Source organism: Setaria italica, chromosome III, assembly GCF_000263155.2.
Source record: "Setaria italica strain Yugu1 chromosome III, Setaria_italica_v2.0, whole genome shotgun sequence".
Lineage (NCBI taxonomy): Eukaryota > Viridiplantae > Streptophyta > Magnoliopsida > Poales > Poaceae > Setaria > Setaria italica.
The window spans coordinates 1,749,169-1,815,818 of record NC_028452.1 but is presented as its reverse complement, the minus strand read 5'-3'; the positions used below and the strand labels follow the sequence as shown (position 1 = coordinate 1,815,818).

The following is a 66,650-nucleotide window of genomic DNA, read 5'->3' as shown; positions in this document are numbered from 1 at the left end:
TAGTCGAACAGCGTTATTAATACAACCAACTTGAAGTTGACCTGAAAATTCATAAGAAATTACGTTGCTCGTCCAAGCAACGCAGAAGATGAGAATTCTCAATTGCACGAAAGCTCTCAAAGTCAGTTCGTGCTTTTCAAAACAATCCTACGTTCCTTTCCGATTGTTCAATTTCACAACAATGCCGACAGTTCCTTTTCAATTCTCTTATGTTTAGATTAGAAAATGGGATTAGCTTTTTATGATCCTTTAAAAGGGAAATATGTGCCTTCCGAAAAGTGAAAAAATCGACCTGTACATCAAATTGATTCAGATTTTACAGCAATGCTGACAGCACAGATGCTATTGCTGTCAACTAGAGTTTCAGAAATGGGCACCAAAAAATGATTTCCTGAAATTTAAGTCCTGTTTTGCCCCCACAAGGAAAATGACTTCCCGAATAATTTGCATGCACTCAGAATTTTTTTGAACTGACATTTTCTGTAATTTTCCTGAATACGTTAGGAGTCTCCTGTCTAATTAAGAACCCTCCCTCCTTTGTGCAGATCATGAAATTGCTTAAACTTGTGTCTTGTTGAACAGTTTGTCATGTCTTAGATAGAATTTGGTCGGCGGCGTGCACCGCGAGCATCCCATCAGCCCATCCCTGAGGGCCTTGCGCTGCACCGCGCGGCTGGTAGCGTCCACGAACAGGTCCGGCTCCTTAGCCGCCAGACGGGCGCTGGCGCGCTTGGGTGGGTCGGCCAGCAGAGTGCGTCCACGGCTGGCGGGGGAGGTGGAGTAGCGCTGGGCGGGGATGGCGGAGGGGGAGGGAGGTAGAATGCGGGCGAGCTTGGCGGCGGCGGAGGGGGCAAGGCGGGCGGCGGTACAGCAGGGCGCCAGGTGAGGAGCAGGGGGAAGGAGCGCAGGATTGGGCGGGTGGTGGCGGCGGCGGCGGGTGCTGTTGGCGTGGAGTGGATAACGATGGGGAACGGAGGCAGGTGGGGTAAGGGGTAGCTGTTGACGTATCCGTAGTAGTAGGTGTCATACTCGGGGAAACGGCCCAGCCCACCAAAAGGAGCTGGCAGGCCACCTCCACCCACCGGCCCAGGAGGAGGCGGAGCCAACCCACCCGGCGCCGGAGCAGGGCCACCATGCGGCCCAGGTCCCCCATGCGGCCCAGGTCCCGGAGGCCGAGGGAAGAAGGGGCGCAGCTGCCCCTGGGCGTTGAGCTGCTCGTCCCGCCGCCAGACCCGCAGCACCTCGATCCGGATAGTGGTGCCGAGGCCGCCGGGATTGGCAACCCAGAGGTCGTCGGGGAGGTGCTGCACCTGGAGACGCTCGACGACGACGCGCATGGAGGACTAGTCGCCGTTGAGACACTCCTGGTCGATCTCCACCACCGAAGCACTTTCTTCATATTTATGCAGCTATGTGTCATGAGTTTGAGCGTTTAATTTGTTATCATGTAATCTAAATCTTGTAAGATAGTGTACTTCTCTCCTTCTTATATGATATGGCATTGATATGGCAGTGCTCCTGCCATTTTACGTTTCAAAAAAATATATTTATGCAGCTTATTTGAAAAACGCTTCTCCTTGTTCCAAAAGGCGCGTCGTCGGTAAACGACCACCGCGCCCAGGCCCGATCTCACTACACGCCATCACGTAACTTTGTGAAAACCCTATTTGCATTAGTAGGATGCCCCTTTTTCGTGCAGTAAAATACAAAGCAACGAAGCACCGCGTGCCCAGCTTGATGCGCCTCCACAAACAGCTCCAGGTGATCTGCTCTGCCTATGCGTCAAACACTTCACTGCACACCAAAGGGAACCTGAATCCCCAGATGGATTCTTAGATATGTGCCGAAGCTCTATTCTTCATCTTCCTTCTTTCTCCACAAGAATGGTGGGGGCTCAAGGAGATCCATTGTTTGTGTTGCTATTATCTACGAAGTAAAAAGGATTTCTGAAATTTTGCTTGAACACACTGTCCTACCTGACCGACCCAGCCTGCCCCCGGCTTGTCGTACTTCAACGCAAGCCGAAATGCTGGTGCATCGCGTCCAGGCTGGTGCCCGTTGAACTGGGGATATATGAATACGGCCCAATTATTGATTCCGAACCTTTCAACCCCATCAGAGCGCTCCACAAGATCAAGTGATGAGCCATCAGGCTACATGCAACACAGGAGGACAGCCGCAGCTGGTGGCCAAGGCGCCGGCACTTGGAACCGAGCGAGATGCCTCCTCGTCACCTCAGGCTCTCCCCACCATGGCGTCATGGTTGTGCCCCTGATCTTGTGCCTAAGGTTAACATGAGCAGCAAATATATTCAAAATCGTTCGATATCCAGCAACAATGACCGATCATAATGCATATAAGCACACAGTTGAATTCAAGCAGGAGTCTAAATGGAACAGTAATAAGCTGAAAACAACATTTCTACCATATGAAGAAAGGTTGCTAACAGATTAATTTCTACAACCTTTTCATCAATTTTCCATTGATCGATCAGATCTTTCTAAAACTAAGTGCGAGCTATATTTACAGCATTTGTGGCATTCATTCATGCATTTCTAGCATCATCGGCAAGATTTAAAACTACATGAATAATGATGTGAAACCAGTGTGATAAACTGCATGCACATGCAAAGTATTCGTGGAAGTTATTAAACTCACTCGTACCTTGCGCGCTTCCTCGAGGCCGGTTCGTGCTCTAGCGCAGCAAGAACGTCGCCGTCATCATTATCCTCCCCGCCGTTGTGGAGAGCACCGGACACCGCCGTGACGATGCCATTGAAGTCGCTGCCCAGCATATCACCGAAGAAGTCGTCGACGCAGATGTGTTCCAACACCCGGTCACCGTCGGCGCAGAACACCTCCTCGACGTCGCCGTCCTCCATCAGGTACCGCTCCAGCTCGGCCACGACCGCCGACATTGCCTCCTCTCCCACCAGGGGGCCGTCATCCGTCACGACGGAGTCCGGCGACCCCTCCGGGCTCCCATCGCCGCCGTCGCCGCCGTCGCCGCCGGACAGGGACAGCCCCGCGAGCCACCCACCGCCAGTGCCCGTGCCACCGCCGCCGCCGCTGACGCGCTTGGCATCTGCGTTGGCAACAAAGGCGGAGTAAGCGTCGCAGAACTCATCGGCGGCAAGGTCGCCGAAGTCGAAAAAATCGAGGTCTCGGACGTCGAAGTCGTCGATGTTGAAGTTGAGGTCGAGGGAGTCGGTCGTCACGGCGGCGGCGACGTCGCCCGAGGCCGTGGCTGCCATCGCGGGCGCGCGAGGAAGTTGCTGCCTCTCCTGTCGTCGAGAACGCGGCGCGTGGACGTGTCGCGTTCCTTGGAGCTCCGGCACCGCTGGGGTTGTGGTGTGGACTGGTTGTGGAAGCGGAGGGCGTTTTTATAGTGGCCGCGGGGAGGATCGGAGGCGGAGGAGGTCGGTTCGGCTGGGCGCGGTTCCTTATCCCGCACGGTTTTTGAATTCGTGGTGGGGAAGGAAGAAAGAAGTTTCCGTTCGCGTTCAGATCGGAAGGATTCGATTCAAAGGCGGTGTCAGGAACCTCTATGGATATAGACTGGGCCGGCTAATGGTTGGACAAATAAGTGGGCTGCAACACTGGACTTGTCCAGGCCCATGAAGGAAGCCACTGGAGAAACAACACAATACAAATACAGAGACAAGCGGAAGGGACAGGGTGTCGATTGACCAGACGGCGAACGACGGCGAGCTGCGGCTAGATTTCTATTCCCTTCCCCTTCTTCCTCCTCCCATGTATCTAGAACCTTCCAGAACATTCTAGAACTTGTTTTGCCCTCTGTGTATCTGTTGGATTGGATCAAGCAACTAGGGGCGTGACATTTGGTATTCAGAGCTGTTTCGATCCGCGAATCACCACCACCACCGTGTGAACATGACGACGGAGGAGATGATGGAGGAGGAGATGTTCGCTGTGATTCTGGCGAAGCTAGAGGAGATCGAGGCCCGGTGGTTTGGCTCTGCGGGAGAGGGCTGAGCCATCGATGTCTTTAGTCCCTCCATCGATCCAAATTTCCATCGCCAACACTAATGATCAAGAGCAAGGGGACAGCGTCTCCACGAGATCCAACAAGCCAGCGACAGCATCCTGCTCAGCTTCCCCGACCTCCTCTTCACCACGGGATGCATCTGTTGCCATTCCCATCGCGACCACGGGGCTTCAACTGGTGGCACCCACCAGGTGTTCGACGGCGGGTCACAACCAAACCGCTCTCGTTCCGGTGCATAGTTTCGTGCTATGGCTCACGTGTGTGTGAGCTGCTGTGGCTGCAGATTCTTCTAACTGAAGAATGATTGTTTGAGAATGGACCCCGATGCTATACTGTGACAACAAAGCAGCTATTGACATAGCTAATAATTCAGTTCATCGTGATAGAACCAAGCATGTTGAGATCGATCGTCACTTTATTAAGAAGAAGTTAGATAGAGGAATTATCTGCCTACCTTATGTAAAATCAGCTAGTCGGGTGGTTGATATTTTGACTAAAGGGTTGCTTGAAAAGACTTTCTCTTCATTTAGTAGCAAGATGGGTCTATACGTTGTCTTTGCCTCATCTTGAGAGGAAATGTTGGTGTATGTTGTAAATATAGTTAGAGTTAGGGATAAAAAATGTAAAGATGGGAAATAAATAAGATGGAGTACCTGAGAAGTATCGAGATGATCGATTTTTCCCCATTACCCGTTCTTCGTGGCTACTGTTCCTCCCTACTTTCAATTCCATCCACCACGAATCCATCCATTAAACATCAATAGTGGCTCGTGGGATTTTGAATTTTGGGCGTGCGAGGCCCATCGTGATGTCATGGGTTTCCCCATTTTCCCCCACATGGCGTGACGTGTGAGGCTGTGTTTAATTAATAAAGTGGGCCGCGTAGCTTTAGGGGGGAGCGGGTCTCCAATTTCGAATCGTGCCGCGGAAAAGTTATCTAGGTAGGCTTCTGCTGTTGTTGTTGGGTGTGTTTTCCCTTTCTTTGTTGTGGTGGGCCTTGTGCAGAAGGGATGGAGGAAGAAGGTTCGGCCTGCCGAGGCAAATATGGGCCTAAACAGAATCTTGCCGTTCCCTCTTAGTGGTCTGGCCCAAACTAATGCAGCCCACTCTGACTTGCCGACCTCGTCCGAGAGTCTGTCCCCTTCTTCCCGCGAAAAAGGGGAAAGGAGGAAGGGAGGCAAAGTTCGAAGGGCAAGCATGAATGCATGATCATCATCGACTCCCTCCTCGTCTCTCGTGCGTGGACAAAGCACTCAATCCATCATCGGATACCCCGACCAAACACGAGCTTTGGGCCGTTCCAGAATCCCAACCAACCTCCCAGTACCTCTCGGCTCAGCTCATCATCATCGCTCGCAGTCACACAACAACACACACACGCGCGGGCGGCAGAGTCATATTCTTGGGCGCCTCCGTCTGTCTCAGCACCAGCACAGCACGGGCGCGCGGGGGGCAGCGGGATCGTCCGTGTGGGCGCGTCGCGTCGCGAGCTGTTGTGCTCTGCTCACACCACCCACACGGCCACACGGAAGAGAGGTGGCATCGCAACTGCCGGCCGGCCGGCTCGCATCACCAGCGGGTCCTGCAGCCCGTGGTATGCCAGCCAAGCCAAGCCCCTCGATCCACCTGCTCCAGCCTCGCGAGCGCGACGGGGAAAAGTCACCGGACGGACCACGACTCCAACCGCGTGACTCCCAGCTCTCCGGGCGGCAATAGCTTAGCTAGTAGTAGTCGGCTGCCTCGCTCATCTGTTGCCATTTGAATATTTTCTCCGATGACGAACTAGAAAAGCTTTGCCCATTTCAAAAATATACGATATTTTTGTGCACAAAAAAATGTAAACCGATGGTAAACACAAACCTAGCTAGCTAGCTGCTGCTGCGAGACCATCGAGAACGAACAAAAACCTTTACTGCTTTACCTCTGATGGCAAACACAAACGTAGCCTAACAAGTAATAAGAGTATAAGACCATTGAGAACAAGGTCCTGCTCCTGCTCTAGCCAACTCGCTGCTGTGAGACCGCGACATCCCTGAAAAGACCAGGCAATATGCCGTGCTCACCCAAATGGCAGCATGACTGATGTGGAGCTCAAGGGTACCAGCTACCGATGAACCTGCGGAATAAGATCCTGGAGCGCTCTGTTGCTGTACGGCAACAGTGCTCCGAAACGCACCGCAATTAATAAACCCCGAACCTTCATGCACTGGCTGCACCAGCTAATTAATAGCCTCTCTTTTCAAGACCTGAAAACGAAGCATGGAAGAAACCTGGTGGAATCGGCTAGGAACGGGCGGGTTCCGTTGCGATGACGGAAACCCCGTAGCGTCAAGCTGTTTCGGGGAAGAAAGCAGAGGCCGGCCTAGCTGCCGACCGGATGATACCATACCAACATCGATCGTGTCCATCTCATAACTTGATACTCCATAGCCATGGCTGCGCCAGCATCTCTACTCTCTAGTTAACTCCCAGTTGCACGCGGGGCCCTGTCACGTCGACAGCAACACGAACTTAATGAGAGAAAAGAAAAGAAAAGGAGTCGTCATCTCGATCTAATATAATCTTTTTTTCACTGGTAAAGAAAGAAACGAGTATATTAGAAATTTCCGGGAGGCTCCTTCACACGCAGTATTTCAACTGGGACTAATAAGTCACGCGATTTTTCGCGTGCGCGGTGTGTGGGATTCTAACACACGACCTCAAGCCTCGCGCGTAGTTTTCTTATCATCTCACCTACAGAGCACATCTGACTGAGTAGGGGATGCAATCCTTTTGTAGTAACGCATGGGGGACCCTACCGGGACTAAAGGGGCTTTAGTCCGGATTTATAACACCAATCGGAACTAAAGGTGTCTCCACGGACTACGAAATTTAGATCCGGAACTAAAAACTTCTTTAGTCCCGGGTCTAAAAACAACCGAGATTTTTATCGAGACCACCAGTGTTTCCTAGCACTGATATCCAATAATGAAAGCTTAATGCAGAGTTTTCTTCACGAGCAGTAGTGATTATTTTTTACTGCGGGCGGATCCAGTAATTAATAATTAACTAATTACCATGGATGTGCAAAGCAAGAGTGAAAGCGTACGGCGGTGTCAACATCAGTGATCAAGTAGTCGCTGCACGCTGCGACGTCAGATCCTTTTTGTGTGTGTATCCGGGACACACGTATGAAAGCGCGCTTGTTGTTAGCTTTGTTTCACAGCAAACAAAACAACACGGATCCGTAGACAATTAGGATCGAATTCTCCTCCTATTTTCGTAGTAGCGCGCAGGTCAATAGACCTAGTTGACGCGTACGTCAAATTGGGGGATTTTTTTTGTACCGTGCCATGGAGTCGATCCACGCACTTTGATACTCGGATTCATGGACTAGTAGCTAACATAAGTTACAACAACCAATCGCCTACAGCTTTTATGGTTGTTGAAGCAATGCTTTCAAGGTCCTAACCTCTCCTTGAAACCATGGTGCCTAAACTTGGATTGGGGAGCTTTGATTGCATCCAATCGCCTACATGCTGGAATTTGGTAGAGCAAAAACTTATCTATTTGAGTTACAGGAATGGCTAGAGGGGAGTCACAGAATGACAGAATAGTGAGCGCTGTCAGGTCAGGGCCGACTAGTTGACACCCAAACAAGTTGACTCCTAAACTAAAAGCAGTTCCTGTTCAAGGGTTCAGCTGGCTTGTGGATACGTACATGATTGTATTGTTCAACTGCACGCATTCATGCACACACACCTCAACTTTTCAACAACATGAAAGGTCCAGGAAGGACAGCTCTGCGCACACAAATGGAGATGATAGAGACGAGGATGAGCAAAACAAAGATGTATACGGGATGACAAGCACGACCTTAAAAGTTAATCGCCTTTGGAAAACCAGGTGTATAAGCATGCGTTCCATCGCCCAACTTTCCAATTTGAGAGGTCCTTGTCACTTCGTTGATGACTTTATCGGTACTCGGTTTCTATACTACCGATGATATTTTTTTTATGTCAAATTGATGCCTATGTCAAACCAACAGACATTGACAACATCACAACAAGGATTGTGCTGTTCTTTTCTTTAATTTTTACCAAAGAAGAAACTAAACTTCTTGGTCAACAAATTAAATACCTTCTTTTGCTCGTAGGCGTTGCTCTTGATTAATTTTGCCTTTTGAACAATCATGCAAAGATTTTATCTTGAATTGTACCGTGCACAAATTGTTCATTGCTGGTTGTTGGACTAGGAGCTACCAAATTGCGCTTGACACTCGCTGCCGCCGCCGATCGCCTGTCCACAGCTCAGAACAAATGTAAATGCATTTGTTATAAAACAGAAACTGGACTCTGTTTATAGTTTTATCTAGCGGCACAAACGTGCCAAATCATTAATTAAGTAATTAAAAAGCTCACTCCAAAATTGAAGTACCACATTAATACCGTGAAGAAACAAGAAATGCACCAAATCAACTGAAGAAGAAAGAACACTAGAAATACAAACTAATCTAACAATCATACTCAGAAAATGTACGTCTAGGATTGATTTTCAATTGCATGCATCGACGTGAGCTTTGTTACTCCATGAAGCAAACTGGATTTGCTGCCCACAAGCTAAGGTTTCAAATATAAAAGGACATGTTATAAAAAATATATAGAATTTTGAAATCGGAAATAAAGATGTTTGGAACGGCATAATGTTACCATCCTACACTAGGATGCATGAATTCCACGTGGTATTCATATAAACACTTCGGTTTTCTAAAAAAATAAAGAAAAACTCTTAACAGTCCTAGTAGTGCCATAACTTTGTAGTATATGCTATTCCTTGACAGTTTAATCAGTTGCATGGATAGGAATTGGAAATCTCGCCTGAATATCTAACATGGACCACAATCATTAAAAATATGTGTACTATATCATAGCCTGAGCATAAGCATTAATTTTGGCATAAACCCAACATCAACCGTTGGATCGTTGATCAGACGGCTGCACTGGATGCATCAGCAGAGGTGGCCGCATCCAAGATCCAACGGCTCGATACCACCGGGGCGTCTATATAAACCTCCTCCCCATCCCAGCTTCCTCTCCACTGGTAACCTCCACCTCCTTCCTCGCGTCTCTCTCGGCAGGCGAGCCTCCGCGAACACACCCACTCTTTGGCGACGCGATGAAGCACCCCGCGAAGCTCCCGTCCCGTGGCGCAGCGTCGTCTTCGGCCGCGACGTCCGCGCACAGGCTCTCCCACTCCATCGCCAAGGCGCCGCCGCGGAAGATCAGGATCATCCACGTCCTGGCGCCGGAGATCATCAAGACGGAGGCCCGGCACTTCCGCGAGCTCGTCCAGCGGCTCACCGGGAAGCCCTCCCCGAACGGCTCCGGCTCGGCGGCGTCCACCGAGGACGCGTCGTCGTCCCCGCCGCAACAGGACTCGTGCGACTCGGCGCGCGACGTCGAGGGCCCCGGCGCCGGCGCCGCGGCGGCGATCCAGTTGAAGGTGAAGGAGGAGGCCGAGACGTCGTCGGGTGACGAAGGAGGAGGGTTCCTGCGCGCGCTCGAGTTGGACGGCTGCAACGACATGTTCTTCCAGGGGCTGGAGGATTTCCTCTTCAGCTCCTGCGACATGGAGGGTTTCAATTTCTGATCAGGTGCATGCGCTGGGGGAGCTGGGCATTTTTGTCTTCCAAACCTCTTGATCCGTCACTCTGTTCCTGCATTACAGAACAATCTGTAGTTGTGAGATGAAGATCTCGAGTTTGCTCAGTTTGCAAAGATAAATCATCATCAGACATGCATTTCCTCGTTCGTTTGTTTCTCTCTGTTCCAAGCTGTTCTTTTTTTTATCGTATCATGAGTAGAATGGAATGCTAATTTCTTCCAATTTATTTAGCCGCATTTGATTCCAACATTGTTCCACTACTTCTTGGGAGATGTAGAGGAGGAGGGGTGGTGATTGGAGACGCTGGCTCTGATCTGATTCTGAGGCACTTTTGCAGTGTCAGTCTGTCAGTAGTCAGGTGTCTGACACAGGACTAAACTTGCCCCGCACGTTCACAGGGAAAAACCAAAATGCCCACACTTCAACATTGTTTCGAATTGATCTTTTGCCATTGATCAAACACGATGAGTTTTCCTTTGATTCCTTTACACAAGATGGCCACTGTTTGAGGCGTTATTCAGCCTTTGATATTTCAACAGAGTGGTTGCTGCTGCCGACTGCCGTCCCCACTGTTGCGGCAGAGCTGCCCTGCTGATGAGAGCACATCAGCCTTTATATCAAAACACCATAATTGGACACGGAGCAAACTGGCTTTTGCTGTGCACACTATCAGTAATATCCAGCTCGTAGCTTGGAATCCTTCAGTAGATATATAACACGACAGTTTGTGAAATCTAGTGAGGAAACATCCTGTAAACTGAAATGCAACATCTTCATGAACTATTGATGGCCATTTAGAGTTGATTGCACTTAGAATAGCTGAAAGGAACGTGAGTAAGAATATTCAAGTGTTTGTCAACGTGCACTAGAGCCTGTATGTGCAAGACTCAGAAAATGAACAAAACCGAAGAAGAAAAACCATAAACAAAAGCTATGCGTGGAGTTCAGTTGGTGCTGTGGCATTAGCTTTCATATTCTGATATCACTGCATCTGCTGTGCCATCAATTGGATTTGGTTGTGGCCCCTCCAATCTGGTTAAGACATCAGGTGCTCCAGCAGCATCTCTGATAATCTGAAAAAGTTGACAGCACAACCATGAGAAGTTCTATTTTTCTTTCTCCATACTTCAGAAATACTCAAGGTAAACAGCATGACAATTAAATTATTCATTTGTGTATTCACGTAGCATGGGCAAACAAACAATTCAAATCAAAGACTCCAGGGCATAATTCGTGCCCAGCAATCTGTTGGATAATGATGGTGATGGGGACAGAAAAGGATTAGAGAAGATAGTGGACAGTTAAGCTAAAAGGCAGATGATTACAAGCATCTTATTCTGTGGCTGAAAAAAAAACCCTGAAAGGTGTGTGTGTAAGTGTGTTCAAGCCATTTCTCCTCTGTTAGCTGTTGTGGATAGCATTCTCCTAAAGGCATTTTGTATACATAGGTAAGAGAATTAAGGGCCTGTATTTCAACTGTGCACAACGAATGATCCTCTTTGGCATTCTGTCTTGAATGTAGTTAACTGAAGTTCGATCAGAGAAGAACCAGCAGTTCAATAAGTGCACGATAGACTATACGTTGTCTCTATTTCATTTAAAAAGGTACATTAACCAACACTGTCTTGAATGTGATTATGCATAACAGTAGATATCAGTACATATGACTTTGCTATCACTGCAACCATTAAAGAAACGTACCAGTATTTCTTCATCCAGGTAAGAGATCATGAATAAGCGTTGGAATGTTCCACCTGTAATTGAAAAAGGGCACGTAATGTAACTATATAATTCAGGGAATGCACATGCTATGATGGCATGTAAACTAAATATGCTGACCCACTATGCAATTTCCAATCTGACATGGATAAGCCAATCAAAGTGTGAATGAAATGACTGTTAGGTGCCAGCTAAATATTGCAACAAACTAGAAGGGAGCAGCAGTGTCACAAACAGGATTCCAAGATATGGCTAGCAAACAGCCAGTTTCACAGAAAGCCAATCAAACCAGACAGGTCTGATTTTATGTAACGACTTCAATTCAGCAGGCTCACCTAAATCACTCTTTGAAATTCAACATATACACCAATAAGTTTGTAAGAGCAGTTAGTTTATATTCCATGCTTCAACATTTCAAAGGAAAGAAAATCCAATTTTCTGAAAATTCATAAAAGTTTTCCTCCTATGACCTTAGAACCAACTGGCTCTGCCTCCAATTCTGGGGCTGGTCCCAGTTTCCTAAACCCTGACCATAAGCCGTGGGAGCATTCATCAACTGTCACTGTTTAAAGTAGAGAAAGTTTTTCCAACTCGAGTAAAAAGGAATAGTAAAACATATTCCTCAGCAATTTAACATTTTAGGAAAGAAATTGGCAAAATTTCCTTGACAATAAGAATGCCCGTAACAGAATTGGCAGTTGCTTTATTGAGCAGGCAGTAGGTCCTCAGAAACTGTAAGCATGTAATGTATATAATTCCAACAATGATAGTATTCTAAACCAGCATATTGATACAAGAGTGATCATACAATAAAGCCATGTGTACTTACTAAGCGGCAATTTAAGCCCCTCTGCAACAGCATCTCTTATAGGGCTAGGAAGTTGTTGTAGAGCTCCTGCAGTTTGCCCAAGCAAGCCCTTTAATTGTTCAGGCAATGTTTCTTCACTAATTTTGGGAATCTCTATAAGGCCCTCGACGGATTCTTCTTTCATTCTGATGGGACCCTCGACGGACAATTGAGTAGTCAGTAGGAATTTGCTTTGTATCTGGAAACAGGGGAGAAAAAACATTGCCAAAATGTGAGAATGTGGGTGCAACGACAAAGCGATCCCCAATCATATAGAAATATTAGCTCACAGATAATGCAGATACTAACAGCCTGGTAATAAATGACTTCAGTACAATTATGGAGTATTCTCATATTATGGAAGATTTTCCACGCAATCTATTACTAACAGATTTAGACACAGAATGGCATATTGAAAAAAGATCAACCCTGCACCTTGTAAGAGCAAATGACTAGCCAGGCACATAAATGGCATAGGACGAAGAATAATCTTATGAAAATGAAAATAAGGATCCCATAAATTGTGCAATAGTAGGCACCCTCCTACATCTTCCACCATTACCGTATTTAAGAACTTGAGGTTAGATGAGAGCTTGGAGTATCCATCCTTGATCAACACATCAAGTCCCGTAAAGTGTGCAACAGTTGTAGGTGATCTCCTGACAAAATCGAAAGCACTTCCTATGAGAAAAAAAAGGAGAATCTAGGCTTAAACTAAATATCAAGTCAAATGAAGTTATGACTTGCACCAAGCAAGCAGCGAAAGGGACATACTCAAACAAAAGCCGGGCCGCAAATGCTCCAGGACTGCTATCACCAAACCACTCAAAGTTCCATCGACCTTCCAAGAAGGGCGATCTGCAAAGTGAACAGAAGTTATGAAATCAAGGGCAATGTACTAAGCTTACAGAGTAAACTTTTTCAGTCAGAAATGAAGCAAGTCCATCTCGTCTTAGTGCTTATATTCATTTAGTGCTGTTGTGAAAAACATTTCAGATAAGCTGCAGGCATAATACATCTCCTTAGCTGTAACTTACGTTGTGGGGCGCAGTGTGGGGTTCAGCCGTTCAAGTCCAACGATTCGCTCATTGACATCGATTCTCTGCATCTCCGTGGTCTTACCACTAACCAAGGCCTCGAATCCACCAGCATCTTTAAACTGAAATTGATAGTTTCCAAATACCCTAGTGACTCAACTGACATTTCATAGATGAACACACAAATATGGGAAGCTATCCATTTTCTAATTGTCGAGTGTGTGCAAATTTTTGTACTGAAACTTAAATGAAAATTGCAGGTTTGGAAAGCGACACTGGCGCCTCAAATTTGGCCGGGCAGTGGAACACGATTACAAGGATACGTAAGCGTAACTACTGACCAATCATTTCCATAAGAAGAGGGGCAGGAGGCTCCCGCAGGCAACATCATGGGAAGGTCATGAAGTACTAGGCGATAGACTGAACAGAGGGAGGGGGAGGGAGGGCGGGAGAGCTCACGGCTAGGAGGAGGGACTCCTTGGCGGAGAGGCGCTCCATCTCGCGGGCATAGCTGGCGGCGGGGCCTCCCTGGAAGGTCTGCGCCATGGCCCTGCAGCGCCCCGAGGAGTAGCGGGGGCGGCGGGGCGAGAGGCGCACCCGGCCATCGCGGCAGCCGCGGAAGGAGGGGAGGAGAGCGGGAGAGGCCGGGGCCAGCGCCACGGCGGCCGCCATGCTCGACGAGCTGCCTATAGATTTCTCTCTCGTGCTACAGTCTACCGCCGCGGTGGTGGACTGGACTGGTGCTGAGTTGCTGCAGCAAGGCGACGTGGAAAAATCGTGAGAAAATCGCCGAGAAGGGGAACAAATTCGCCCGATATTTTTATTTCGGGCTCCATTTACTTATTGACCCCTCAAATCCTTTGGCAATTTACGCAAACAGTGTTGGGACAGCCACATCGGATACCACTCAATCACGAACGAACTGACAGAGAGCGCGCATGTGCATTAGTTTGAGCAGCTGCTGACTAACCAACAAGATGTACATGATGGCAGATTAACGATTTCTTCTCAAACATATCTCAAAAAGGCTGAAATCTAGCGCTGAATAAATCCATTCAAATCGCAATACAACAGTCTAAATGCCTATAACGCGGTAAAGAGAATAGTCACAGTAGCAAAATGGACAGACGATACGGGTCGCCCGCCCAAGATGCATGTACATCTCAATGCCTAGCTCTCAAGCGGCACCTCTCCGCTGCTCGTTCTCACCATGGGCGAAGTGGCACCGATCGCCGAATGTGCAGGTACCCTTCACGAAGTTCTCGCATAGCTTCGTCTTGTAGTTGCTCCTGCCCCCCGGGGCACCCCCTCGGCCTCCTGCTGGCGCAGGTGGGGCTTTGGGGGGCATGCTGGCGCTGATGGAGGCAATGAGGTCGCTCACCATGTTGCTGGCTTGCTTGATCTGGTCGAAATTGCCCTCCAGCTCGATATTCTTCAGGTTTGGATCTGACTCATGGTCGCGGATTGAGAGCTTGACACCGGCAACTCGGCATATCTGCTTTGTGTTGACCCCACCCTTACCAATTATGCCGCCAGCAAGGGAGGCATCAACACTGATCTTGGCAGTAGCCGAGGCGCCAAAGTTCCCTGCTGGAGGGCCCATGGCAACTGGTGGAGGCGGTTCAGGTCGGCCTCCATACCGACCACCCATCGGAGGGCCTTCATGCGACATGTAGGCTGGCCTACCAAGTTCTCTCTCGCCATGGGCAAAATGGCACTTCTCACCGAATTTGCAACCCTCCACGGTGTTGTACTTGGTGCACATGCGTGTCTTGCCCGTTGAAGCTGGATGAGAGTTAGCAACAGCAGCATGATCCACAGAAGCTCTTGCTGGTGCAGATACAGCAGGGCTGCCTAGGTTGAGCATTTTTGCAACTGCCGGGTATCCACCAGGGACAAAGTGGAGAAAATGACATCCTTCACCAAAAGGGCACCCAATGGTACTGCAACATTCAAAACAAAACAGATTATCTACAAAGCTGCACTTAACATTTTAAGCATGGAGGAACTTGACTGAGAATTATAACCAAATTATTCAATGACATACCTAACACCTAAACCATATATACAGGAACGTTCAAGAACCAACAAAGATCCACAAGAGAAAAAAATCATGCTCATATAACAAGTAAATTGCTAAATTGAAATTTACCACCAGATCCAAAATTAAAATGTTATATCATTCATCCGAGGTCTAGAGGAAAAAATTCACCATGAAGTAAGAGTGGTTTGTAACGCTTTACGAGTATCGTATTCATCTAAACTAACCACAGAAGACAGCAAGTAGTTCAATGCAAAAGACTAGCTCATGTGTCACAATTTACAATATTTTATACCTTCTGCATCAAAATAAAACTTACACAGAATTTGATTTGTAACTGTAACAAAAGGTGAAAAATATAAGTTACCATTCTGATGTTATTTCAAGTAGGTTAAGATTATAACCTGAAAAACTTGGTGCAAGGCTTCGATTTGCTTGATTGACCAGTTTGAAATGACTCCGTTTCTGTTGCATAAAATTAATTACATTTTCTCATGTGTTAGAATTTGCATTACTGATCTTCTAATCAAGTAAACATATGTAGAATTTGTCTAGTGGATAAAGTTTTGTAACATAATGATGATATTCCATGGTATTTATCCACTTATCCTGCAGAAAATAATAGTTACACTGAATATGATTCGAACACAGCGGATTAGAAATAGGCTTCCCAAATTCTATACTGGTAGATACCATATGTCTGCACTTTTCTTCTTGTTGGTTGAATTGGTGATCTGTCACAAAATCACATTGCTGTTTGATCCATATTCAAGAGTCAAAAGGTGCCACGATTTCCAAATATGCTTCGCACTGATTTTCCTTTCTAACATGCAATTCTTCTTTTGGGGAAAAAACCATTTAAATCACCCTCCTATTATCATCTAGATCAACCTTTCATCATTACAAATTTACAATAAACAAGTTGTTCCAACTTTTGACTTTCAGCTTTCATGATATATCTACTGTACTATTCTACTATTGGGATAACATGCTCATTGTCAGACCCATAATCCTTACTAGATCTGTACCTACAAGCAACAGCTGTACCAGAGTCACAAGCTGAGGGATATGCCATATCTACCAGTAATCTCAAAGCCACATGTCATGCATTAGTGTGCGTTCAGGGTGTGGCCAAGGCTGAACCTGCTCATTTCTTATCATGAGTTATATGGGAAATAGCATCTTCTTATCTTGAGGCACCTGCCTCTTTGTTCCAATAGATGTCTTTTGGACCATCTTCACTGGTACATTACTCAAACACAACGCTAAGCTTAAACCTACTGGTTCAATTTTGGTATTTGGCATAGTCATAGAATGATACAGACAGGTTAGGACTTAGGACAATCATAACCTTGATGTAAGAGGTTGAAAATTTTTGGTTGGGGCTAATGAGCTAGTATTATTCCACCAATCCACAGCATACCCGAAACAGAACAATTTTGAACTAAAACGAAACCACTATCGCCACCCGAATCCCTAGCCGCCAGGACCATAATGCGCATCTCATCGTGCGCTCATCACCAAACGGCCATAGCAAGTACACCCTATCATAATTCTCGCCGAACAAACCCATAAAACCTACCCTAAGTGCACAGCTGCCGGCAGATCCAGTCGCATATCTCGCACACGCATAAACAACCAACATCTAGCAGCAAAAAACTGAGGCGCACGGGAGGCGGAACGGATGGGAGCACGATGCCTCACCTTTCGAGCGCTTCCCACCGGCTGCGACCCCGTTGGCCGTCTCCGGCCGGGATCTCTTCCGGGCCGCGGCGGCTCCCTCCATGGCCAGGCGTCGCGTCTGGGAGAGGCGCGCCGGAACCCTAGCTCCCGATATGCGACGGAGGAGAGGAGAAAAGAAAGATTGCAAGCTCGTGGGGGTGCGTTAAGAAAGACGTGGAGCAGACAGGTGGTGTCTGGTTTCTTATGGAGGTTGGGCTTTGGGCCTCGAGTCGAATTGATGGCGAAGGAGTTAGTGTCCTGGCCCAACTAGCAGTAGACTTGGTTGGTGAATTGGCTTGCGCGTCAGCTGGGCCCTGTGGTTGGTGGGCTTTCAGCCCCCAATTCGAGTTCAGTTCAGAGCGAAGTTTCCAACGGGAAGTACGGGTTTACAATTCGCTTTGAATATGAGATTATTTCGTTTCCATTTAGACTTCTTGGAACATGGTAATTTTATAAGGCACAGTATCACAGAGAAATCTTCTACGCACATAGGGTGAGCAAGAATCCGATCGATTCCCGTAAAATTAGAGACAAAATCTCGCGTTCTATAGATGGCTTATTGGCTTTATTTATCCTTATTATATATGATGAATCCGATCGATTCCCGTAAAATTAATTAAAGATAAAATCTCGCGTTCTATAGATGTCTTATTGGCTTTATTTATTTATCCTTTATATATGGTTGTTTCTTTCCTACCTTCAACATATGTGAAATGTAATCCTTAAACAAGCTGAGCACCACAACGAACGCACACACATCTTTCTTCTCTTCTCAAGTAAACAATCGATCTCAAAATGCAAACAGAGCTGCGCCACGCGTGGAGAAACATTCCTGTTCTTCAACCTCGCTGGCTCGACACAACTCGACTCTACTACCTAGACTGTCCACGCATCACCTCCGTGCTTCAGAATTTATTCAGAGCAATTTGCATCGCGATGCATTCTGCCGTATCAGTGGATTCACATGCTCCTGGCTATCATCTCCTGACACCTCCGGTCGTACGACTCCTGCTTCTCCAGCAGGAACCTGGCACGGCACCTCGCGATGAACTTCTCCGCTAGCCTATCGATCTCATTCCCGCCGCCGGCGCCGACGACGTCCTCCTCCTCCTCCTCCTCTTCGACGACCAGCACTTCAACGTCTGGCATCTCCTCCTCGAGCCACCGCAGGTACCCACAGTACTCGGCTGCCGCCATCCCGTCGTCCTCGCCGGCGGGAGCCGGAACCGGAACCGCCGCGTTCCAGGCCGACTCGAGGGATGGGTACACGTGGTAGTTCGAGTCCAGCGCCTCCGCCCGAGCTGGAGACAGGCGGCCAGACCACGCGAGAGGTGGCTTCATGATGAAGCCGCTGGTAACCAGCTGCTTGCTCCCCTTCCTTGACGACGACCTCGAGCGGCAGCCGATGGCGTGCTGCTGCTGCTTCCTCCGCGCATCCCGCTTCGTCTTGCCGACCGCGTCGAGGACCAAGGACTTGAACCTGGCGAGGGCGCGCAGGACGCGGCCGACTCGCGGGTAGACGTGGGATTGGAGGATGGTGCTGATCTTTGGAGAGATGGAGCTAGGAAGCAGTGCCTCCATTGGAACTGGATCAATGGAATGGTGGAGCCGTGGAGGTGAATCGGTGGCGCCCGCTGCTGCGGCTGTATGGGCTTTTTATAAAGATTCGTGTACGGCACGTGCGAGAGCAATGCCAGCTGTGATATTCGTTTAGGAAGTTAATCTGCATGCCGTCAAATGCTATCTCATCATATCTTCAGGGCGAACCTCCCTTGATTAAGGGCATTCAGCTGAATTCCCAAAGTTTTTATCAAAAAACTGAATATGTATTCGATATATGCATAAGTATGCAAATGTTGGCCCTCTAATCATCCCAAAACATATTTTCGTTGCTCGATTTTATTATCCTTAACATCCACCCACCGCCATAGGCTTGCCAATACTATAACCTGGATTCACACTTGAAACAACCACTTAAAAAGTTGAAGACCTGATCACTTTGAGAGTTTATGAACCTATATGCAGGAATAGTTTAGAGACATGCAGTGTATTTCACTCATATTTAAAATTACACTAAATATTACATAAAAGGTCTAAAGCCAAGAAATTCTCAAGAAAATATTAAATCGGTGAGGAATACGAATGTTGGAGTATTTGTAAAAGAATGACAAGGCAGTATAGCAATAAATTTTACAGTTGCTATAGACAAATGGAGTGTTTAACGCTAATTCAGATAGCCTGGAAGATTTTTTACTGTTTTTTTTTCTGAACTTTGAATAATAGCGTTGCACTTATGAGGGTTTTTGGGACAGGAACCAAGAAGGAGCAGGAGGTGAAAGAAGACACCATCTTTCTTCTGAATCTTCTCCCTCAATCGGGCGTTAGTAGCACTGCAATTTAGCAGATTTCAATCGTCAGGAAAAACAGGCTGCTCTGCCTCTTCAAGATGACAAGAAGTCAAGAAGTGCAGCCCAAGAAGAGCAGCAGAGATCGAGCAGTATTACTGACCATAGCTGCAGAATCCGGGAAAAGATGGCTCTAGGTGCTCGTGATGGCTCTGTCATTATCGTGCAGTGATAGTGTTTAGTCAGTCCGTACGGTCTTAGGATTATGTGTGCATATGTCTCCTGGAACTGGAAAAAAAAAACCGATCCTAATATGCTCCTGTATTGTGATCTCACTATCCGCAAACATGGATAAGAGCTCATCCGCAGCTTTATTGATAGTAGGGTGTCCAGAACAGCTGGACCCTAGCTAGATGAAGCAAACAGGCAGTATCAAGTTGCCATCCTCGCTGTGATCTATCCTGTTTCAGGAGCAGCAGAACCAGATCAAGAACCGACGAAGAGTTTCTCTCCCACGGAATGTTGCGTGGCTTCTGAACACTGTCCGTTGCCGATCTTCTTGGTCTGGATTACTCCGAAACTCTACACTTTAGAGGACACCGAGGCTCCAGCCTAGCTCGTCCCCCATCTTCACTTCTGTTGAGGTCAGTCGTCGAGGTGACGAGAGGTGCTCTCACATTATTGGCCATGACTAGCTACTCGCAATTCTTCTTCGCCCGGATAACAACCGGGAGAGGGATCGACTGCGCCGGTGACGCCATGGATGCATGCACTTGGGCTGCTCATGCGTCTCGTGTGTGCCCGGTGAGAGCCCCGGCGAATCCAGTTGTTGGGATACTCGGGCAAGGGCTCCGATCATACCGGGAAGAAGACCCCCATGGGAGCGATCGAAGCAATCAATCATCGTGAGCTGCTTGGTTGTAACGACGGGAGAGAGATACCATCGCGTCACCCGTGGATTCTTGACATGGATCTCTACCGAATCAACATGCTCTCGGCGAGGTCGATGGTGCGCCTGCAAGGGGTGGATCGGAGCCTGGGCGGGGCACACGCCACGGTTACTCACACGGCAGCATCTGCTTCGCCTAGCTAGGAACATGCAGAGGAATCCATCTAGAATGTTGCAGGAAACTGCTCCTGCTACATTTGCAACGCTTAAGAGTCCGATCCCTTGTTAGCTTCCTGCTGTCATTTGTGATCACTGATTAGTGAAAGGTAATCTGACGACGGTGTCCTGCGTACATGAGAGGGAGAGGACAGAGAGCCACAGGACTACAGGAGGGGTGAATACGAAATGCTGGCAGCAACCTTCGTCTGGGCCGCGACGAGGAATGTAGGCCTAGCTGGCTAGGGAGGTCCGGCCCATATTTGGACGATTGTTCCCAGCCAGCCTCGGAAAACTCGGAAGAAGCATGGTCCACACTTCGCGCGACCGCGCGACCCAACAACTAGGCTTATCGGTCATTCAAGTGCGGCCCAAAATATTGCGAAGCGGAGCCCAAATCGTAACTACCTCCTATACTTTTACAGAAAAGCCTCGTATGAATCCGTACTTCAAACTAAGCCCTTGCTCCCGTTCCGGCGGGGCGGCGGCGCCGAGGACTGTAGCCGCTCGTGACCACTCCGTCCAGGCAAGGATATGGCGGCGCCTGCAGAGACCAGACCCCACGCTTGCCGGATGCCACCGCCGGAAACGAGCTTCCAGGCCCAGCCTCTCGTCATCGTGAGGCTGCGAGGTGCGAGCTCCCTCTGCTCTGTGATTCTCTGAACAGCGTTGCAGCCTGCATTCAGCAGAGGAAGCATGTTCGCAGGCCGGCAGACACGGAATTGACGCTCCATCTCCAACGCGGCGGCGGAGCAGATGCTCCGAGAGAGACGACTGCTGATCTCCGCGAAGTCGTCAAGATAATCCCATCCGGGATTAACTTTAATCATCCCGGCCAGGACAAGATGCGATGCGATCGGCGGAGCAGATTTGGGTTGACACAAGGGCGCCTGCGCCACCTGGCTTCCCATGTCGTTTCCGCGGCCGAGCCATGGACGAATCCGAGGAATTAAAAAGGGTTCGCACTTGGGAGTTCGGAGAGCCGATGAGCCGAGCAATGCTCCGCTGCAATGGCCCTTCAGGCGTTCAGGAGACGACCGGACGACCAGCGCCGCTGCCTTTTTCAACGCCTCCTACCCCAGCACCAACCGGCGAGGCACCAACCCTGCAAAGAGATATATATCTACACACATGCATCCAGATAAGATTCTCGTTTAATCCTTTCCACGTTGGCAAGCCTGCGCGCCCAAATCCGGTCGCCTGCATAAGTCTCATCGTCCACTTGCTCGATCTCCTGCCCACATTCTGGTTTTCTTCTGAATTAGGCTACATGGACAAAGTAGACCTACGTGTGCACATACTTCAGCTCCACAAGCGGTCATTTTTTGCCAGTCAGAATTCAGATTCACAGTCTCACTATATGCTATCTGTCGGACCAGGACGGCAGCTTCTAAATTGATTTCTCGTTCTTGTTCTCTGGTCATGGAGATTCCCAAAGCGCAGGGAGGGAGTCCAATGCTCATCAGACAGCTGCAAGTATTTTTAACGGATGATCAGTGACCACTTTCGATGGATCCTCCATTGAACTAAAGCGGTGATTGGATCGATTTTATGTGACTTCACTTAGTTACAACTTACCGGCAAGAAACCGATGAAAGCTCCGCTTAATTCTTAATAGAATGAGCTGAAGAATTCTGTCTGTTAGCTACGGTGTGCATTTCTGCAGATTTAGAAGTATGCAAGGCACCATGACCTGAAATGCACCTATGTGTGTGCATACTCAACAACTCAGAAGTCATTGGCTAATGACCTGAAATTGGGATTTGACAGTGTTGATGCGTCATTGGTAGGATCTGGATGGCAGCTTCGACCTTGATTTCTCATTCTTCTTTACGGATCAGGGATATTCCAAAAAAGCAACCAGTCCAGTGCGCATTGGATACCTGCAGTTCTTTCTAACGGCTGATGGGTGACTACCCCCAATGGGTTCTCCATTGGACTAAAGCGATTATTGGGTCTATTTAATGCTAATTTGATTTTACTTTATTATCGGTTAGAGACTGATGAAAGCTAAGCTTAAGAGAAGTTTCTGCTACTGTGCTTGGATATATGGTTCAACTGAAAGTGCCACCGTAAGCTGCTGTGTCTTTGCATGAAGAGTTATGATCAGAGGAAGAGGTTAGTGCAAAGACAATTAGACAGGCAAGGCTTTTGAATCAACATGATGAACCAATGAAGGGAGTGGTTAATGCTGAACACTGCATATTTAGCAGTGCTCTACATTGATCTGTGAATTCAAGGTACCATGAACAGTTCTAATAATGACAGGAATATGCTCATGGCAGTATGCCGTTTTAGCTCTTCATTATGCAAAGATCAAAGCAGAACATGTAGTTGAATTCCACTCAAACAAGTAGCTAGTCCTTGCGATAAAATTTACTCAAATCTGAATCCTTGGAATGTTCCTGACACAGTTTAACTTTACCCAAGTGATGGAAAAGATATGGACCAACAAGGCTTCAATTAGATACGTACTAACAGATACAATTCCATTAAAAGATGACTGAAACGAATGAGAAACAATGTCTTCTTCAACAGTAAATGACTAAATCAAACAAAAACAGGGATCGATGTTACCGTGCTATTTGATTGTACCTTAACAAGAATCGCACGCTTATGTATAGCCATCCCTAATTGAAAAACATATCCGCTATTTGTTTGGCTATTGATTTTTTTACAACCGCATCCTTTTCAAGGTAGTTCTTGTCCACTTATTTATTTTTTATGTAGGTCCGAATTAACATCACATCCAAGAAGGTTCAAATTCGAAGTTCTGTTTGATTCAGCAATTAACGTACCCTACCGGAATTATGGGTGTCAATTCATCTCTTGTTGGGATATCAAAAGACAAACAGGTCATAAGGGTTCAGCATAGAAATGTCCCCCCTGATCTTTACTGTAATTTTGTATGCTTGCAATCCAGCTAGAAATGGGTGCCATAAGATCCAAGCCATGCGAGCGAGAGAAAGGTGGAGACGGTGAAAGCATCAAAGCCAGAGTTTGTCCCCTAGCCGGCTAGCCTTGTGTCTGTACATGCAAGCTTGCACTTTATATAATAGGTGGATATCTTTGCATCTTATTATTCTTTGTCAGTTGCTAGTTGCTTGGCTTCCAACAGGAGGACCTGGCCCACCCCCCCCCCCCCCCCCACAGGGAGGAGTTCTTGTTCCAATTGGGATGATCAGGAGCCCTTTCTGCACCCATTCCTCATTCTCAATTCTCGTGCAGATTCCAATCCTTCCTCCAGATACAGAGTGAGGGAGATAATTTCCAGGAAGTCTTCAGTGCTAGAAGCCTGCTGCCATGTGATGCCTTCAAGTTGTAAGTTGCTCTAACCATATCTGCTGACGTACCTGCAACTATTCTTCCCCCTACTTGCTTGCATTGCCGTGTTCTTGCTTCTTCTTCCTCCTCCGGCGGCCGCAGCATGCTCGTCGGCTGTTTGGCAATTCCCACTATTCGTGTGTGTAGCTCCGATCCCGAGGCACTCACCGCCATCGAATTATTCTTATCACGTTGCTCGATACGCCACCGGGAATCTGGACCGGTGCGGGATCCTATTCTTCCACTAGAACCCAAGCTTCCAATGGATGGAAGTGGAACCTTTGCATCAGCGCTATTTAAGCATCACCTCTGCACTAATCCTTCTTCTCTCCTGCTCCAAGTGTTGCCTTAATGGGTTGCTGTAACCTGCTGTTTGAGGTCTCACAAAATGCTAAAATAAGTTCTATATATATAATGAACCGTTGATATACTCAAGCTTATCTTGAAATAGTTGACGAGCTAGTTGTACTTGTTTTTGTGCTTGCTTGTTCAGTTCCAAGTCTTCGATCGTGATCTAGATGATGAACACCAAGAAGATTAAGCTGCACGACCACCACTTTGGGTCGCCGCTGTACGACCCCCAGATGTTTCCGGCCACCGCTGCTGCCGGGCTCTCCTTCCACCCGGGGCTCGTGGGCTCCTTGCCGCAGCAGCATGGCGGCGCCGGCGGCTGGCTGCAGGAGGAGTACAGCCCAACGCCGAGGACTGTCCTCGCGACGCAGGGCAGCTGCGTCGGCTCCGACCCCGCCGCGTTCTTCGCCGCCGAGCACCTGCTGGGCATGGCGCGGTTCGACTGCACTCTCGGTTCGACGGCGCTCCCGGCGATGACAGCGACCAAGACGGCGGCGCCGTTCGTCCGGTCGCCGGAGGCCGAGCAGCTGTACCGACCGCTCGACCCGCTGCTGCTCCGCGACGGCTCGGTGAGGACGTACTACGTCAGGCCGCAGCAGCGGGACGCCACGGAGGCACCTCCTCCACTCAAGCTGCCATTGCAGCAGCAGCAAGAGCGAGGGCATGGGCTGTACGGCAACGGTTCCACCGGCAGGCTGCTCGGCGGTGGCGAACCCAAAGCCCCCTCCTTTTCACCTCATGTAAGTGCACACATGGAATCGTGGATAAAATTCCTCTCTCGGTCATGCCATAATCGGGTTCTGACAGAGATTCTCCCGTTCCTGTTTGGCCAAACCCTGAAGGCCACGGCGAACACGCTTATCCAGGCGATGGAGTCGCCGGGCATGCAGAGCCCAATTGAGAACACGCTGTCCAGGAGTTGCAGTATCGGTGCACCGGCGAGCCACACCGGGAACGTCGTCGCCGCGGCCGGGCACGGCGCGCCGAGCAAGACGCGGATCCGGTGGACGCAGGACCTTCACGAGCGGTTCGTCGAGTGCGTGAATCAGCTCGGCGGCGCGGACAGTGAGTGTCCTTGGTGTGAAAAAACAGTTTCATCCTGAAATCGACACGTTTGTTAGTTCCTCATGGTGTGTAGTCTTTCTCTTGTTGCTGTGTGACTCTCGAAGAGGCGACTCCCAAGGGGATTCTGAAGCTGATGAACTCTGATGGCCTCACCATCTACCACATCAAGAGCCACCTTCAGGTATCTGAGTTTCTGCAAATCAAATACGTTTTTCTCAATTAATCAACCGTGGAGAATTCAAAAAATTTAAACGGATGATGTTATTGTGTGGCAAATTCTATGTAGTATGATCGAGTTGAGTTGTAACTAACATTCTGCTATTCTCCTCTTCCTCGATTTCAGAAATACCGCATAGCCAAGTACATGCCAGCATCGACATCCTCCGAAGGTAATCCTGCAAAGAATTTAGTACCAACAATTTGTTCAGTACTATTACTATTCGACAAACACGTCAACGCCAAGCTTCATTATTCCATCATCGTCCTGCCATGCCCGACTGACACATGTTGACATGGTGTAGCCATCGTGTTTATATTCCGTCCTACCGCGGGCTGACACATGTTGTCATCCTGTTGTCGAATTGCAGGGAAGCAGGAGAAAAGAGCCGCGGGAAATGACGCGCAGAATCTCGACCCCAGCACGTAAGTGTCGTCGTCGTCGTCTACCTTTTTTTTTTTTTTGCGAGAATCCTAATGGCAACCATGTGCAATTAGCAAGGACTAATGGTACGGCTCCCTTTTCTGTTGCCAGTGGATCGCAAATCACTGAAGCACTACGCGTCCAGGTCGACGTGCAGAGGCGCCTCCACGAGCAGCTCGAGGTGGTGCTCTGTCTATGCATCAAACACTACCAAGAAAACGAAACCTTGAATCCTAGTAGATGGCATCAAACTTTTTGCTGATATTTTTTTTTTGGTGCAGATCCAGAGGAATCTGCAGATGAGGATCGAGGCGCAGGGCAAGAAGCTGCAGAAGATGTTCGAGGAGCAGCTCAAGGCGAGTAGGACCGTGATGGAGCCGCGGGAGGAGCTCCAGCTCCAGGACGCCGGCGGCATCGGCGCCGCCGCCTTCCCCGGCGTCAGCGAGCAGGAGGGGGAGGACGCGTTTGACGACGTGCAGCTGCTGTCCGTGGCGAGCAGCGGCTACAACGATGCCAGGTTCCCGTCGAAGATAAGCTAGCCTGCCTCGTTCTGGCTCTGCCAGTTGCTATGCTTTGTAATAGTAGGATTTATTAGTAGCAAATATTGGTGTAGTTGTCCATTATGATACGAACAATGTTGGGAAGGAGTGCCTTTGTTTTCGCCAAATCGAGCTGTGAACTTTTTTTTTGTTTTTTTAAATAAAGTGTACCTGAGAGGATCCTCGTCCTCCCGGAAGATAAATCCACGATTAAATTTCAGTTTGCGTGGCACTGCAGTTTTTAGGCTTTCAGTTTATTCAAAGTAGAAGTGCAAACGGCGATATGCTACCATGGGGAAATGCAGAACTCTATCTTAGTTGCACCATACAACTGTTCGATTGAGAAGTGAATTGTCCATATTTTTGTACCAGCTTAGATTATTTTTTAATGTTATTTGCCGGTGTATGTGCTCAGTATGATATTTCCACACTTGATGATACTTTCCATCAGCCTAGACTTTCATGTGCTACAACTAGTAGTGGTAAAATATCATACTGACCACTTTTTTTTGAGGGATTCATACTGAGCACATACACCGGCAAAATGTTCGATCGGGGGCCCATTGCCATGGTTGCATTTGCACATACCGGCCCGGAGACATCGGCCTACAGCCGCAAAGTTGGGCTCGTTTAGCGCACGTTGGGCTCGTTCAGAATCTCCAGAACCGGCCCGGACCCGTCCTAGGCTCCTAGCACATCGCCGCGTAAGCGGAGCGGGGGAACCACCAGATGGCGACTGTGTGCGCGCAGGCGTGCCGCGCGTGACACGGCAGTTGCCGCTCGGCGACTGGAACCCTGAGGCACACGTCGTTCGGCTGTCAAGCTTGTCAAGATACAGAGCACTTGAATTACTTTGGCAATTGAAGCATTACATAGCCATACCTTTTTTCACTTTGACATTTCTCATATCCACCCAACCAACAGGTAACAAAGTCATGTAGGAGGTCGCTTGAACGCGCAAGCTTTTCTAAAAGCGGGAAACAAGACAAGGAATACAAAATAAATCTTTGTACTTCTGGAAGAAGAGACCACCACCACAACCTTTGAACTCCACTTGGACTGATGGGCAGTGAACTCAGATTGCTTAACCATTTTTTTAAAAGAAAAAACATAACAGTACAAGAAAGGCTTATGACTTTTATAAGGGTTCAACCTGGCACTCAAATCGAAAGCTTAACTTTACATAGTCAGCATGACATTTTGACATTTAGGAACTAACACTACGAATTCAGTAAAGGTTACACCAGACACCACAGTGGTTGCCTGAATGAATAACAAGCTACAGGCTACCACAAATAATCTGATCTTTGCATGACACAATTCATAATCCATAACATTGAAGAAATACATAAGCTATGCTGTCCATTCTGTCAAGAACACCATATTGTAATGTTAGGCCTATCTGCCACACTGCAATCCTAGATCTGCACGCAACAGAACAAAATTACTAAATTATAATAAAAAAACAGACAACCATGTCAAATTATGATTGCAACTCAGGTCATCAGGTAAGAAATCTCAAAGGTTGTAGTTCAATCATAAAGATATATTAGGGAAGATGTCATTATCGTCCCTATCATCTAGACTGAATGTGACACTAGAAAGAGGAGCTACTGTGAGAAACTCACCAGTTAATGAGGATTTGCTATGTCTTCTTGATGAAGTGGTGACCAAGCATTTCTGATAATCCTGACATAGGAATGCTCTCACAGCCAAAAAGCTCTTGAAGTTTTGAATCACATAATATCGATCCATTGATGACATCCTGTGCAAAATCAAAGAGAGCAATTAATGTTTCTGGTGATAAGTGTATATTTCAAAGTTCACAACTACTCGTTCACTTGATAATCACATGACTAAGGGAAAAGAATATTAGGAAACTATATGGTATATATTTTGCTGACAATATTATTGAGAAAAAGTAAGTAAAAAACAAAAAAAAAACACTAGCATCCAGAAACTTGAAACTTGGCGTGGCATTTGTTTCCTGGCATAGTATTTACAGCTGCTAATACAAATTTATGCATAGTGGCCACACTCCCCCAACCTCAATCTAAGATTCCAGGATACCCGAACCAATGAAGATATCCAGATAATCAAATATCTATACAATGCCACAATGGTCTCTCTCTGCCATTATAGCCTAAAATCCTCCCAGGACCAACGTTCCAGGAACAGGCAACCTTCACGTTTCCCCCAAGAAACACACAGTAGTGATGTAAATAACAGAATGCCCAAATAGCACAAAAAGTAGGGGTATACAATTCAAATTTGTAGCACTAACAAGAATATAATGAATCTACCAGGTCATTCTTCAGCTTTTCCTATTAGACTGCTTCTGAAAAGCTAATTAAGAATTTAAGAACTGAATGGTTGGTAGTGCATGCATACAATGCACCTCTAGAAAATGGACTGTGGATGTATTTCATTTCTCAAAATTATTGGTTTGTAGCAAACCAAGAAGTTGGTATGGTTACTCTGCAAACAAAAAGTTAGGAATGAAGAAAACCTCGAGTTGGTTTGCTTTTATGTAGTCCCAGAGGTATTTCAGAGCATCTTCATGAGGAAATGTTCCATCAGTTCCAATAAACTTTGCTAGCGCATCAGAAATAACCACTGAGGGTTGATTTATGGGAGGTCCAGGCTGGGGAGTAACGGTGGGAGCCTTCATTCTTTTCACATCACGAATTTGATCTTCTGCAATGCCATGAGAAAGTACTTGAGAAAAATTTCATGGAGCAGAGTTTCACAAATGCAAACACAGAATAACATATATTGACACAAAGAAATAGAAGCATGTACTTGGGTCAAGCGGGGTTATGTGCTTAGCCAACAATTTATTCATCTTAAACATGTCAGTTGTATCAGTTCCAAAAACCACACGAAGTTCATCATTGCAAATGATCTTTCTTTTGTCATCGGGATCTTGAAGATTATTCTGCCTGATATATGCCCACAGCTGCTTGACAATCTGAATGAAATTTTCTAGCGTCAATCATTCAAAGAGTACCTACACGGCAGATAATTGATCATTTCTATCATAATGAAATATAGAGAGTACCTGAGTTCTTGACATGGCAGTCTCACCGACAATGGTCTGAAGTTCAGGTGAAATTGCACAAACTTTATTTAAACCACCAGGTCCACCTCTTTTCCGCTTAGAAGCACTAGGAGAAATTACACATAAATCAACAGTCAGTGTGTTTCATAAAAGAAAAAGCAACAAGGTACATAGCAAAGTACAGATCAGTTTACACGCTGGAGTAAAGTCTCTAAAACTGAACAGCAATCCTGACCAGCAAAACAAAACAGCTTCTATATAAATGTTGGTCGTTGGAGTACAAGAGCCAAGAATTTGGTCAGCATACTGTCCAAGGGAAATAGAATAAATTTCAGGACCAGCTTCCATATCAGTATTGTGTGACATGGTTCTAGGGTACAAGCTAACCAATACCCCTCAATGAAGAAACAAGGCATACATGCAAAAAGGTGCATGAAGGCACATTAAATACATATAAAAAGTTAAAAACTGAGATGGCAGCATATTGATACGGTATTAAATATACCCCCCAAGTACTTAAGTTAATGGGTACATTTTTTTCTTGAGGGGTGCATTTGTAAATGTCTGCAAATGACAAGAGCAGGCAGCTGGGACCATTTCAAGCACAATGAGAAATCAGAAAACAAGACTCAAACAGACAGGGACAATAGTTAGTTATATCCAATTGTTCTCGGGAAGCGGAAAGTGGCGATATAAATTCAAACAGATTCATGAAACACAGCACACCTTCCTTACTTGGTGGTTTGTACTTCTTAGTAAATAACTAATCACCAGGACCTTTTTATCTGAAAAAGGTATCTAGAAAATTCACAAAACAAAAACTTTTGGAAGCACAAAATGATACAATCAGTCAACACAACCACACCTGGATTCGTCTCTGTTTGACCAATACCGTTGAGTAAACAGAAACTGGGAACTAAACTACAACAGAACAGTTACTAGATAATTATCTACAGTCAAAAGGCAGAAAACGCCATCCCAAGCAAACCGTCCTGAACACTACAGTACATAACAACCACATGTATAAAGTGGAACCTGACAAATCAGTTTAGACGGTTTGAACCCTAACCCCTAACCCTAACTTTGCCAGAATGAAGCCATCTCATGATTCCAAATAGGTATAATCAGTATTGACCTTGAATCTTCAATATTAGCAAAGCTAATCAAATGAATCGACCAACTAGAAGTCAACACAAAGAAGATTTCAGCGTCAATTGATAGAGACAGTATAGCCAACTCAATCTGGGGAACGGAAACCCTAATTTCGTCCACAGCTCACCTCTCCTTGTTGTCGCCGGCGACCTGCGCTGCAGCGGTGGGGGGAGCAGTGCCCCCGACCCCAGGGGCCGACTGCTGGAAGGAGACGGTCCCACCCGTGGCGACCCCACCCAGGCCGGTGGTGTAGCGGAAGGCGAGCGGGGGCGGCGGGTAGAACGCCATGGCTGGCACGGCCGGCGGCGAGGAGACCGCCGGGACGGTGGCGACGGCGGGGAGCTGGGGCATGGCCTGGAAGATGAGCTGCGGCTGAAGCGCAGCCAGCTGCTGCTGCTGCGGTTGCGTCTGAATCTGCTGGGCCGGAGGCTGCGCCTGTGCCTGCGCCTGCGGCAGGACCTGAGGCTGAGGCACGGCGGCCGCGGGGGAAACAGCCTGCGGCGGAGGAGGGGCCGCCTGGGGTTTGGGCTGCGGCTGGAGGCGCGGGCCGAAGAAGAGGTCCATCTGGTCGCGGATGAACTGCGCCTTGTGGGAGAGGTCCATGCCGAGCTTGGCCTCCGCCTGCTGCAGCACGGCGGCGAGCGAGGCCTCCCCGGGCCCGCCGGCGGAGCCGCGGAGGAGGGACTCGACGCAGCTGGCGATCTCCTGGTCGGACACCATGGCGGGAGCGTGGGAAAAACTCAAATCTCGCCAAAACCTCCCGCCTTCCCTCCCGCGATTCCCCTCTCTCCTCCGCCCCCTCTCTGTGTCTCTGGCGCTTGGTCTCTCCCCCTTTGTCTCTCTATCTCTCTCCTCGCCCTCTCCCCCCCTCTCTCTTTCTCTCTCCTGGCCCCTGGCTCTCTGCCGATTTGTTAACTGCTAGGGCACATTTCGTCGGGAGGGAAGGAAAAGATGGGGAAAAGGACAAGTCGCTAGGCGCACCTGCAATCCTCCTACGCGGCTTCTGATGGGGAGGGGTAGGGAAGGATGGACCCACGTGTCATGAGGGTGGGTGGGAAGGGGCTTCGTGTCGAGACGGGGCGGATGCGAGACGAGGCGGTGCGGAATGACGAGAGTGCCCACGGTTCTGGATGCGGTTGTTGAATGTTGAGTGGGTAGGGGGGCGCGGTTTTTGCGCCAGTGGACCCGCCCGGGACGCCTTGAAGTTGCAGATGGGCTAGGCTGAGACGGGCCGCGATGCGTGCAAAGAAGGCCGCAATTGTTCAAACTTAGGTGGCCTTTCTATTTCTCAAAAAAACAAGGAGTCCTTTCTTCGTTTCGGGCCGCGTTCTGGGAACCCACGCGCGCGGAGAGAATCGTTGACGTGGTACATTTTCTTTCTTTGTTACGGAACATGGCAAAATAAAATCGTGTAAAATATGGATTCGCAAAACAAAACATTTTAAGTGTTTGATAATTTGCTTCCAGTTTGAACTTGACAGTGCATGCACCGCATACATGTCTTATATACTTCTACATGCTTGTTTCGAAACAGCTCTTATCATGTGTTCATAGACATCCAAATTCCAAAATGCCTCTTTTCAAACATAACAGACTGAATTTCACAACAAAATGCTGCAAGGTGAAACTGAAGCTTAATCTGTCCGTTTCCCGGTAGAAGAGAAAACTAAACCCTCCGACTTCTCAAAACCCTAAACCAGACCAGATCCCCTCCGCCGGTCCCCTCGCCCATCACCTCCCCCGTCCCCGGATTTCGAGCGAGTGGCAATGGCCTCGTCCGCTGCTGCCTCCTCCTCGGCTTCCGCGCTCGTCCGCCTCCCGGGCCCGGCCCACCTGCGCGCACCGCCACGAAGCGGGTGGCGGGAGCACCGGCAGCCCCGCCGCGCGACCGTCCGGTGCTCCTTCGCGCCGGTGGAGACGGCGAGGATAAAGGTGGTGGGCGTCGGCGGCGGCGGCAACAACGCCGTCAACCGCATGATCGGCAGCGGCCTGCAGGTAGTGGCGCCGCTCCTTGACCAGTCTCAGTCCGGAATTGGGCTCGCTTTCTCTGCCGTTCATAACAGCGTCTAGATCTGTTTGATGTAAATTTAGAAGAATTTATCCTTTTGCATTCTTTCCCTCCATCCGATTTCGTGATACTGTTCATAACATTGTCCGTAGTTTAGCATACGAGGTTTTGTCGAGTAATGCTTTTCGATAGTCTGCTGTGAACTTTACAACAGCAGTTTTCGGTTCTCAAAAAATTAGTCAGTAGTTTGATGGGCGACCTTGCTTACTTCCTCACCATCCAATTCCATGACTGCCACCACTAGTAGAACAGCGCTTTAGTTTAGATAAGAGGATTTGCTTAGTCATGCTGTTGCTTGTGATATTCTTATCTTTAACTATTAGAACATCTATGCAATGTTAAAATCCAATTTATGATTTTACTGCGACAATTACTGTGTGTTCTTTGTCGTCTCCTAAATTCTGATAACTGGACTATATGATTTCAGGGTATTGAATTTTATGCTATAAACACAGATTCCCAGGCCCTTATTACTTCACAAGCGCAATATCCTCTGCAAATTGGAGAGCAATTGACTCGTGGACTAGGTAATGTTATATGCCCAACCCCCCAAACCCTTCTAATTCTTGCTCTACGCGTGTAAAAGAAAGTTTCCATACAAATGCAGCTCCTCTTCTGTTTTGTATCATGTAAAAACATGCATAGATTATAGATAATATAAATAATTTCTACTGAAAATGAATGCGCCCTGGTAGTCTGGTACAGATGGACGTGTGATTTCTGTAAATTTCTACTGAAAATGTTTCAGAGATTAGCTAGATTCACTAAATATGATAACGCACGCACAGGTACTGGTGGAAATCCAAATTTGGGAGAACAGGCTGCTGAGGAATCAAGAGAAGCCATAGCCACTGCACTGAGGGACTCAGATCTTGTCTTTATAACAGCAGGCATGGGTGGGGGTACTGGCTCCGGTGCTGCTCCAGTTGTTGCCCAGATATCAAAGGAAGCTGGTTATCTCACTGTTGGTGTTGTCACCTATCCATTCAGCTTTGAAGGCCGTAAGCGCTCTCTACAGGCAAGTATCTGATGTGCCCTCTCCTCATGAATTCGAATTATTTGAAGCAGTAACAATGATAAATTACTGCATTTCTTGCTGATCGTATATGAACTGGAGGTCAGATATAGCACTACCTATAGTTTGTCTCGTCAATTTTAGTTCCTGCCTATGCCCAAAAGTACTTGCAAGTATCTGGGTGGCTTGTGGAGTGATATTTGCATGGTGAGAAAGTATTAAACAGTGCTCATCATTATCAAGATTTTTCCCAGTGTGAAAGTACAACCTTGTTCAAGTACCTTTCTTTTCTTTTCTTTAGTTACTTGACATCATGACTTGTGTATACCCATTTCAGGCACTGGAAGCATTAGAGAAGCTGGAAAAAAGTGTAGATACACTTATTGTGATTCCAAACGATAAGTTGTTAGATGTTGCCGATGAAAACATGCCCTTGCAAGATGCGTTCCTTCTTGCAGATGATGTCCTTCGTCAGGGTGTGCAAGGAATCTCAGACATCATCACGGTGGGTGGTTGCTTCCCTGTGCCACACTTAGTTGCAAATTGTGATCATAACTTATGAGAAAACTTTGCAGATACCTGGACTAGTCAATGTTGATTTTGCTGATGTGAAAGCTGTCATGAAAAACTCTGGAACTGCCATGCTTGGCGTTGGTGTTTCTTCCAGCAAAAATCGGGCGCAAGAAGCTGCTGAGCAGGCTACACTTGCTCCTTTGATTGGATCATCTATCGAGGCAGCTACTGGCGTTGTGTACAATATCACTGGCGGGAAGGACATCACTTTGCAAGAAGTGAACAAAGTGTCCCAGGTTCGTCTATAATTCCTGGGAAATGCTTCAGTGATTCTTTAACGTTTTTCAATCATTCTGGGAAACGAAGAAATACTTGGGTATCCTCAACTAGAGTAGATGGATCAAATATGTGAATGTTTAGGTCATAGTGGCGATATTGTTCCACTGGGATCAAGCCTTGTAGGTGTATGAAGTATTAAATTAGTAAGCATGCATCCTAAAAGTAATCACTCATTTACTTTTTTGCAGATTGTGACAAGCCTTGCTGATCCTTCAGCAAACATAATTTTTGGGGCCGTTGTTGACGATCGTTACACTGGTGAGATACATGTGACGATCATCGCGACAGGATTTCCACAATCCTTCCAGAAATCCCTTCTGGCTGATCCAAAGGGGGCACGGATTGCGGAAGCCAAGGAGAAAGCAGCAACCTTCGCCCATAATAAAGCAGCAGCAGCTGTGGTTCAACCAGCACCTGCCTCAGCTTGGTCCCGAAGACTCTTCTCCTGAGCACAGTTCGTTAGGCAAACTTCCTTGTGGAGCTGTGACCCGTAACCGTAGGGAACTAGAGAGTTGGCACGGCCTGCCAATGGCAGTCCCGAAGGCGTTCTTTAGCTACCTGGAGATTTATAGCTTGGTTTAGCGTTGGATAGTATTAGGTTCAATTTCAGTGTATGTATCGTTTGTTTTGTTTGTTTCTGAGGTTCAGCACAGTGTGGTGGAGTGAAGTGCTCAGCATTGAACTAGTTCTGCAGAAGATCTTGAGTACTTTTACTGCAACAAAGCCAACAACCTTGTTAGATTCTTGAACCGCATGCGGCTGGCTATTGCTCCCACCGTGTTGATTTTTATCGATTGCTTATCAGGAGTCTTCAGTACATTTTGTCAATCAGGAGCCTTCGGTACACGGGAGAACTGCATGTCATTGTATTGAAAGAAGAAAACAGTTAAATTGCATGCCGATTCCATACCTGGGGTTAGATTTTGGTTACATTCGTGCCCGTTTTAACTTGATAAAACTGTCACCTAAGGCTACACGCTACCCTGCACGCAGCAGGCTCCGGCATGCCTGGTCGGCAATCTCCTGCAAAGCCAGGGTTTGAGCACCATCGAACACGCAGTGGTTGCGGAGTTTCCAGAGTGTCCAAGCTGTGAGGGTGACCAGGGAATTGAACCCTTTCGCCTTGCTCCCGGCAACCAAACAAAAAAGAAAAGAAACCGCACCATTTGTAAGCAGGTAGTGATGCCTTGTCTGCTTTCCACCGTTTGATGGAATTGTTCGTGCAATTTTGCTGATATCGTCCGTACAGAAGAAAATCCACACCTCAGAACAAATAACATGGAGGTTTATTGGCTTTTAATCTTCTCTCTAGTGTTCCCACATCAACATCATCCTGCTTCGACAAGCCCTTCTATTCCCCACTGAATCCCATTACTGTGCAGAAAATCTAGAAAGAAAGCACGAATCCTGACAGAGACAACAGCGCCTGATCGACAAAATCAAAGTTCATCCTTTACTCCTTAGAGAAAATGGCAACCGGGGGCCGACATTTAGATGCATGCAGGTCCCTGTTCGCTCCTTGCTGTGCACCTAGGATTCGTAGCGGGCGCCGAAAATTTAGCCGAGCGTTGCGCCGCCGCATACGCCTACTACACTCGAGGGTGCGAGGTTCACGCTCGCAGTCGCAGCGCAGAGAGCGGAGCGGAGGTCCGCACGGCCGTCGAGGCGCTGCTGAGCCTGACAAACCCCGTCGAGGTCCGCCGGGATCGGAAGTTCCGAACCACTCACCGTCGTGCGGCGCCACGGGCCACCGGAGCTCAGCACCGCGCTTTATCGGCACTGGGGAACGGCAGAGCTGTCGGAGAGCGCGAGGAAGGAAGAAGGCGGAAAGGACAACGCGGCCAGGCAATTATCCGCGTCGACCGTGGCCGCGCAGGTCCGATCCAACGGCCACGAGAGACCCAGGGGTGGACGGTATTTCATTTACCGTTCACCCCTGACCCCCTTGCTCCTCGCTGCCTCCCGCCGCCGCCGCCGCCCACCTGGGCGCCGTCGTCCATGGCAACAACGCCGCCGGCCGACCTGGACTCCACAGCGTGCTCCCGAAGCCCTCGGCGAACATGCGGCGCTCGCGCGCACTCATCACCCCCAGACGCCGGCGTGGGCGCGTGGCTGTGCCTTTCGATCGTCGCAGACACCGACAAGCATCGACTCGGGTCGGGCCTCTGGGGCAAGCGCGCGGTCGTTTCCGCCTGCCCCGCCGCGGCAGTCACCTGCACGGTCAAGAACCAGCACCTCATCGGCGCGGGCGTCCTCAGGGCAACCGAATGACCGATCGAGTGCTGGCTCGACCTCCGCGCCGGCGAGCATGGCCACGAGACGCACACCCCGAGCCTCAGCGTCCGCGCCTGCATTCTTTAACGTGGAGTGCGACCCTTTCTGGGGCGCCGGAGTCAAGCTCCCCGACTTTGCCGGCGCACGTTCTTCCCGGAGCGGACAGGCTGCAGCATCACGCTGTACCAGAGCGCGCACCTGACCGCAGCGTTCGACCCGGGTTCTGCCTCGTCGGCAGGCAGGCTGTCAAAGGACACATGTGCTCTGCCGACATCCCCGACGTGCGGCGGTTCGTGTACGTGTAGAGGGATGCCGATATGCTCATAGTAGATCCGGGACTCGCCGCCATCGAGCCACCGCATTGGCGAGGCGCCCGCAGGCCAGCAGGGATGGGACATCTCCGTCCGGGAGTGGTGGACAAGGCGCTCTCTGGATGTGGGCCAACCCGCTGACGTCGACGCCCTGCTCCGGCTCGGGGCTTGGCTGCTCGTCATCTCCGAACTCCAATACAAACCTCCGCCATGGCGCTGGTGGCCTCCAGCTCCCGCGTGGCCTCGCCTGATGACAAGGATCACAGCACCCTGCTTCTGCGTCACTCGCCTCCAGGCGGTGCTTGGTGGCGGCGGCGGCCATCATCCTCTACAGGAGCCCTTCCTTCGGACGCTTCCTTTCTGGGCAGCGCTGCGGGCCACCGGAGCTCAACGCAGCGCGTTGTCGACTCGGGGAATGGCAGAGCTGTAGAGCGTGCGAGGAAGGAACAAGGCGGAACGGACCTCGCTGCCTGGAAATTATCCATCGATCTTGGCCGTGCAGGTCCGATCCAACGGCAACGAGAGACCCACCCCTTGCCCCTGGCTGCCTCGCGCCGCCGGCCACCATGGAGTCCACGGCGTGCTCCCGAAGCCATTGGCGAACATGCGGCGCTCACCCGCGCTCATCACCCTGAGGGCGCCAACGCGGCTATGCCCCTCGATCGTCGCCGACGACGACAAGTATCGACTCGGGCCTCCAGTTCACGGCGCGGAAGCTGCCGGAGCTGCCGATCCGGGACGCAAGAGGACGGCCTCCGCCGCCTCCATGGCTCCATCGAGGCCGGCCGGGAGCTCCCTACCACACGGCACACGCACGCAGGGACGGAGTGGCCGAGTGGGTCGAGGATCGAGCACGTGCCCGGGGATTCGGGACGTCTCGTCGTCGTCGACGGCCTACGAGGAGAGGGAACGGGAGGCCTCGCCCTCGGCGTCATTTGACTCGCTGGCACAGAAGCCTTTGCGTGGCGCTGCCCGGCGTGTGGACCTTGCTGCGTGGAAAACAGGATTGGAAATCTCCTCTCTTCTCCAGCCCTCCTCTGCTCATTTCGGCGCGGTAGGCTTCGGGGTGCCGAGAACGGCAATCCGGCCGGCGGCGCAGGTGTGGAGTAGGCGCCCAGTCCAACCGTCCAAGAACGGGGTGAGTAACCGGAGCCGCCATGGCGCGGTCGCGGCCGCAGCCCGAAGCTCGCCGTTCAACAGATCTTACAGAAAACCCCCCTCAGACGGATCGCGATTATTACAAAAAAACCCTAAATTGGATTGATATTAATAGTCGCGATCCAATTTTTTGTGATAATCCCCCTGGATTGGCCAACATTTGTTCAGAAAACACCCTCCCAAAGCCTCGTCTTCCGGTCTTCCTCCCTGTCGCCGTCCTGAAGCCAGCGACGATGGCGGAGCCAACGCCGGCGAAGTTGTCTTTCCACGGAGCCACGGCGCCTCGCGCCTCCGCCCACCTGTGGCCGCCATCGTCCACGGCAACCACGCCGCCGGCCGCCCTGGAGTCCACAGCGTGCTCCCCAAGCCCTCGTCGAACATGCGGCGCTCGCGCGCACTCATCGCCCCGAGGACGCCAGCGCGGAGACGCCCCGGCTGAGTGTGTTCGAGTCGATGGAGACGCCCCCCGCGGCGACGCGTCGTGCTCCTCTACGACCCCAGCAAGATCGTGGTCGCCAAACGGCCAAAACCATCGCCCATCGCACTTCAGGGGCGAGTCGGGGCTGTAGACAATTTGTTCACCAACCTCGGCAGCGGATCGTGCCACCGGCAACCATCTCCGGTCATGTATTGGGGAGCTCATGCTTGCCTGCTTAATTGCCTACGAGAACATAAGCAGAAATTGGAAGTTCCTGCCGTATGGACTCCAACTTCACTGATTTGCCACCAATCTTCAGCAAGAATCCAATTGGCTTAGAGGAGAAATCACGCTGAAACATTGGCCGTGGAACAGTCAGGCCAAACCGCCAGCGTCTCGACAGAGAAGAGAACAAAGGGCCCTCAATATGGTGGTTCTTGGTTAAGCAGCTAAGGGGGTGTTTGGATACGAGGTACTAAAGAGGATCACATCGGATGTTCGGACGCTAATTAGGAGGACTAAATATGAGCTAATTATAAAACTAACTGCAGAACCCCAATACTAATTCACGAGATGAATCTATTAAGCCTAATTAATCTATCATTAGCAAATGGTTACTGTAACACCACATTGTCAAATCATGAACTAATTAGGCTTAATAGATTCGTCTCGCGAATTAGACTCTATCCGTGCAATTAGTTTTGTAATTAGACTATATTTAATACTCCTAATTAGTATCCAAACATCCGATATGACAAAAGTTTCGATATGACAAAAGTTTAGGAGTGGGTTACCAAACAGGACAAAAGTCATTGAGTTTCATTGGACAACTGATACGATGAGACGTCTCATCTCTTGGCTCTGCCTCTGCAGTCTGCAGCATAAAGGTGATCTGATCTGAACCTCGAGCCAAACAGATGCAATTTGAAACGTTAAAAATGGGATACGGCAACAAAATCAAGTTACATCGTGTCTGCCTTGGATGGATTGCTGGGGTGCTATCTATTCTCACCGTGCAAAAAATAAGGCCAGCCAAAATCACTGACTTGGGAGCACAGAACCTTGTCACCCTTTATGTCTCACCTGGTCGAACTGCGGGTGGATGTAAAACAGCAAGAACTCACGATAATATTTTGGAGTACAAGAGGAAATACAATTTTATTGAACAAACCCTCGTGTCATGATACCTGATGACTCTCAAAATACATCCTTTGCTCATCTGACTTGCTCGCTAAAGCCACTGAGCTAATGAGCTGTTCTCAGACCTTACATTTCCCTCAACCTAGAGACTAGTCTACTATTTCCTAAATTGCTCCTTGCACAAGTTACAAAGGATCGTCACGAAACCAAAGAAGCTGTGATTTCACTCCATCACTTAAGGAAACGACTAATTGCACATGACCAGCAAATTGCTCAGGTGGAATGCTCTTGTTCACCCAAAGAGTGATCGGCTTTTGTTCCGCTCAAGCCGAGCCTCCCTCTGCAAAACATTCAAGCACAATGGACATAAGATACTCAACACTGTGAAGTAAATGGAAAGAAAAATGTGGCAATCAAATGTACGTACAGAGTGCTTGTCGTATATGAAACAGTACTGAGAGAAACATTCGTGTTAAAAAGCAAAGTTTCTATACAGATTAGTTCAAATTAATGAATCAAATAACCTGGATTTTTAGTACTTGAATATAAGAAATATCATTTCGATTTGTTAACAGAAACAGAAACACAGCTCACTGGGCATGCATAATTATATTGTTATTTGTTAATGTAGACAATCATTCAAATGTTATCAGGTTTGCTAGTGTATTAGCGGAACACAAATCAAGTTCATCTGTGACCTTATCCAAACCTATATAATGATTGTAGCATATAACTTTCTGTATAGGTTTCAAGACACAGCATTTACTGGTTTTAACATCAGAAAAGGATAGCTCATCCAAAAAGAGGAGGAAGAGGGGAAGAAACAGGGAAGCTTGAGAAGGTGATATAAGCACTATGGGAGGTTCAGAAGACATGGCAACAAAATAGGGGTAGTAAGAGGATGTTGTTATTTGTTCATTTGCCCGTACGCTTGTGAGTCAGATGCACCCTACTAAGCACAGTTGGGAACTTGGGATGCTACATCACAGTGTCCAGTTCTGTTGGTAGATGCCAGAGCTACTTACTGCTGATGCATTTTTTCCCCTCACATATCTAAAGAGGAAAACATGCATTTTACAGCAGCCAGATTTTTCTGGAAAAAAAAATAGTTTCCCTATTTGAGCGCAGATGGCTACTGTATGGATCTGTGTTGAAATTATATGCAGTAAATGCAGTAGACCAATATGACATGGTTAAAAGGCTAGTAAGTCTATGTAGTAATCATGGGCTCACCCTTCGCTGAGGTCCTTTAGGATGCAAACGTCCTTGAAGCTTTTAAAAAGAGGAATTTGAGGAGAAAAAGACCTAAACTTGCTCAATTGGAGCTAATAGGACAACTAACAGGAAGTACGACGGTGTGCGAACCAACTGAAGCCATCTATCGTGTAGCACCACCCAGGATTACAGAGGAATCGAGAAGACAAAAGCCAAACCTCTTTCTTCTTGCACTCCTTGTAATCGTCGAACTGCTGCTGGCACTTGCTCTTGTCTTGGTTGGCCTCCAAACCTGTAAGAAACAACGATAGCATAAGCGAACGACCATACACGCATGCGATTATCAAGAAAAGAGCTGGCCAGGGGAAGCGAAAGTGTGAAGGGATCGAGGAGAGGAGGAGGCGGCGGCGGCCAGATTGGGGGGGGGGGGGGGGGGGGGGGGGGGGGGGGGCCCTTTTGTTTTTTTTGGCCCTACCCCTTAGAGGAGGGGGTTTTCGGGGGAAAAAGGGGGGATGCGGGAACTCCGGGGGCGTTGGGATAAGGGTGTGGGGGGGAAAACCTCCCCGGGAACACCCGTGGGGGGGGGGGGGAAAAAAGAGGACCCCGCTGCCACACTGAGGCGCCCCCATACATTATTCTAAATTTTTGTGGCTCTGGGGAAGGGGAGGCCCCCATTTTAAAAATTTTTTTTCCCCTTTTTTTGTGGGGGAAAAAAGGCCGTTTGCGTGAGTATTTCTAATGATGGGCCGAACGAACGGGCCATTAGTTTATCCACCACTAATGGATGGGCCAGGCCAACTCCAGTAATACATGGGCCAAAAAGGCACTATCTTCTCATTTTCATCGGAGGACAATTGGCAGCATCAGAACTCAGAAGCATTTGTTGGTTTGTACTGTGCCGGAGACCAAGTTCAGTCAGGACAAAGATCATGTGACGGTTAAATAACATCTAGAAAATAAATGTGGGCTCCACTATAGTTTAACAACTCCTGAAAGCACCCAAGAGCTGATCAGCATCTATATTCAATCGCAGTCCTAGTTGGCCAGATGCCGAAGCAACCCACCCGCACCATTGGACTAGAAAACCATTAAGAAAACCACACGTTAGTTTAACCAGCAATCCAGATCAGGTACTCATTCTATCAGAAGACTGCAAAGCCCAAGAAATAGCCGTGTCTTAAGCCTGACGAATGACGTGCATCAACATACTCAAATCCTGTGTTGCACTGTTACCCGCGAAAGCAGATAGTTAACCTCTGATCCGTGATGATTTTTCCAGGTAATTCCACGTCAGAGGAGAAGGGATCACTTGCGCCGGAGTAGATCCCGTTTGCCGAGCCGCGATCTTGATTTGTCGTCTGGCCGGTGACCTTTAAGAAATGACCTTGATTGGATTTTTCTTTCGCGACCGTGCTTTAGCATGTTTTTCATTAAGAGGAAGAGAATTACAGCGACGCAACTATAAGAGAACACTCGTAGCGTAGAATTATAAAGCAGCACTAAGAAAGTGGCAACTAACTCAACACGAACTAGAGGAGCAAGAAAAAGGAGGAATCCACACCCGCCTGCCAACCTAAAAGAGATGACAAAAAACCTGGACCTACGAAAGATACATCGTCGATAAGATTAACAACTGGTACCCACACACACAAAGAGGAGGCGGCAAAGTATCCACCCAAGTAGAACGACCACGGCGGCCAAGCATCCGCCTCAAGCAGCACGACCCTGACGGCAGAGCATCCGCCTAACAAGCAGTGGTGGCAAAAGCATCCACCCAGCTAGCACCAAGATGGCAAAGCATCCGTCTGAAGCAAACCAACCATCATAAGGCAACGGCAGCCAAGTATCCGCCATCGAAGAGAACATGGGCGGCAAAGCATCCACCAAGAGCTGGCCATCCAAGCAACCAAGCGACGATGGACAAATTAAAGCGGAGGCAGGTACAGGAAACTCTTCCCGGGCAAAGTAGAAGGCCACCACCATCTCCACTGCGACGATGCTCAATGTCCAAACATGATGGGCTCAGGAGCACCAAGGGAGGAGGGAGAGGGGAGAACGAATGGTGCCTCCAATGAGGTAAACGGCATCCGAGGATGCCGCCATCATCGGCTTGTATGCAGGTAAGGGCTTTTGCCTAGATTCCACTCCCCACACTCCAGAGCTACCGCCACCGCTAGCATGCCACCACGCAAGCTAGTCCTGGACGTAGCCCACCAGGGGGCGACGAGAACTGAAGGAGGAGCGGCGGTGGGAACAGCTACCGACGGCCAGAGGCAGTCGGGCTAGCCCAAGATGATGCCCGCGACGGGAAGGATGGCGGGCCCCTCCCACGATAGCAGCCGCCTCTAACCAGCGGTTGCCCGAGACTAGGAAGCCTAGATCCGGGGCTGGGGGTGGCGGATCTGTAGGCCAGTAGGCCATGGAAGCCCCACCCGCCCCCGCCGGTGGGGAGGGAGGCAGGCCCCTCCAGTGATGACGACGCCCTTCGACCAGCGGTTGCACGAGCCCAGGAGAGCAGGCCATGCAGCCCTTGCCGGCGGGGGGAATGGTGACCGGGGAAGGAAGAATGACCTTGAATCATGGCATGTGCGAGTGTGGAGAGGAAAGGAGGGGTTAGAGGGAGAAGAGGGGACGAGAGAAGCCGCCGCCAACTGGTGGCGGCGGCCGACGGGGCCTGTTGCTAGTAGGCTTGCGGCGGCGGCGCTATGGCCCTCTGAGTTGGCCTCGACTTGGGAGGCGACGCGGAGGTTGGGAAGAAAACTTTTTTCGAGTGCCGCTGCCCGATTAGATCTTGAAACCAAAACTCTAAGTTTTACAAACTCAACAACAGAGGGATGGAATCTAGATCGCTCGCGCAGCACCTCTAAGGGGCTGTTTGGTTCCTCTAACTTATTTTTAGCACCTGTCACATCGAATGTTTAGATACTAATTAGGAGTATTAAACGTAAACTATTTACAAAATCCATTACACAGCTGGAGGCTAAACGGCGAGACGAATCTATTAAGCCTAATTAGTCCATGATTTGACAATGTGATGCTACAGTAAATATTTGCTAATGATGGAGTAATTAGGCTTAATAGATTCATCTCGTCGTTTAGCCTCCATCTGTGCAATTAGTTTTATAATTAACTCATATTTAGTCCTCCTAATTAACCTCCGAATATTCGATATGACACAGACTAAACTTTAGCTCGAGGAACCAAACGCTCCCTAAGTTTTACAAACTCAACATCAGATGGATTGAATCTAGATCGCTCGCGCAGCACCATTCCATGTGCATCCGAGGAAGATGCGCGTTTCTAATGACATTTCACACTTCAAAATTGTGCTAAAAACATGGCGGGCAAGTCTTCAACTTGCTAGCAAACTGTTGTTCGAGGCTCGAGGGGCTATTTATTCGGCACTCCTCAGCAAAGCAGTAGCAGAAGCAGACCAACCAGAGAGGGGAGGCGACCCATCCACTTCGCTCTCGTCCCGCGGCGGCCATGGCGGGTCTTCCTCTCTCCGCCGTCGCTTTCTACCTCTGCCTCCTCGCGTCTTCGTCTTCCGCTCTTCGCGTAGCCCCCGCGACCACGAGCGAGGGCCGCCATGTCCGCAGGACGGCCTACCACTTCCAGCCCGCCAAGAACTGGCAGAACGGTAAGCGCGCTGACTTCTCTCCAGCCGTTTGAGCAATTGCTTTATCCAATCCAACAACAGATTTAGCTGAACCAATTCCTGTGATTGTCCGATCGCTGGCGCATTGCTGATCCCGATGGACTCTTGCGGATGATCCCGGCGCCGAGCAGATCCGAATGGTACATGCTGCTTCCTGGTCCTCTGTTCTTCTTTCGTTCTCTTCTGTTACTGCTATGCCTGACAGCTAGTATATGATTTTGCTTTGCACTGATAAAGCTGAATTGGATCGCTTTAATCATGTCTTGAGCGTGTCTAATTGAAACGCACAAATTAAACTAATAAACTCCATAGTAGTCAGCAACTTAAACCCATCCATTGGTGATAAGAAAGCAGACAAAGAAAGGAACAAATCAGGGAAAGATGCTTGTGTGGCCCACGTTGATGGGGTAGATTGGGCTCCCAAGTGTGCCTGCCACTGTGGAGCGTGGACCTCCTGGAGTTGGCTGTGTCTCATCTCTGACGGCATGCTTGCACGCAAGCTTGCCTTGCCAGCTCTGTGACATGACATGGAGTGGATTAGTTGCAACCCTGAACAGGAAATTATCTTGTTCCAATTCAGTATAGAACACAAATCTTTCACGGTTGAGATAATTCAGTTAATAAACTACGCAACTCTCTGCAAAAACCTGCTGATCATGATGCGCTTCCGGTTACTGAAAAACTGACGGTCACTTCCGGTGTTACACGAACAGGACCGATGTACTACAACGGCATGTACCACTTCTTCTACCAGTACAACCCGCACGGCGCGCTCTGGGACATCGGCAACCTCTCCTGGGGCCACTCCGTCTCCGGCGACCTCGTGAACTGGGCCGCCCTCGACACCGCGATCGACCCGACGGCGCCCTTTGACATCAACGGCTGCTGGTCCGGCTCCGCCACCATCCTCCGCGGCGGCACCCCCGCCATTCTGTACACGGGCATCGACGCCAACAAAGAGCAGGTGCAGAACCTGGCGTTCCCCAAGAACCCGGCCGACCCGCTCCTCCGCGAGTGGCACAAGCCCAGCTACAACCCCGTCATCCCGCTCCCGGCCGACGTCCCCGGCGACAAGTTTCGGGACCCCTCGACGGCGTGGCTCGGCCGCGACGGGCTCTGGCGCATCGCGGTGTCCGCCGAGGTCAGCGGCGTGGCGTCCACGCTGGTGTACCGGAGCGCGGACTTCGTCCACTGGGAACGCAACGACGCGCCGCTGCACTCGTCGCGCGCCGCCGGCATGGTCGAGTGCCCGGACCTGTTCCCGGTGAAGGCGCACGGCGAGGAGGGCGGGCTCGACACTTCGGCGAGCGGCGCCGGGGTGAGCCACGTGCTCAAGCTCAGCGTGATGGACACCCTCCAGGACTACTACATGGTCGGCCGGTACGACGACGCCGCGGACGCGTTCGTGCCGGCGGAGCCAGAGCGCGGCGACGACGTCCGGAACTGGCGGCGCTTCGACTACGGGCACGTCTACGCGGCCAAGTCCTTCTTCGACGCCCGCAGGAACCGGCGCGTGCTGTGGGCCTGGGCCAACGAGTCCGACAGCCAGGCCGACGACGTCGCCAGGGGCTGGTCCGGCGTCCAGACGGTCCCGAGGAAGCTGTGGCTGGACAAGGACGGCAAGCAGCTGCGGCAGTGGCCCATCGAGGAGATCGAGACGCTGAGGAGGAAACGCGTCGGCCTCCGCCGTAACACGATGCTGAGCGCCGGAGCCATGAACGAGATCGTCGGCATCGCCGAGGCGCAGGCGGACGTGGAGGTGGCGTTCAGGATCCCGAGCCTGGAGGAGGCCGAGGCGCTCGACTCCAACTGGCTGCTGGACCCGCAGAAGCTGTGCGGGGAGAAGGGCGCCTCCGTGCCTGGCGGCGTCGGCCCGTTCGGGCTCATCGTCATGGCCTCCGGCGACCTGCAGGAGCACACCGCCGTCTTCTTCCGGGTGTTCAGGCACGATGACAAGTACAAGGTGCTCATGTGCACCGACCTGACAAGGTCATCTGCGAGGGCTGGGGTTTACAAGCCCCCCTACGGAGGATTCGTTGACATCGACATTGAGGAGCGCAAGACCATCAAACTAAGAACCCTGGTGAGTTCATCTGCCGCTTCGCTGATTTGCTCTTTCAGTAAGGTGCACGAAAGGAGATCGAATGACAGGGTACGCTGAAACAGGTTGATCACTCGGTGGTGGAGAGCTACGGCGCTGAGGGGAGGGCCTGCATCACGGCACGGGTGTACCCTGAGCACGTGGAGACGAGCAACAGCCACATGTTCGTGTTCAACAACGGGACGGACAAGGTGAAGGTGACCAAGCTCGAGGCGTGGGAGCTCGCGGCGGCGACCGTGAACGTTGGAGACGAAGGCTTGATTGTGTCTGAATCCAAAGACGAAAGCGAATCCTATTAGCTTGATAGCTCCTGGTTAATCTCTTCACATGGGCCGACTGATTTTCCCACGGCCCGTTTGATTTGATGGCTAGAGAGAGAGAAAGTGTACTTCGAATAAGAAACACCAGCGAACAAGCATTATTGTGAGGAATTCAAATTCAGATTCCCTGTTTTTGTTGGGAATGGGGGAAAATTTGAAACTCCCTGATCTTGCACACCGACAGGGCTATCGGGCCATAATTTCGAGGACATGTTGGGCGACACGGATTTGGGGATTTCTGGCCCTGCGAAGATGCGATGAGCTTTCTGAAGATGACGTTTCATCCGTATGGAAAAGAAAAGAAAGATAGCGCGTTCCACCAAAGTAAACAATTGCTGAATTACTCAGCACCTCATCCGCTTAGCAGTTAGCACCACTTTATTGGTGCTCAGGCACGAATCAAGAGATCGACACACTGTCCGCACGCAGTCAAGTCAAAAACAAATGTTAAACTTGGAGACCTGGTGGGCTATAGCGGCTGAAGTCTTCTGCAATCGCTAGCAATCCACAGTTTTTATAGTAGTATAAAACACCCTCGTCCGGCCATGGCAATTGGCAACGGCGTGCACTTCCACTTTCACCTTCTGACCTTCTGTTCTCCATTTCCTCGACCTCCCCGACTAACGCCATGAACGGCAAGCAGCACCTGCACCAAGGCCGCCATGGCAGAACTGCCTACCACTTCCAGCCTGCCAAGAACTGGATGAACGGTACGCACGCCCTGCGCTTGATCATATCAAAGTAACATAGTTCACGAGAAGGAAACAAACTGACTTTTCCGTTTTCATCTGCATCTGTATCTCTCCATTTTGATGGAACACGTGTGGGATGAAATTGAACAGATCCAAACGGTACGCATTCCTTTTCAACTCTAAGTTCTCTGCCAACAGTTTCACCTGTTCTTCGTTTCTCTGCTTGATATCTTTGGTGAAAATCAGTCTCATCTTAAACATCGTCCAATTTAAAATTCTACTCCCGTTCTGTGGCAGGGCCTTTTTACCACAACGGCATGTACCACTTCTTCTACCAGTACAACCCGCACGGCCCGACATTTGGCACCGGCAAGCTCTCCTGGGGCCACTCCGTCTCCGGCGACCTCGTGAACTGGGCCTTCCTCGGCACCGCGCTGGACCCCACGTCGCCGTTCGACGCCAAGGGCTGCTGGTCGGGGTCGGCCACGACGATGCCCGACGGCCGCCTAGCCATCCTCTACACCGGACTCGACGCCGACGACGTGCAGGTGCAGAACGTGGCCTTCGCCAAGAACCCGTCGGATCTGCTCCTCCGGGAGTGGGACAAGCCCAGCTTCAACCCGATCGTCCCCCAGCCCGCGGACATCACGCGCAACAACTTCCGCGACCCCACCACGGCGTGGCTCGGCCACGACGGCCTCTGGAGGTTCGCCGTCGCCGCCGAGGTCGCCGGCGTGGGCTCCACCGTGATCTACCGCAGCGCCGACTTCATTACCTGGGAGCGGAACGCCGCGCCGCTGCACGCCGCGCCGGGCGTCCCCTGCTGGGAGTGCCCCGACTTCTTCCCCGTGGTGGAGCACGGCACGGAGGGGCTCGACACGTCGGCAAACGGCCCCGGGGTGAGGCACGTGCTCAAGCTCAGCAAGGCCGCCAACGAGGACTACTACGTGGTCGGGTGGTACAACGACGGCGCCGACACGTTCTCGCCGGTGGAGGAGGGCGAGCGGGGTGGCGACGTCCGGAACTGGCGCCGGATCGACCACGGGCACCTGTTCGGGGCCAAGTCCTTCTTCGACGCGCGCAAGAACCGGCGCGTGCTCTGGGCGTGGGTCGACGAGACGGACGGAAGCTCCTACGACGGCGCCAAGGGATGGACTGGAATTCAGGTGATCACCGGAGTCATGGCATGCCTCGAAACAATCTGACAGATAAAATTTTGGCTTTGCTGATTGGGTTGGCCGCTTGGGCTGCAGTCGTTTCCGAGAGCCCTGTGGCTGGACACCGAAGGGAAGCAACTGGTGCAGTGGCCGGTGGAAGAGATCGAGACGCTGCGGAGGAAACGAGTGGCTTTGTTGGGCAAGGAGGTAGGCTCCGGCGAGCTGCACGAGATCGCCGGCATCGAGACCCTGCAGGCGGACGTGCAGGTGGTGTTCGAGATCCCGAACCTGGAGGACGCCGAGCAGCTCGACCCCAAGTGGCTGCAAGACCCCCAGAAATTGTGCGCGGAGAAGGGCGCCACCGTGGAGGGCGGCGTCGGGCCGTTCGGGCTGATCGTGATGGCGTCGGGCGACATGCAGGAGCAGACCACCGTCTTCTTCAGGGTGTTCAAGCACGATGACGCGTACAAGGTTCTCATGTGCACCGACCTGACAAGGTAACTCCAACTCTGTTTCGACCAAGAGATAACTGAATGCCCCTGGATAGCAAATTGGTATTCAAAATGAGCATAACGAATTATCGTTGGTCATTGTCTCGCAAACATGAAACGTGTATAGGTCATCGACCAAAGAAGGGGTGCAGAAACCGGTTTACGCAGGATTTGTCGACGTGGACGTGGAGAAGGACAAGTGCATATCGCTGAGAACACTGGTGAGTGAGACCTCTGTCCCATACTGCTTCAGTGCTACACTTTTCAGTGGCAGTAGAAAACGTCTCTTGAAATTTAGTTGAAACTTTAGTGATACTCTTGAGGATTAACAGAGCTAATACAATTATTACTTGACGAAATCCAGATTGATCACTCTGTCATTGAGAGCTTCGGAGGTGGGGGCCGGACTTGCATCACTGCTCGAGTGTACCCTGAACACGTCGCAACAGGCAGCAGTCACCTGTACGTCTTCAACAACGGATTGCACGCGGTGAAGGTGCCCAAGCTCGAGGCTTGGGAGCTTGCCACGGCAAGCGTCAATGTTGAAGATGACGGCCTGAATGCATTGCTGCCGCCACTGGTTGTTCCAATCCTATCGGATGACGCTGAATAGGCGCAATCATCGTCACAAGGAGTGAAGCATGATTTCAAATAAAGCCCTAGTTCGTTCCAATATGGTTGTGCTGCAGATGGATTGTCCTTGGTTATTACGAGGTCTGGAGTCTGAAAGGTTTACACTTGGGTTAAGTATATTGTCTAGAGTTATCATACTCAAATGGAAATATTTGTTGCCAGCTGTACGTCCTTTTCTAGTGGGCGCTCCAAAAATAGGTAATAGTGTGTCTTTCAAAGTAGGGCTGATTTTGAATTACTCCCTCTCCACAGCAATATAGCTACTTTTAAATTTGTTCTAAGTTAAACTATCTTAGGTTTAATCAAGTTCACGTTCACCTCGCTTCTATTCTTTGACTGACTAAAAAAGTCAGGAGTTTACTACACAAGGCAGGGTTGGAGGTTTCAAGGATCTAAGGATGTTCCTGACTTAGGGAGGCTCGGTTGGCATGGAAGCAAGAGGCGAGGTGCAGGCTTCCAGCCAATGGTGGACTCAACGGGCTAGCAGGGGGCTCATGCCCCCTACCCTACTTTCTTTTTTTTAATTTGAATTTCCATTCCATTAACCGGAACCATAGGCCAAATCGTTGGCTATCAAGTCCAGTATACAACTTGGACTACTGTCAGCTATCTGATGAGCACCCAGGATAGTTTTTTTGACCAAACAGCAGGTAGTTCATGTGCTACTTTATTACAACTTCTAGACACGTAGAGTCTCCCTTGAGCACCTCCTGCAACTTTAAGGCTATGAAAGAGAGTTGGAGATTGAATATGACCAACATATGTAATTTTCGGCCGTAGGTTTTTTTTTGAATGGCCAAACTCCTATTTTTTTGCCCAGTGTGTTACCACAATTTTGGGCAGTAATTGGCTCATGGGTCGGCTAAAACTACTCATCGGACAGCTAGTCGGCAACCAACAACTTGATGGACTGGTTCTATGGACTGGCAGGTAGCTCAACTACGGTAAAAAAGGCTACATTCTCTTGACAGTTTGGTGACTTGAACCATTTGGAGAGAACGAAATGCTCGCATCTTCAGCAATAAGATTAAGTCGATGGACAAGGTCATTGACACGATGAAGGAGGAGGCAAGGCTTTGGAGTGTGGCGAGTGCAAAACATCTCGCCACCTTGTCAATCCATCTAGTGAGTAATTAGCCCTTTTATTTTACCTATAAAAGTTGGGAGCCCTTCGATGCTCCACACGGTTATATAGTTTGTTCTAAGTATAAAATGCTTTCTTCTCATTGAATGTGGTTACGGTGTTGTCGTGATGGTCTCGTTATAGGGACGCAAGAGGGAAGATACTCCTCTCCTCTACAGTAACTGCAGAGGGGCTCCGGTAGCTGGCAGGTGTGCCTCTTGGCCATCAGGGCCACCTGCCAAGCACACTACTTTAGGAACCGATTCCCTCAGGAGCATGGCGGTTATGATAATATGAGACTGTAAATGGGAGAATTGTGAGATGGTCGATAGAGCTGAACAAAAGTATTGGATCACAATGACAGCAATTCGGATCCTTGCCATGCACTCCAACAAAAAGTCGACCGGCATTTGTTAAAATTTGTTTCAAAAATGGCACCATTACTTTTTTTTTTGAAACCGAGCAGGAGCACTGCTAAAAGAAAGGTGGGAGTGGGTTCCTTCCAAGAAATTACACTAAGCGTCCGACTGGATCTGACCTGATATGTGGGACTAATTGGCCATTAGTGTTTAATAAAACATAGCGCACATGGTTGCTGGTCAAAAACTAAACTAAACCATAGGATTCTAGGCGGGCTGTCCATTTCAAGTGTTCTTAAAATTGTCAAGTAGTAGCGGATGTGGGACCAGCTGGTCACTAGAAGCCTCAGTAGCACCGGCCTCAGTAGAGGTCCCAGGTTCAATCCCCTTCGGAAGCGGATTTTAGGAGGATTTAGCTTGCGCATAGGTGTGTGGGTATGGTGTTGAGTGTGTGTGGGGTGTGTGTCTATATGTAATTTCAGATACTACAACTTGTACTCTTATAAGTGAGGCTAAAAAAATGTCGTTTTGCTTCGATGGTTCATCACTCGCATTCGTCAGTGCCGATGGCAGCATTTTCCCTTGCCGTAACCGGCGTCGCGGTGATCTTCTGCCTTCTTCTCCCCTCTTCCTCGTCATCTTCCTCTTCTTTACCCATCTGCGTCGCCAGGATGCAGGACCATGTCAGAATGGTGTACCACTTCCAGCCGGCTAAGAACTGGCATAACGGTATGATTTGAAATTCCTCGATGTGAATCAGAGAAAAACGGCTATGAATTTTACTGAACTATATATCTCTTAAGGCTAGTTTGGTAGCCCACTTCCCCGCGGGGTTCCCGACCTTTTCCCCGCGGAGGAAGCCCACGTGGAAACCTTCCACGCGTGATCTTTCCGACCCATTTGGAAGCCTGTTGCGGGGAGTTCTTCGACCTGAGCAAGCCCAACTATCCGCGCGGAAACGCACCCGACCTACCGAGATCTGGCATTTTTCCCATCATGCCCCCGACTTGACTCCCCCGTCGCTCGATAGATCGCTGCCGCCGCATCACCGCACGTTGTTTTGCTGCTCTCTCCTCCGCCATCGCGTGCCCCTTGCTGCAGTCTCCTCCACTGCCTCCGCATTAGGTAAGTCCTCCTCCACTAGCCTCTCCTTGCCAGTCCCCCTACCTGCTACGCATTCAATCCGCATCCAATTCCTCCCATGCTCCTCTCCTCTCCCTTTTCGAGTCTCTGTCGAATTTTTAGCCTTGCTTCGGTTTCTTGTTCTTTGGGAATATTTAGCCTCGCTTCGGTTTCCTTTGGGAATTGTTAGCCTCGCTTCGGTTTCTTGTTCTTTGGGGGTAGGATAGTAGTTTCCGTGTAGTTTCATTGTCCCTGTTGGTTTCTGATCGGAGCTTGGCTTGAATTTTTGTCTGCGTCGATTGTCGTACATACATCTATGGGCCCACCAGAAGGTTTGGATAGACCCACATACAGGGTTGTACATCGAGATGTGTCAGACATGGGGACTATGGTGCAGGATGGCGTAGTCTACATGGAGGACAGGAACTAGTTGAGAACTCGAAGACTACTCATAGCACTTAGAGTAGAATTATCTAGTCGAATCTGACTATTATTCTTGTAAAGTAACCAACTAGTAACCCTGCTCCTCCAATATATAAGGATGGCTGGGGACCCCCTTCAAACAAGTTCAATTGAATACAAAAGAACAACACACAGGACGTAGAGTATTACGCGATCTAGCGGCCTGAACCTGTCTAAATTGCGTGCCTATGTACACCATCGAGTTCCTTATTTCGGCGACACCCACCAACCAAAACTCTATCTTGGGTACTCCCCTTGGTAGGTTGCCGGGTTTAAACACTGATAGCTGGTGCGCCAGGTAAGGGAAGTCGCCAAAAATCCCCTTGCGAGTTTGATGGCCCAAGTTATCATCAAGCCCGCAGTCGCGTTTGAAGCATGTGCGATGTTCGTTTTCAGCTCCTAGGTCTGCGTCGCAGATGGCGCTGGAGGTTTCCACTGCCACATCGCGGAGGCCCCGAAGGAGAAGCTCTACGGCATCAACCTTCATCGCCAACCTTTCGAGGATTTCGTCGAGAGATTCAACAAATTTTTCGATCTGACGAGAAGCAAGTCCAAGTACAACTCAGGCTCTACATCTACTCAAATTGGTTCCCATGAGCCGGCGTTCCAGCCATCGTGCAAATCAAGTCAAATTCCGAGCTGATTCCCATTCGGACTCCGTAACGTGGCTTCCATCTATCAAGCAGCCTTGTCCGGATTGCAATCCAACTCGGGTGCGATTGAGGGTCACGACTACGATCAGCCTTGTCCGAATTGCAATCCAACTCGGGTGCGATTGAGGGTCACGACTACGATCACTACTCGGACTCCAACGAGAAGACACCATTAACAGGTCCGCAACAGGGCCTGGTGATCACTTCGACCCCTCAAGGTAGATTTATCTACTAGCCTGGCATGAGGCCACCTGCCCTCACCCAGGATAGCGATTCACGCTTGATCGCCTACCTCGACGTTCTCCCGTACCAGGAGGAAGCACCCTTGTCTCCTATCCGTGAAGGCGACGGCTCTACAGAAGTCATCACCTCAAGTTTTGGAAGTTACTCTCGAGACAGATAACTCTTGTCCGTGTTAGTAGTAGTAGATCCTTTCTACTAGCTGCGGCGTGCTTTCCTTTTCTTGCCATTGAGTACAGATTGTTACAATATGAGTTGATGCAATTTTCTGCATATTGCTTTAACTAGGTTATTTATTGTTTTTTTCTTAACAGGATCTGCCAAGTGCCACCACCAGATCAACAAGCCATGATCGAAGTCATAATGGTTATCTATGAGGTCCTTTATTCTTGTTTCATCTTTCATGGCTTGTCACTATTCCATGAACTTGATCTAATAGCAAACTTCAAGGATCACACATGTTGAAAGGATTAGGAAAACAGGCTTGTGAACAATAGTTAAAGTCATAGCATGTTCTAGTTCAGTTGCACTCATTTCCCACTTTATTTTTTATTATCTATATCTGCATGTGTGGATGGAGATGACCAGACCATATGAATGCCATAGATGCCATAGATTAGCTTTGTTTTATAAGATGGTAGTTGAATATAACTTCTGCACGAGTTGGACTCTCGGTCTGTATTTTTCGATTGAAATTCTTGTGAGTGTATGAATTTGAGGACTATATTTGGAATATTGGTGCAGATTTTATAGCCTTTAATCTCATATTGTTGATGCAAATCATGCAATGATTTCTCATGCAACCGATTTGTCTTATCTTTCTTACGTCACTTTCATTTTTGTTATTCTTTTGATTCCTATCCTATTTTTTTTTTAATTTTTTTACTCCCAAAGCCTTCTGTTCGTTATTTTATCAATTTGCACATGCCTTTCCTTCCCTGGTATTTTACCTTCCAAACAGAGGGGAAATTACCTCATACGGGAATATCTCCACTGAGGAGGAGGGGGATTCGATTATCCAGGAAAATGCCTGTAGAGGATTTTGCCCCTAGAGTTAATACGCCTATGCTGCCAAATTAGCCCTTACTAGTCCATCAACCCGTACTCCCGCACGGGCTAATATTTTTTAGAAGCTATTGTATTTGAAAATTATTTAAAAATTAAACTCCTAACTAATAATCAAAATTGTTTACCTACTACTCTCTTATTTTTCAATACTTCAACATAATACTTATACAGATATGTACTTATCTTTATCCAGTTGTGATTGATTTTTAATTAATAATTACTCTATGCACGTTTTCATCCATATTCGTACTTATTCCATTTTGTATCACACTTCCAATCCTCCATACATTATGTTTAGCATACAAATTAATATTTTTCATCGATTCCTCGCATACATGTATAAATGGTGGTACTTATCATGTGCATATACTTTAACTTAGTATATTTATATTAACAATGATATAAATAGGTAATTTAGAATCATATATTAGTTTACTTTTTGACTTTTTGTATGATGCACACGAAGATAATTAGATTAATATTTAGGTGTTTACTTTAGGTTATTTTTAATAACGACACATGTGGGTAACATAGATAAAATTTTAGAATGATATTTTAAGTTATGCTTTATAATGATGTGTATTAGTAAATTGGATGAATATTATGGGGTTACTTTAGATTATTTTTTATAATAGCTGAGCTCGGTAATTTAGATATAGGTTTAGAGCTCATTTTCGAATATTTTCACAATGACAGTGGAGGGTAACTTTTTAGAAAATATAATAGATCAATGGCTATGATTATTAGAGTTTACAGGATTGGTGTTTGATGTTTTAATTTTTTATGAGAATTTATCTCTTTTTTCTAGCTTGTCTCGTGGGAACTAATGCGGAGTCTCCAATGGAAAAAAATAAGACTACATTGCTACAAAACTATTACCATAAGCTACCTCTCGTATGTTAAATATTCGAATACAATACTTATGTAGATATATACTTAATATCTTCATCCAATTGTGATAGATTTTAGTTAGTTATTACTCTATAATATTTTCAACCATATGTATAATCTTTAACTTTTCACTTTGCATCGTAGGTATGCGCTTGAATTTGTTTAATGAATTTTAAGTTTGAGATACAATTTTAGCATAGAAATCTATATTCTCATCACTTTATATCCTTATAAATGGTTGGTAATTACTCTATAATATTTTCAACCACATTTATAATCTTTAACTTTTCATTTTGCATCGCAAGTATGCGCTTGAATTTGTTTAATGAACTCTAAGTTTGAGATACAATTTTAGCACAGAAATCTATATTCCCATCACTTTATATCCTTATAAATGGTGTCACACATCGTATATCGTATACCAACAGTGAAAGTTATAGACAATTTAGAATCATATATTGCTATACATTTTTAATTAAGGTTATTTGATTCAAACGTAGGGTTACCCATGTTATTTTTAATAATGACATGTGTGGGTAATATAGATGCAAATTTAAGAGGTTGCTTAAGTAAGTTTTTTAAGTAATAGTGGTAGGCAATTCAATTGCAAATTAGGGGTTATTTTAAATATTATTTATAATGGCATAAGTGGGTAATTTGGATAAAGATTAGGGGGTTACTTTAGTTTATTTTATATAATGGCAGAGGTGGGTAATTTATATGTAGATTTAAGAGGTTACTTTAGGCTATTTACATAATGACATAGGTGGGTAATTGTTTAGAAAACATAATAGATCCAAAGGCTATGATGATTTTAATGTATCGATTGATGGTCGGATGTTTTGCTTTTTTGTGAGAATTTCTAGGATTTCTCTTTTTTTCCTAAACTGTCCACCTAGGAATCCTAGGTGGCTTCACCTGAAGGCTTCAAAAGGATCCTCCAATCAGTAATAGTAAGATGGTTGCGAAACCTCTCGTCTCGTCTGGATGGAAATTCATGGGCACGACGGGAGCTTGCAGATCCAAATGCTGCGTGAGCTTGTTTTGGTACTCTGTTCTTGGTTCTGCTTCCTTGATCCTCGATTGATTAGGCGTCGTTGACCAACAGGGCCCGTGTACTACAACGGCATGTATCACCTGTTCTACCAGTACAACCCACACGGCGCGCTCTGGGACGTCGGCAACCTCTCCTGGGGCCACTCCGTCTCCGGCGATCTCGTGAACTGGGCCGACCTCGGCAACGCGCTCGACCCGACGGCGCTCTTCGACGCCAACGGCTGCGCGTCAGTGTCTGTCACCATCCTCCCCGACGGCAACCCCGTGATCCTCTACTCCGGCATCGACGCCGACCGCCGGCAGGTCCAGAACATCGCGTTCCCCAAGAACCCGCTCGACCCGCTCCTCCGCGAGTGGGTCAAGCCCAGCTACAACCCCGTCGTCCCGCTCCCCGCCGACGTCTCGCCGGACAACTTCCTCCACCGTCGCGTGGCTCGGACAACTTCATCCGCTGGGAGCGCGGCGCCGCGTCGCGGGACGCTGTGATGGCCGAGTGCCCGGACCTGTTCCCCGTCGCGCCGCGCGGCGCGGCGGAAGGGCTCGACACGTCGGCGCGCGGCCCCGGCGTGAGGCACGTCCTCAAGGTGAGCATGCCGGACAAGCTCCAGGACTACTACGCCGTCGGGCGGTACGACGACGAGACGGACACGTTCACCCCGGACGAGGAGGACGCGCGCGGCGGCGGCGGCGACTACCGGAGGTGGCGGAGGATCGACCACGGGCACCTGTACGTGTCCATGACGTTCTTCGACGCGCGCAGGAACCGGCGGGTGCTGTGGGCGTGGGTGAACGAGTCCGACAGCGAGGCCGACGACGTCGCCAGGGGGTGGTCCGGCCTCCAGTCCTTCCCGCGGGCGCTGTGGCTGGACGCCGGCGGGAGGCAGCTGGTGCAGTGGTCCGTCGAGGAGATCGAGACGCTGCGGAGGAGGCGCGCGGACCTGGTGGACGCGGAGGTGGAGGCCGGCGGGCTGCGGGAGATCGGCGACGTCGAGAGCTCGCAGGCGGACGTGGACGTCGTGTTCGAGGTCCCGAGCCTCGTGCGGGCCGAGGGCCTCGACCCCAGCCGGCTGCTGGACGCCGACGCGCTGTGCGGGGAGAAGGGCGCCTCCGTGCGAGGCGGGGTCGGGCCGTTCGGGCTGCTGGTGATGGCGTCCGGCGACGACCTGCGGGAGCACACCGCCGTGTTCTTCAGGGTGTTCAGGATCCTCCACGAGTACACCGTCCTCATGTGCACGGACCTCACCAGGTATGGAAACGATGTTCTCGGCCAGGCCATCGTTTGCCATGGCCGAGAGTTAAAAACCGAGCCGGAACATGACATGACGACCATCTGTGAACTGAACTTCCAAATTTGAATGCGTGCAGGTCCTCCACGATGGCAGGGGTGTACAAACCAATGCATGGAGGATTCGTGAACGTGGACATAGAGAAAGACGAGCATATCGGTAAGAACATTGGTGAGCTGACACTACATGGCATGCTTCTTAGAATCTGCAAGTCCTATACCTTGCACGCTTGGCACTGAGCCACTGACAGTGTATCTTCTCGTGCTGCACACACGCACAGATCGACCACTCGATCGTTGAGAGCTTCGGAGGTGGAGGGCGGACGTGCATGACGGCCAGAGTGTACCCCGAGCACGTCGCAACAGGCAGCGGCCACCTGTACGTATTCAACAACGGATCGGATGCGGTGAAGGTGCCCAAGCTCGAGGCCTGGGAGCTTGCCACTGCAAGCGTCAATGTCGTAGCAGCTGAAGACGACGACGGCTTGGTTGCATCCGGTAAAATGTGCAAAAACGTGGCGTATTAGCATGATGTTTACTTTGGTTATTACATTCCCAAATGCTAAGAAACTAGACAAGTCTTATGCTAAGAAACAACCTACAACCCTACAATTACCTGAACAAAATATCACACGCTGTAAAAAAGTTTTATTATTCAAAACATAAAGCACCAAATGAGCCCCCAATCTGCAGCACGCAGAAGCAATGGAACCACAACTTCTAACATGCTCCACTCAACGTGATGGTTGCGCTTGCGCTTGCTGCTATTCGGAGACATTCGAAAGAATAGGAACAGCCAATGGAAGATTGACATCTTCAAGATTGACGGACGCTGTCCCAAGCTCCCAGGCCTCGAGCTTGGACACCTTCACTGAGCCAGATCCGTTGTTGAACAGGTACAGGTGGCTGCTGCCTGTTGCGGCGTGCTCTGGGTACACTCGAGCCGTGATGCACGTCCGGCCCCCACCTCCAAAACTCTCAATGACAGAGTGATCGATCTGATTTGAGTTTGTCAACGCCAGAGTTAGTTCTGATTCTCACCACTGAAAGCTGTATGTAAACGAGACAAAGAACTCACCAGTGTCCTTAGAGATAAGCTCCTGTCTTTCTCCACGTTCACGTCGACAAATCCTGCATGAACTGGCTTGTACACCCCTTCTTTTGTAGATGACCTGTACATGTTTTGTGTTTGCGACAAATGCACACATGTTAATGCGAATTGCGAACAGAGTTGCAGTAGATGTCTGTTCATGGCAACATTGTTACAGTACCTTGTCAGATCCATGCACATGAGGACCTTGTACATGTCATCGTGCTTGAACACCCTGAAGAAGATGGCAGTCTGCTCCTGCAAGTCGCCGGACGCCATGGCAATCAGCCCGAACGGCCCGACGCCGCCGCTCTCTGAGCACAACTTCCCGGGATCCTGCAGCCACTTGGGATCAAACTTCTCGGCCGCCTCCAGTTTCGGGATCTCGAAGATCGCCTCCACGTCCGCTTGCTGGGTCTCAATGCCGGCGATCTCATGGAGCCCGCCCGAGCCCACCTCCGCGCCCAGCAGAGCGACTCGTCTCCTCCGCAGCGTCTCGATCTCTTCCACCGGCCACTGCACCAGCTGCTTCCCGTCGGTGTCCAGCCAGAGGGCTCTCGGGAACGCCTGCACATCATATATACTAGCCAATCAGTGAAGAAGATTTCGATTGCCAGATTGTTCAGTTCTCAGGGGTTGTTTTCTGTAGTGACCTGAATTCCGGCCCAGCCCTTGGCGACGTCGTCGGAGTGTCCGTCCGTCTCGTCGACCCACGCCCAAAGCACGCGCCGTTTCTTGCTCGCGTCGAAGAAGGACTTGGCGCCGAACAGGTGCCCGTGGTCGATCCGGCGCCACTTCCTCACGTCGCTACCGCGCTCCCCCTCCGCCGGCACGAACGTGTCCGCCGCGTCGTCGTACCACCCGACCATGTAGTAGTCCTCGTCGGCCATGTTGCTCAGCTTGAGCACGTGCCTCACCCCGGCGACGTTCGCCGCCGACGTGTCGAGCCCCTCCGTGCCGCGCTCCGCCACCGGGAAAAAGTCGGCGCACTCGAGCGCCGGGACGTCCGGAGAGGCGTGCAGCGGCGTGGCGTTCCGCTCCCAGCGAAGGAAATCCGCGCTGCGGTAGACGAGCGTGGAGCCGACGCCGGCGACCTCGGCGGCGACGCTGAACCTCCACAGCCCGTCGCCGCCGAGCCACGCCGTGGAGGGATCGCGGAAGTTGTTGCCCGTCACGTCCGCGGGCTGCGGGATCACCGGGTTGCAGCTGGGCTTGTGCCACTCGCGGAGGAGCGGGTCCGTGGGGTCCTTGGGGAACGCCACGTTCTGCACTTGGACCGTGTCGGTGTCGCGCCCGGTGTAGAGGATGACCGGACGGCCGTCGGGGAGGACGGTCGCTGAGCCCGACCAGCAGCCGTCGGCGTCGAAGGGCGACGTCGGCTCGAGCGCGGCGCCGAGGAAGGCCCAGTTTACGAGGTCGCCGGAGACGGAGTGGCCCCAGGAGAGCTTGCCGGTGCCAAACGTCGGGCCGTGCGGGTTGTACTGGTAGAAGAAATGGTATATGCCGTTGTGGTAGAAAGGCCCTGCCAGAGAACCAGGAATGGCTGCCATCCTCAGTATGGATTATAAGATGAACTCTAAAAATGTACTCCCTGCGTTCCAAATTGTAAATCGTTTTGGGTTTTCTAGATTTATAGATGTTACTATGTACTTAGATATATACTATATCTTAGATACGTAGCAAAATCTTCTATGAATAAAAATACCAAAATAACCTACATTTTTAAACGTGTTGCTCAAGTTAGACAAAAATGTCGAGGCGCGTCGAATGGCTTTGCAGAACCGAGATTGAAGCACAGGTAAAGTTACTGACAGAGTGACAGAGAGTTGAGTGTTAGATAGATAAGATAGACATTTGTTGAGTTATCTTGTAACTAACCATAACAAATAGATCATGGCCGGTTAGATAAGGTTGTTGGAAGTTGTTGTAATCAGCTAGGAGATCGGCACATGCATATCTGTTTGTTATGCCCCCGTGTAACCTTGTGCTATATATACACGCAGCCGTCGCTAGAGGCATATCATCTTTGCCTGCGACGTTCACCTATAGCTTCTGCTCCTCTGAATTTACATGGTAATCAGAGCCTAGTTTTTTTTTTCCAACCCCACGCCATGTCTTCCTCCAATCAGAACTCCAACTCGCCGCTCCTGTCGTCGGTGATCACCGAGAAACTCGGTCGCACCAACTTCGTCACCTGGCACGCCCAGGTTCGGTCTGCTGTGCGCGGGGCACGGCTTCAAGGTCACCTCGACGACACCGTGCAGCCGCCGCCAAAAACCATTAAGGACAAGGAAGATCGGGAGATTGAAAACCCGGTGTTCGACGACTGGGACGCTAAGGACCAGCAGGTCCTCAGCTTCCTTCTCTCGGCACTCTCCAAGGACATCCTCGCCCATGCTGCTCGAGCACAAACGGCGGCCGAGGCATGGCGCTCCATCACCGCGCTGTTCGCCTCGCAAACACGAGCCCGTGTTGTTAATCTACGCATGGCGCTCGCCACGACAAAAAAAGGTACTCAGTCCGTCACTGAATATTTCACTAAGATGAAGGGTTTTGGTGATGAGATGATCGAGGCCGGTCGTGCACTCTCCGATGATGAACTGGTGGAATACGTTCTCGCCGGTCTTGGTCCGGAGTTTGAATCCCTGGTGACTTCACTCACCACGCGGATTGAATCGGTGTCCATCGACGAGCTCTACTCCCAGCTGCTCACCTTTGAAGCCAGATCCAATCTGGCTCTTGGGGGTGAGCAAAACTCGGCAAATATTGCCGGGCGCTCTGGTGGACGAGGCCGTGGCATCAGCCGCGGTCGTGGCGGTGGGCGCGGCTTTAGCCGTGGCCGCGGCTCCCCTGGTGGCCGTGGCCGTGGTCGCAGCGGATCTTCCCCAAGCGCGTCCACTGATCGTCGCGATAAGGGCGTCATATGTCAAGTCTGCGAGAAGACCGGCCACTCCGCGGTGCAATGCTGGTACCGCTTCGACGAGGACTACGTGCCGGAAGGGAAACATGCTGCAGCGGCTTCGACAAGCTACAATGTCGACACCAACTGGTACACCGATTCTGGGTCTACAGACCACATCACAAGTGAGCTAGCCAAGCTGGCCACTCGTGAAAAATACAATGGAGGCGACCAGATTCATACCGCTAATGGATCAGGTATGACAATTCATCATGTTGGTCATTCAACTATTGCCTCTCCGAGCCATACTTTTCAGCTTCGTAATATTCTTCATGTTCCTAGTGCTGCTAAAAATCTAGTTTCTGTTCATCGCTTCACTTCAGATAATGATGTTTTCATTGAATTTCACCCTAGCTTCTTTTTGATCAAGGACAAGGCAACCAAGAAAATTCTGCATAAGGGACCATGTCGTCGTGGGCTTTACCCTCTTCCAGCTTCGTCCAAACAAGCTTTTGCATCCTCACGTGAGTCTGTGACCAGGTGGCACGAACGCCTAGGTCACCCATCGTCCCAAGTAGTTAAGCATGTCATTAGTCATAATAATTTATCCTGTGTCCCTGAGTCAAATAAAGCACATGTATGTGATGCTTGTCAGCAAGCCAAGGCTCATCAATTACCTTATCCCGAGTCTGTTAGTAGATCATGTGCTCCTTTGGATCTTATTTTCTCTGATGTTTGGGGTCCCGCTCTTGAGTCTGTCGGGCGGAAACAATATTATGTCAGCTTTATTGATGATTTTAGTAAATTTACTTGGATCTATCTCATCAAATTTAAATCTGAAGTGTTTCAAAAATTCCATGATTTTCAGCAGCTAGTAGAACGAAAATTTGATCGAAAAATTAAGTCTGTCCAGACAGACTGGGGTGGCGAGTATCAAAAACTCAATTCTTTTTTTAATAAGGTCGGCATCACCCACCTAGTGTCCTGCCCCCATGCACACCAGCAAAACGGTGCTGCCGAACGTAAGCATCGCCATATTGTAGAGGTTGGCTTAGCTCTTCTCTCTCGTGCATGTATGCCCCTCAAATTCTGGGATGAAGCCTTCCTCACAGCCACTTATCTCATAAATCGCCTACCTAGCAAGATCATTGATTTCTCTACACCCCTAGAGCGTTTGCATGGACACAAACCAGACTACACATGGCTACGCACCTTTGGGTGCGCATGCTGGCCAAACCTCAGGCCATACAATACACACAAACTTCAGTTCCGGTCCAAATGTTGCGTCTTCCTTGGTTATAGCAACCTTCACAAAGGCTTCAAATGTTTAGATGTGTCTTCAGGCCGTGTCTATATCTCTCGTGACGTGGTCTTTGATGAATCTGTTTTTCCATTCCAAGAGCTTTCGCCCAATGCTGGAGCTCGGTTACGACCGGAAATCCTTCTCCTACCATCATCTGGCTCGGGTGGCACTGGTTTTGATGACCGCATGCATGTTTTGTCTGACCTTGCTAATCAATCGCCGTGCAGTGTGCCTTCTGATGTTTTGTACAGGTTCCAGGAGCATCCATCCAGCATCCGTGATCAACCACAGGCCGCTGAACCATCGGTCGAGCGAGCGGGCCACAGCCCTACTGGCAGACCTCACGGCGCCCTGGCAGGAGAGCCACCGGCCGGGCGAGTGGAACTCGCTGGCCCCTGCACGGATGCTGCGTCTGCTGTGACAGGTGAATCCACGCCACCTGCCAGTCGATCGACTCCTGCTGCCGGCACGTCTGCGCCGCCCGGATCTTCTGCGCCCACGACTGCAGTGACCGCGGATACGTCCCCTGTTGCAGCAACCGGCCGTCCTATCACGCGCTTGCAGCGTGGTATTCACAAGCAAAAGCAGTACACAGATGGCACAGTAAGGTATGGATTATTCACATCTACTGGTGAACCATCCTCTCTAGATGAAGCACTGCATGACAGGAATTGGCACCAAGCTATGGACTCTGAATATGAAGCTCTCATGAAAAATCGAACGTGGCATCTTGTTCCTCCTCAAAAAGGCCGCAATGTTATCGGTTGCAAATGGGTCTATAAAATAAAAAGAAAGTCAGATGGAACTCTTGACAGATATAAGGCTCGTCTGGTGGCCAAGGGATTCAAACAAAGGTATGGAATTGATTATGAAGATACTTTCAGTCCTGTTGTTAAAGCCACTACTATTCGCATTATTTTGTCACTTGTTGTCTCCTGTGGTTGGTCGCTTCGGCAACTTGATGTACAAAATGCATTTCTCCATGGAGTGCTAGAAGAAGAAGTATACATGCATCAACCTCCAGGCTTTGAGGATCCAGCTCATCCTCATTATGTGTGTCGGCTAGACAAAGCTTTGTATGGTCTCAAACAAGCTCCGCGAGCATGGTATTCTCGCCTCAGTGAAAAGCTTCTTCGTCTCGGGTTTTTAGCATCTAAAGCCGATACCTCTCTCTTCTTCTTTAGCAAGGGAGGCATAACAGTGTTTATATTAGTTTATGTGGATGACATTATTGTTGCTAGCTCCAATGAACAGGCCACCGTTGCATTGCTCAAGGATCTCAAGAAGGAGTTTGCACTAAAAGATCTTGGGCCCCTCCATTATTTTCTCGGTATAGAGGTTACAAAGGTACGCGATGGTATACTGCTCACCCAAGACAAGTATGCTAGTGATTTACTCAAGAAGGTAGGAATGTCAGAATGTAGACCGGTCACTACACCTTTATCTACCAGTGAAAAATTGTCATTATATAAGGGTACTCCGTTAGGTGTGAATGATGCAACCCAGTATCGGAGTATAGTTGGCGCCCTGCAATACCTTACACTGACACGACCTGACATTGCTTTTGCTGTAAACAAAGTATGTCAATTCTTGCATGCTCCTACCACATGTCATTGGGAAGCAGTAAAAAGGATACTAAGATATATTCGGCAGTGCACTAGCCTAGGGATTAAAATTCACAAGTCCTCCTCTACTTTAGTCAGTGCATTCTCAGATGCTGATTGGGCTGGATGTATAGATGATAGAAAATCTACTGGAGGATTTGCAGTGTTCTTGGGAAATAATCTAATATCATGGAGTGCTAGGAAACAGCCAACTGTTTCTAGATCAAGCACAGAAGCAGAATACAAGGCGATTGCTAATGCCACAACTGAGGTCATGTGGGTTCAGATTTTGCTAAGAGAGATCGGTGTCAAGAGTCCAAGAGCTGCAAAATTGTGGTGCGATAATTTGGGTGCCACATATTTGTCTAGTAATCCTGTTTTTCATGCAAGAACAAAACATATTGAAGTTGATTATCACTTTGTTCGAGATCGAGTCAAGAAGCAACTATTGGACATTGGGTTTGTTTCTACGAAGGATCAAATAGCCGACGGCTTCACCAAAGCTCTTCCTGTCCGCCAAGTTGAAAACTTCAAAGTCAATCTCAACATGGACACGTTGAAATTGAGGGAGGCTGTTAGATAGATAAGATAGACATTTGTTGAGTTATCTTGTAACTAACCATAACAAATAGATCATGGCCGGTTAGATAAGGTTGTTGGAAGTTGTTGTAATCAGCTAGGAGATCGGCACATGCATATCTGTTTGTTATGCCCCCGTGTAACCTTGTGCTATATATACACGCAGCCGTCGCTAGAGGCATATCATCTTTGCCTGCGACGTTCACCTATAGCTTCTGCTCCTCTGAATTTACATTGAGAGCGCAGAAAAGAAAAAACGTACCATTTGGATCTGTTCGGTCGCATCCGTACGTGCGTTCAAATCGAAAATAGATGCAGAAACGCCATCGAAAAACAAACAAAGGCAAAAAAAAAAAAAGGTTAGTTTTCCCTCATTTGCGGCTGGAGCAAGAGCAGAGCGCGCATACCGTTCATCCAGTTCTTGGCAGGCTGGAAGTGGTAGGCAGTTCTGCCATGGTCATGGCGGGAGGGCTGCTTGCCGTTCATGGCCTGAACCGCGGAGGACGAAGCTACTACGGAGGAGAAGACAAGGCAAGGGGGATCCACGCCAATACCGTGGCAAATGGCGACGTTTTAACCAAGACTATGATTCGTCTGCAAATAAGTGGCAGGAGACTTCTGCCGCAGTAGCCAACCACGCCAAGTCACCAAGTCTCTCCAAGTTTAACACTTGTCTCAGACTTGACCAGGTGTGGGCACTGGACAATGTGTGCCGTCCGGTCTCTTGATTCGTGCCTAAGCATGCTTATCCACTAATAATCTAGTGCTAAGAGGATAAGCAGATTAGCAATCGAGGAGTTGTTTACTGGTGGG

The 66,650-nt window shown here is 49.3% G+C and overlaps 11 protein-coding genes and 1 long non-coding RNA gene across 13 annotated transcripts; 6 read left to right on the top strand and 6 right to left on the bottom strand.

Annotated features, from left to right (window-relative positions):
• Positions 1-1,575: 1,575 nt before the first annotated feature.
• On the bottom strand, positions 1,576-3,272 carry LOC111256852. The gene is made up of 2 exons (XM_022825591.1): positions 2,665-3,272; positions 1,576-2,283 (listed from the first exon to the last, which is right to left on the bottom strand). The coding sequence occupies exons 1-2, from the start codon at positions 3,252-3,254 to the stop codon at positions 2,154-2,156; spliced, it is 720 nt and encodes a 239-aa protein (XP_022681326.1). The 5' UTR covers positions 3,255-3,272; the 3' UTR covers positions 1,576-2,153.
• A 5,469-nt stretch (positions 3,273-8,741) lies between these two features.
• LOC101786017 (VQ motif-containing protein 25) lies at positions 8,742-9,798 on the top strand. The gene has a single exon (XM_004960150.3). The coding sequence runs from the start codon at positions 9,164-9,166 to the stop codon at positions 9,635-9,637; it is 474 nt and encodes a 157-aa protein (XP_004960207.1). The 5' UTR covers positions 8,742-9,163; the 3' UTR covers positions 9,638-9,798.
• Positions 9,799-10,405: 607 nt separating this feature from the next.
• On the bottom strand, positions 10,406-14,032 carry LOC101785615 (probable plastid-lipid-associated protein 13, chloroplastic). Its single transcript, XM_004960149.4, has 7 exons — positions 13,715-14,032; positions 13,256-13,377; positions 12,993-13,076; positions 12,781-12,877; positions 12,201-12,417; positions 11,354-11,406; positions 10,406-10,725 (listed from the first exon to the last, which is right to left on the bottom strand). Exons 1-7 carry the CDS (start codon positions 13,925-13,927, stop codon positions 10,615-10,617), a joined length of 897 nt encoding a protein of 298 aa, XP_004960206.1. The 5' UTR covers positions 13,928-14,032; the 3' UTR covers positions 10,406-10,614.
• A 201-nt stretch (positions 14,033-14,233) lies between these two features.
• LOC101785208 (zinc finger CCCH domain-containing protein 31) lies at positions 14,234-17,177 on the bottom strand. Its single transcript, XM_004960148.2, has 3 exons — positions 17,001-17,177; positions 15,701-15,761; positions 14,234-15,198 (listed from the first exon to the last, which is right to left on the bottom strand). Exons 1-3 carry the CDS (start codon positions 17,080-17,082, stop codon positions 14,433-14,435), a joined length of 909 nt encoding a protein of 302 aa, XP_004960205.1. The 5' UTR covers positions 17,083-17,177; the 3' UTR covers positions 14,234-14,432.
• A 6,430-nt stretch (positions 17,178-23,607) lies between these two features.
• On the top strand, positions 23,608-26,624 carry LOC101784276. Of its 2 annotated transcripts, none has more exons than XM_004960145.4 (8): positions 23,608-23,789; positions 24,286-24,883; positions 24,986-25,208; positions 25,313-25,389; positions 25,552-25,597; positions 25,796-25,850; positions 25,960-26,029; positions 26,130-26,624. In XM_004960145.4, exons 2-8 carry the CDS (start codon positions 24,311-24,313, stop codon positions 26,385-26,387), a joined length of 1,302 nt encoding a protein of 433 aa, XP_004960202.1. In that variant the 5' UTR covers positions 23,608-23,789; positions 24,286-24,310; the 3' UTR covers positions 26,388-26,624. The 2 variants fall into 2 exon arrangements, with proteins under 2 accessions (XP_004960202.1, XP_004960204.1); XM_004960147.4 differs by lacking the exon at positions 23,608-23,789 and adding an exon at positions 23,860-24,170.
• An 828-nt stretch (positions 26,625-27,452) lies between these two features.
• On the bottom strand, positions 27,453-31,469 carry LOC101783867. The gene is made up of 6 exons (XM_004960144.3): positions 30,728-31,469; positions 29,449-29,554; positions 29,190-29,358; positions 28,897-29,084; positions 28,016-28,152; positions 27,453-27,811 (listed from the first exon to the last, which is right to left on the bottom strand). Exons 1-5 carry the CDS (start codon positions 31,318-31,320, stop codon positions 28,033-28,035), a joined length of 1,176 nt encoding a protein of 391 aa, XP_004960201.1. The 5' UTR covers positions 31,321-31,469; the 3' UTR covers positions 27,453-27,811; positions 28,016-28,032.
• A 790-nt stretch (positions 31,470-32,259) lies between these two features.
• Positions 32,260-35,336, top strand: LOC101783466 (cell division protein FtsZ homolog 1, chloroplastic). Its single transcript, XM_004960143.4, has 6 exons — positions 32,260-32,595; positions 33,096-33,195; positions 33,457-33,686; positions 34,021-34,188; positions 34,259-34,492; positions 34,724-35,336. The coding sequence occupies exons 1-6, from the start codon at positions 32,368-32,370 to the stop codon at positions 34,982-34,984; spliced, it is 1,221 nt and encodes a 406-aa protein (XP_004960200.1). The 5' UTR covers positions 32,260-32,367; the 3' UTR covers positions 34,985-35,336.
• Positions 35,337-39,799: 4,463 nt separating this feature from the next.
• On the bottom strand, positions 39,800-41,411 carry LOC106804219. Its single transcript, XR_001393156.2, has 2 exons — positions 41,270-41,411; positions 39,800-40,176 (listed from the first exon to the last, which is right to left on the bottom strand). It is a non-coding gene; the product is annotated as an uncharacterized LOC106804219 (long non-coding RNA).
• A 2,997-nt stretch (positions 41,412-44,408) lies between these two features.
• Positions 44,409-47,290, top strand: LOC101781847 (beta-fructofuranosidase, insoluble isoenzyme 7). Its single transcript, XM_004960139.2, has 4 exons — positions 44,409-44,691; positions 44,841-44,849; positions 45,423-46,792; positions 46,876-47,290. Exons 1-4 carry the CDS (start codon positions 44,538-44,540, stop codon positions 47,107-47,109), a joined length of 1,767 nt encoding a protein of 588 aa, XP_004960196.1. The 5' UTR covers positions 44,409-44,537; the 3' UTR covers positions 47,110-47,290.
• A 384-nt stretch (positions 47,291-47,674) lies between these two features.
• On the top strand, positions 47,675-50,390 carry LOC101782504 (beta-fructofuranosidase, insoluble isoenzyme 7). Its single transcript, XM_004960141.2, has 6 exons — positions 47,675-47,840; positions 47,973-47,981; positions 48,120-48,988; positions 49,076-49,476; positions 49,598-49,691; positions 49,835-50,390. The coding sequence occupies exons 1-6, from the start codon at positions 47,759-47,761 to the stop codon at positions 50,081-50,083; spliced, it is 1,704 nt and encodes a 567-aa protein (XP_004960198.1). The 5' UTR covers positions 47,675-47,758; the 3' UTR covers positions 50,084-50,390.
• Positions 50,391-52,151: 1,761 nt separating this feature from the next.
• LOC101756062 (beta-fructofuranosidase, insoluble isoenzyme 6-like) lies at positions 52,152-58,889 on the top strand. The gene is given in 6 exon segments (XM_022824986.1): positions 52,152-52,314; positions 57,130-57,492; positions 57,495-58,323; positions 58,443-58,511; positions 58,513-58,534; positions 58,644-58,889. Coding segments are annotated over 6 exon segments (1,692 nt in total).
• A 19-nt stretch (positions 58,890-58,908) lies between these two features.
• On the bottom strand, positions 58,909-66,389 carry LOC101755663 (beta-fructofuranosidase, insoluble isoenzyme 7). Its single transcript, XM_004963344.3, has 6 exons — positions 66,245-66,389; positions 66,100-66,108; positions 60,106-60,974; positions 59,634-60,019; positions 59,441-59,534; positions 58,909-59,360 (listed from the first exon to the last, which is right to left on the bottom strand). Exons 1-6 carry the CDS (start codon positions 66,321-66,323, stop codon positions 59,127-59,129), a joined length of 1,671 nt encoding a protein of 556 aa, XP_004963401.1. The 5' UTR covers positions 66,324-66,389; the 3' UTR covers positions 58,909-59,126.
• Positions 66,390-66,650: the final 261 nt, after the last annotated feature.

Coding starts and splice junctions, on each gene's coding strand:
- LOC101783867 (XM_004960144.3), bottom strand. CDS start 31,320: ATGGTGTCCGACCAGGAGATCGCCAGCTGCGTCGAGTCCCTCCTCCGC. Junction 29,085..29,189: donor CATAACCCCGCTTGACCCAA/GTACATGCTTCT, acceptor ATGGCATTGCAG/AAGATCAAATTCGTGATGTG. Junction 28,153..28,896: donor TAAAAGCAAACCAACTCGAG/GTTTTCTTCATT, acceptor GATTTTGCACAG/GATGTCATCAATGGATCGAT.
- LOC101785615 (XM_004960149.4), bottom strand. CDS start 13,927: ATGGCGGCCGCCGTGGCGCTGGCCCCGGCCTCTCCCGCTCTCCTCCCC. Junction 13,378..13,714: donor AGGAGTCCCTCCTCCTAGCC/GTGAGCTCTCCC, acceptor TATCAATTTCAG/TTTAAAGATGCTGGTGGATT. Junction 10,726..11,353: donor ACCTGGATGAAGAAATACTG/GTACGTTTCTTT, acceptor CAACTTTTTCAG/ATTATCAGAGATGCTGCTGG.
- LOC101781847 (XM_004960139.2), top strand. CDS start 44,538: ATGGCGGGTCTTCCTCTCTCCGCCGTCGCTTTCTACCTCTGCCTCCTC. Junction 46,793..46,875: donor CCATCAAACTAAGAACCCTG/GTGAGTTCATCT, acceptor ACGCTGAAACAG/GTTGATCACTCGGTGGTGGA.
- LOC101786017 (XM_004960150.3), top strand. CDS start 9,164: ATGAAGCACCCCGCGAAGCTCCCGTCCCGTGGCGCAGCGTCGTCTTCG.
- LOC101784276 (XM_004960145.4), top strand. CDS start 24,311: ATGATGAACACCAAGAAGATTAAGCTGCACGACCACCACTTTGGGTCG. Junction 24,884..24,985: donor CCCCCTCCTTTTCACCTCAT/GTAAGTGCACAC, acceptor CAAACCCTGAAG/GCCACGGCGAACACGCTTAT. Junction 25,851..25,959: donor CAGAATCTCGACCCCAGCAC/GTAAGTGTCGTC, acceptor TTCTGTTGCCAG/TGGATCGCAAATCACTGAAG.
- LOC101785208 (XM_004960148.2), bottom strand. CDS start 17,082: ATGGAGGGAGCCGCCGCGGCCCGGAAGAGATCCCGGCCGGAGACGGCC. Junction 15,762..17,000: donor CGGTGGGAAGCGCTCGAAAG/GTGAGGCATCGT, acceptor TTTATGCAACAG/AAACGGAGTCATTTCAAACT. Junction 15,199..15,700: donor CCTTGCACCAAGTTTTTCAG/GTTATAATCTTA, acceptor TGAATGTTGCAG/TACCATTGGGTGCCCTTTTG.
- LOC101755663 (XM_004963344.3), bottom strand. CDS start 66,323: ATGAACGGCAAGCAGCCCTCCCGCCATGACCATGGCAGAACTGCCTAC. Junction 59,535..59,633: donor ATGTGCATGGATCTGACAAG/GTACTGTAACAA, acceptor AAACATGTACAG/GTCATCTACAAAAGAAGGGG. Junction 59,361..59,440: donor GCTTATCTCTAAGGACACTG/GTGAGTTCTTTG, acceptor AACTCAAATCAG/ATCGATCACTCTGTCATTGA.
- LOC101783466 (XM_004960143.4), top strand. CDS start 32,368: ATGGCCTCGTCCGCTGCTGCCTCCTCCTCGGCTTCCGCGCTCGTCCGC. Junction 32,596..33,095: donor TGATCGGCAGCGGCCTGCAG/GTAGTGGCGCCG, acceptor ATATGATTTCAG/GGTATTGAATTTTATGCTAT. Junction 34,189..34,258: donor GAATCTCAGACATCATCACG/GTGGGTGGTTGC, acceptor AAAACTTTGCAG/ATACCTGGACTAGTCAATGT.
- LOC101782504 (XM_004960141.2), top strand. CDS start 47,759: ATGAACGGCAAGCAGCACCTGCACCAAGGCCGCCATGGCAGAACTGCC. Junction 48,989..49,075: donor AGGGATGGACTGGAATTCAG/GTGATCACCGGA, acceptor CTTGGGCTGCAG/TCGTTTCCGAGAGCCCTGTG. Junction 49,692..49,834: donor GCATATCGCTGAGAACACTG/GTGAGTGAGACC, acceptor GACGAAATCCAG/ATTGATCACTCTGTCATTGA.
- LOC111256852 (XM_022825591.1), bottom strand. CDS start 3,254: ATGGCAGCCACGGCCTCGGGCGACGTCGCCGCCGCCGTGACGACCGAC. Junction 2,284..2,664: donor GCCTCGAGGAAGCGCGCAAG/GTACGAGTGAGT, acceptor TGTTAACCTTAG/GCACAAGATCAGGGGCACAA.